This window comes from Thermobia domestica, chromosome 17, assembly GCF_964235325.1.
Source record: "Thermobia domestica chromosome 17, izTheDome1.hap1.1, whole genome shotgun sequence".
Taxonomy (NCBI): Eukaryota; Metazoa; Arthropoda; class Insecta; order Zygentoma; family Lepismatidae; genus Thermobia; species Thermobia domestica.
In genome coordinates, this window is record NC_137470.1 from 153024982 (window position 1) to 153097070 (window position 72089).

Consider the following 72089-nt stretch of genomic DNA (forward strand, 5'->3'; position numbering starts at 1 on the left):
GACCAAACTAGGCAATTCCTGGTAAAAACCCGAAAAATGAAGTAAAACATTAGGGAGAAATAATTTGTTATAATGAAACCTTAATAGTGTACGCATAAAATAGTATGCAGGAAAGGTAGTGGTAGCATCTTACAATAACCTCCTGGCACGCGTATACTTAGTTATCCGCCGAAGACGAACAGACTCTGCTTAGTGACAGAAGATTGGAAGTTGACTTTGAATGCGATTATCCTTACAGCGCGTATAGATATTCAGTGGCTGGTAAACATGGTGACACGACCCACATGTATGTCTCGTTTTGTATATTTAGAATGTTGATGTGATGTGTAGTAGTACTACATAATATTATATTTGGGAAATACTGTGGTGCTGAAAGCATAGAAATTATGGTCAAACGATAAAATGACATTTTAGTGGAAAACATGGCATATCATGTCTGTGATTTTTTAATGTCTTAGCGGAAACATTGTTCTTACTGTATGCAAAGAAAAAAAAAACCTGCACATATTTGCACTTTTGGGAAATACAGCCATTGAAAATGTTTTCGGAAAAACTCATTCTGCATGTAGTACTGCTTTTGAATTGAGCTGGGGGCGAATGTGAGAGTAAGTGTTAGTTTATTAGACGTGTCATCCCCATACATGCACTGACAAAGTTGAATATAAGTCGATTCTGGGAACTTTACCCCCAGACCTTGTTAATGGCTTAGCCTTCAGGCCCCATATTGTTCCCAACATCTAGCTTTCAGCCACAGAAATAAAATCTAGTCAACCATATTTGATTAATGGTGGCGACATTTTGAAACGCCAATGTTAGCTAAACAATCTTCGGACAATGAAGTAGCACCGTATTAATAATAGCGCTGAACAATTAAGTTTTTTTTTTGTTGTTGTTGTTGTTTTTTGTGATGCTTGCACAGAAATGAGATTGCAATTGAAATCAACTGTAATAAGCTTCTGCTCGCTCCAGCTCGGAGTGTTTCAATCAAAGCCCTGAAAGTGGCCCATGTGTTACACGATGCAAAATGTGAAACAACCTGAACAGGTTACCGATGCGTGTAAATCACAATATATTTAATATATCTGATAATGTATTCATATCGAGAACTTGTGATGAGATAATTTTTATGTATTGAAGCGTCCTTGCATCATCATTATCATAACGAATTCTCCACAACTTTGAAATAATTTTGAGAAGCAAGAAATTTTCATTAATTTTATTATTCTTCAATTGCAAGTTGTATAATTACACTTTTCTCCTTTCACGCGCAAGAATGTTAGCCAATATTAAATTGCCAAATCAAAGCATATTTCGCCTTATGTAGTCGTTTTGGCGCATACTAAAGTTTGCGTTTGGTCGTTTTGGCGTATGATTAGCGTAGCATACTAAAGTCCTGACTACTGCAGAAAACATATGTTAGTCGAACTTTTTAGTATGGCACTAATCACGCGTCATAACAACTCTGCATAAGACCCATTGTGTTATGCTAATCATATAACCTGTTGTATAATTGAGACGCGAATATAAGGAATATTTCCTTTTGTGATGTAAAACTCTATATTTTTGATGAAATAATATCAAAATAACATTTCAGTCCATGGATTTTCTTTTACACTTTCAAAGACTTGTTCATATAGTGCATCTTAGTGCGTGCCACCTAAAAACTGTACTTTTTATTTGTTTTCTGCTTGCAAATTTATTTTATGTCCAATTTTTTTCTACATATTCAATACATTATTGTAGCCATTGCACACACCGAACTAATTGGTTTTCTTACAATTGTCTGCTTCATATTGCGCATTCCTACTTTTTGCCAAGAATTCAATGCTTTGGCCCCGTTGTGCGTCGTGACTATTTTTGTAAACAAATCGATTACAACTATTTGATGTTTATTTCTAAACTAATTCTTAATAAAATTTTGTAAATTTGCAATCCTTTCTTAGTGTATATCACTCCACTCAATGGCAAATCAAAAATAATAATAATAATAATAATAATAATAATAATAATAATAATAATAATAATAATAATAATAATAATAATAATAATAATAATAATAATTATGCTATATCGCTGAGTTCCGGTATGTTCATGTTTCTTTTTTTTTTAATTTTACAAAAACATAGAATAATCTTGTAATTTTCGGATTTTTTTTTTTTTTTTGTAGTTACAAATTAGTATCCAATAATGTAGCTAATATTGTTCATCGCTAGGCAGTTGAGCATCTAAGCTTATGACATTATAATATAGTCGATCCTGTCGCAATCGTGGGCGGTGAGAGACATCTCTCCAGTGTTGTTAAAAAAAAAAAAAAAACAATTACTGTCATTATAATTACTGTCCAATAGTGGCAAGAAATTTTAAACTAGCTGTGTTATTTATGTGAAGTGTTTTAAAAAGAAAGTGAAAAAATGGGGTAGTGGATCCACAGAAAACTCTTAAATTTAAATACATTTTCTAATAAATACATATACAGTTTACTCACCTTTTATAATTAATTACATTCTCCATAAAAATAAAACTTCCAGTTTCGTGATACTTTTCACAAGGTCATGAAGTGGTTTCTAATTTAATTAAACCCAAAACAATTATTGTGGTTGTATAATAATTCATACTATTGCCTCAAGTGAGTTGAACGCTTTCTAAACATTGGTGCGGAACAGAGCTTTCATGTCGATCTGTAGAACCTAAGGCAAAAGTAAATTGCTTTGCCAATGATGTAAATGAGAATTCCATATTCAGCATGAATAAATTATTTTTTTTGTAAATTTTGTCCTTTTTTCATATCAATGGTAGTGATATTTTCTTGTGAGTGCATTCCATGACAATAGTACGTAATCGTAGGAACGACCTACAGAATGATGGATCATACCTAAATATTTAGGATTCCAAACATGAATAAAATTGTTACTTATCCTGAAGAGTCCTTATCCTTATGCTCATAACCTGAGAATCACTATTTCTAGACAACAAGCGAGTGTGAGCAACATTGAGGATAGCGAGATCGAGCCCAAGTAATTGCAAGTTGCAAAATAACTATATTTATTCTTTTTCTTTCATTTTTTCTACTCGAGTGCGCAAGGTTTATATTGTAATGTTCTCCCTCTGTAGGGGTAGGTTACTTCATAGAGTAAAGTGTAATTCGGAATCCTCTCTCACTACCGACTTTTATTATATAAAATAAACTGTAAACAGTATTTTACAAAAATACTACAATGATGTAACTTCTCTAATATAAGATAGAGAAAAGTGACTCAAGGCCCTAGCAGCCTAGGACAGGATCTCTACAGAGCTACAAAGCAAGCTAGATGGAGTGGATTAGGAATCTCTAATCTCTGAAGCAAGCAGAGAAAGGATTAAGAGTCACAGAGCTCCAAGCAAGCTAAGTGACTGAGGTTGGGAATCCCGGCAGAACTCCGAGCAAGCTAAGCAGGAAGAAAGGAAGCCTAGAGTTCCAAAGCAACCTAGGTTGAGAATTCTTGATAGAGCTCCAGGCAAGCTAACCCTTCGACTACCAAGTGTGTCCATTGGACCCATACGGATTCTTTTGTTAGTAATTATAATGATACTATGTGTTCCCAGCTACTGATATTCTCTGACTTTTTTTACTGTTTGCATTCTTGTTTTAAATTACTTAGGTGTTATTTTATTTCTGTAAGTCATGTGGTAGGTTTACTAATTTATAGCATAAAGTCCCAAGTGGGTCAATTGAACCCTGACCTTTATTCAGTGCAAACATGTTTGTCAAACTTCAGCTTCGGTTAAAATTGTGCATTGTAGATGGCAGCATAAGCATTTTATTGTTCTCCTAGCTATCCTAGTAAAAATAGAAATAAGTACGAGGGCTGGAAAGAAATGCATGGCAACATTGTTTTATCCCCGCGCAAGGAGTTTTGTTTTAGGCAACATATGTAGATGGCGTGTGGAGCAGTACAACGCGGGTTAGTATTGAAGTGTGTTGAACGTAGATTGTCAAATCACACCGCTCTTAAGGGGATGTTTTTCAAGTTAGAACACCGTGCATGAATAAAGATCGAAGTGACGCGTGGAAAAAAACGCCAGGGCATGTCACTCAGGACTACGTGAAGCATGTAGTATGACATAATAATAATAATAATAAGCATGTAGACAGGAGATGGGCTGGAAGGGAATTAGGTAACGAGGTAGGAACATCCCACTACAGTACTGAATGTGATGCACAATCTCCTTGGTTACGAAAAATTGTATCTCCATGGGTACCGCACACCTTACAGGCGTTCAAAACCGGCACAGATACGCCCTCACCTGTGGTAATTTGGCACATTACAGACAGGAAGGTTGCGTGTTCCAGGACGGGATTATCGCACTTCACGAAATATGGGCGCGTTCTTATGAGCAAGAACTTAAGCGCCAATCCAATGAATGGTGCAACCCATCAGCTTCCCGACCCAAGAAGCTGCGTCAGCATGAAAGTAAGTGTAACCTGGGGTGAATGCGAAGGTGATGCAGATAGTGGCATACTATGTACGTGGTGTTATATTACGGCATGCAGTCATTCTGAGCCAGACCATAAATGCAGTTTACTACCGCACGTTCCTGGAACATGTTCGTCCTGCACTGCGCAGGAAACGACCCAACTTCATAAGGGATCCACCCACTGTTTTGAATGATAACGCCCGTTTTCCCAATGCAGTTCCTGTGAGGGACCTGTTTGCTCAATGAGAATGGAAGGCTCTAGAGCACACTCCATATTTACCGGACATAAGTCTATGTGACCTTCATTTGTTTCATAAAATGAAAGAACCATTGCGAGTTTGAGAAAACTCTTTGGGAAATTTTATATAATTTTATTTTTTGTTACATAGGAATAAATTTCTGACGTCTACATTTCTATATTATGTATCTTAGTATTTGTTACTTCATAAACAGAAAGATACTTATATTTTTCTTAAGGAGAAAAAACATTAAACGTAAGTGTATTTCATTGGCATTCTAGTTAATAAAACGTAAAATGGTAACAATTTACTGTTTAAATACTCCTCTCTCTTTATAAAGTGTACATTGTTGGCAATTAAGAAAAAGCAGAAAAATCATCCATGGGTCCATTAAGTCCGGTTGGTATTGAAAAGTGTAAAATTTTGTCTGTAGTTCCAGGGCTAAAGAATGGACTCACCAGTCAAGTCTGATAGCTGTCCATGGAATCTTCTCTGTTATATAGGCGCTCGAGGTAAGGCGATGGCGCTGCTGTTCCCTCGCTGTCATGCGATTGGTGGAGTCGCTGCTATATTCGTTATCTGCAACTCTAGTACTCCATAGTAAGGTGCACGTGGTTTTGTTCTTTATAAAGAGGAGCACGTGTAGAATGTTTGTAAATACACGCACAAATGTTTGGTGTTTTTAAACACAAGCACGTGGCACATTACAATATACAGCAGAAATACTATAAAGGCAATCAGCACGGGCTTGAATCCACAGGAATTGTTTAGATATCTGATGAAACTTACATTCCGGTCTTAAAAACTTAAATCGCAATCAGATTTTGAATACTAAGCAAATACTTCTTCACAAACATATTCAACTATAAGGTATCCGAAACGGCTTGAACTGAATTGAACGAAGAGTTGAACGTGTATCCGAACTACACAATGTGTCGCTTCTTAACATTATGAACTGGAAACACGATTTTATTTTTCTCCTTTCTCGTATAAACCGTAAAGGCAAACATTTTTAGTTACATCAAATTATGAGTACTCAAAAATGGATTACGAGAGCTTGTAATTTCAACATTCTGTCCAATCCTGATATTGAGCAAGAAATGAAAGAACGTTAAATTAATAATTGTATTGTTCAGAAAATTCTTGTTTCCATGTCTGGTTTAAGCAACACATATTTGCATTTTCAGAAGACATGTATGCATTAAATTCATCCAAAATGAGCAAAGAGCTTTTAGTATACATCTTAAACTTCGCAATGTTTTGAAAATTATAGAGGAATGGGGTCGCGACAATGAACACCAAAGCATCAACATTTCATAAGGCATACAATATTTGTTGACCTCAAAGTTGAACAGTTCAAAAGCCAGAAAAATAACTTCATTAATTATCCGTTTGGTTTTCGCCGTAACATGAGATTTGCTTCAAGTTAATTAGAGGTGTTCCAAATTCCCTACATTTTAATTTTTACAATATACTAAAATCGATTACCTGCTTCTCTGGGTTAAAATGAAAACTTAAATGCACAATTCCGTATCTCATGTGTTTGCTACCCGTCAAATATGCTGTTTCCGTTTTTAATGACATCGATTTAAGCAGCATCGAAAAGATCACTGTTCATCTCTCTCTCTCTCTCTCTCTCTCTCTATATATATATATATATATATATATATATATATATATATATATATCTTGAGTCGTATATTTTGTCTCGTACCGAAAACGGTACGTCTCTTCCAGGATTTCGAGTCAGAAATATATTTTCGAGTCCAGACAGCATGTTCTCGAGATTAATCGAGACAGTCTTAAATCTAGGCTCCACTCGTCTGGTGTGCATCCCTTCTGCATTTTATTATTTTATTGAGATATTTTAGTATTTGTCCCTTTTTGTCAGTCCTTGTTTAAGTTTGATACCTTCTTCCTATATCGAAGAACCCACTCATTATTTTGCATCAGTTTAAAGAAATGGAAATGACATGTGTGTCACTTCTTTAGAAGAATACAGGTCTTGGGTCTATTATTTTAGATCTATCTCAGCTGAAGTCTGAAGTAGTCAGTTGTTACTCTATATATTTTGTGTTTATTTAAGTAGATTTTATTTTTCAAAATAGATAAATTCCATGTACAGAATGTTCCGTCGTCCAATCCAAATAGTGAAAGCACTAAGCCAGAAAAAAAAAATAGTAGACTGGCAGGATAGTGATAATTATTTATCTTACGGTTTAAAACGTGTCCAATTCTCAAGTATATCGTTTGTGGGGAAAAACTCAATAATAATGCTATGGTTCCCAGAAAATTGAAACCACATTTATCAACAAAACATTTTTCTCTGTCGAGCAAAGACAGCGATTATTTTCGTCGGTTGTTGGAGCAAAGCAAATAACAACAAACGTTTATGCCTTTCGTGTACTGGAACCACATATGAGGCGATAGTTATAGGTAATTAAAATTAATTGTAAAAATCTCCCTCAGATCTTCAGAAACAATTCATGTACAATGATTTTATTGAAGGTCTGTTCTTGGTTCTGGCAACTCTAGCAAATGACTCGCTTAGCCTTCTCAACGAAAAAGACATATATTTTTTGAACCAATTTTGAAAACCTTTTTTTAATTCGTACACGAAAGGGTTAAAGTGTGGGTTTCGAAAATAAATAAATAAATAAATAAATAAATAAATAAATAAATAATAATAATAATAGTCGTAGTAGTAATAAATAAGAAAATACAATTAAATGATTTAAAAAATACATAAGTAAAATATAGGAAGCTAATTATAAGGTGCCCGAAATTATCGTAGAAGCCAATAGATAACACTCAATAACTGAAACATTAATGCATTTTTGTAAAGAAATGGTGAAAATAGCCTTAGATTCAGAAACTGCTAGAGCAATGAAGTTTCAAAAATTAATCTCTCTGCTGACATTATCAGACGCCGAATTATTGGCACGTCCTGTGACACTGAAGACGTTATGAAGGAGAAAATCAACGGCAGCCAGAAGTAACGAAGTCTATCTATATTACATATTGTATCTTTCAATTTTATTTTTTTGAAATATAGCCGGAGCCATTATCTAGGGCTAGTTCGTTAATTGGGGCAGTCCATTAACGTTTTAACGGATAACGGTAACCTTAACGGTACTTACATACATCACAAATCCCATGCAAGCAAGTTAATTTTTAAGTTATTTTTTTCGCAATAATAGCTAGAGCGAGTTCGTCATTATCCATTAGCATATTAATTGAGAAATATTACTTTCACGGTAGTCATCTATGCGTATATCCCTTATTTCATAAATGCAAGAAAAAATGAATTGATAATTAGAGCGCTTATGCTGCCCGATTTCGATAATGGAGTCAGTCCGCTACCATCTTAAGGAGTAGTAGAGACATCAATGGTAGCTATCTATATTACACATCTAATATATGTTGTAAAGTTCTTCTTAGGTAAAGCATAGATAGAGGAAATTATAGACGGGAACGTTTTCTCCCACCACCGAATTTTATTATAAAAACCTTTTTGTTATAAACAGTAGAATACAAAATCACTCAAATATAAATAATCGTCTAATAACTGGGTAAAGAAAGCTATCCCAATGCCCGAGCAACCTAGGGAAGGATTCCCACAGAGCTCTGAGCATGCTGAGTGGAGTAGATTTAGGATCCCTAATGCTCCATGCAAGCAAAGGAGAGGGTTAAAGTCATAGAGCTCCACTCAAGCTGGGTGGCTGAGGTTAGGAGTGTCATAGAGTTTTGAGCAAACTAAGTTGGCAGGATAGGAAGCTTAACTCCGAGCAAGGTAAAGGCTTTGGATTACAGTATGTACCTCTCAAAGCTGCAGGCAAACTGAGAGAGTGGAGGTGACGAGAAGTAGACTGATATCAAATGTGAAAATCTTGGATTTATAGCTGCTACAGTGTGACTGTGGCGCTGGTGGTTGTTCTTCGTCACATGACTAGTAGAGTCACTTTTGTCCGTGTCGTCAGCCACTGTGGTAATTCGTAGTAGGACACACATGGTGCTGTTTGTAAATACTGCATAAACACGTGTTGGTTTGTTTCTAAACAGACCCATGTGCGAAAAGTTACAATATAAAATAATTTTTGAATTCTGTATTTTTTACAATATGAAGCTAGACAATTACCTAAGTCTACTTCATTAATGGAGTTACTCCGTTAAGGTTTGAACAGATTACGGTGTTCTTAATGGTGGCTATCAACATTATATATATATATAAGTGCATTTTGAATTTTGTTTTCTCAAGTATATAGTTAAATCGAATATCTTGGGTGAGTTCGTTATTGTAGTCAGTGTGTTAACGTCTTACTGGATGACAGTACCTTTAACGGTAGTCATCCATCCCCATATCCGACAAATGTATGCAAAATTTTGAATTATGTTGTTTGAAATAGATAAATAGAGCGATTATAATTGCTGAGTTCGTTAATGGAGTCAAGTTATCAATGGAAAACGGTAGCTATCTATATCTCATATATATATATATATATATATATATACAAGGGCGGATCTAAGGGGGGGGCTACGGGGCTATAGCCCCCCCCTTGACGCTCAGGTTTACACTGGATAAAATGAGCTTCAATTCAGCTTTACACTGGATAAAACGGCAAATTATGGTTTAGCCCCTCCCTTGATCATATCCTGGATCCGCCACTGTATATATATATATATATATATATATATATATATATATATATATATATATATGGCTTTCGTGTGATCCTATTTACTTTATCTACTAGAATTGATTATAATTGACAATTATTATAATTTGCAATTAATTTCAACTTTTAAATTTTATAAAGTTTAGTCACAAATCATCTAAAGTACATTGGTGGGTAGCGATGGCTCAGCGGTAAAGTGTTCACCTCTGCTACATGAGGTCCTTGCTTTGATCCCAGCTCGCTTCAAGTAGACTTTGTGGTGGACAAACACCGTGTGCGTGAGTTTCCTCGGGGTTCCTCCGTTTCCTCCCACTTTCCTCATTCCAGCATTTCATTCATTCTTACCATCATCGTCTCCTTTAGCCTACCCGGCATAACCGTGGGACGTAAAACCTAAAGATTTCATTTCATTTCATTTTCGAAAGTATATTGATTCATTCACCAGATATAGGAGTAATAAAATAATAATAAAAAAGCATATTTTAAAAATATGAGTAAAATGTAAGTTTAAACATTAATAAGATTTTAGAGGATTAGTGTGCAAAAGATGCTGCTCTTTCCAAGCTGTACGAGACAGGAAAGGAAAAAAACTGATGACAAGAGTGGTTGCATAATATTCAGTGAACCCTCAGTCACTTTAGCACATATAAACCTCTCGAGTAGTGGTTCTTTCATCTATTAACAGCAGCACAACGATCCATTCATATGCTAAACTACAGAAACCCTCAGTTGCTATGGCACTTGGGTTTGGTATGTGGGACCACGGACACAGAACAGACGTAATGGAATTTATCTGTTTTAGTACCCAGATTTGTCCTCTCTTTTTCTGAAAACAACCGTTCTCTTGGGCTCATTCCAACATTCCAACTGACATAGAATGGTAAATACGAGCTATCCAGAAAAGGAAGAAAAACGAATTAATTCGAGTAGTCGTCTTACGTAGCTCCTAAATTAATTATGTTTATTGTCTTTGTATTATGTAAATTGCCCTTTTTGGTTTTCAGAAGGATTCTGCCATTTTAAACTTCAAATTTACTTTAAACTTAATTCTTTGTCTATTCCCAGTTTTAACTGATTATAAAATGCTGTTCAACGTTTGTAGAAATTCTATCTCGCCAGCTTTGACATTCCAAGAGGTCGAAATTGGAGGGAAACGTTCCTGGCCTACTTTGAAGTTATTATACTTAATTCACTTCTACATAACTTTAAACTCTGAAAAAGATGCAAGGACAGGAATAGAGAAAGGAGCCTTTAGGAGGAAGAAAATACTATTTTGTGGGACCTTGAACAAAGAGTTGGAAAAAAGAAAAATGAAATGAAATTTTTAAGTTTTATGTCCCACGATTATGCAGACTAGGCTAAAGGAGGCGATGATGATGAGAAATGAATGAAATAGTGGCATAAAGAAAGTGAGGGAAACGGGAGAACCCCGAGAAAACCCCCACACACGGTGTTTGTCCACCACAGTGCTCACTTGGAACGAGCAGATCCAAGGACACAATGAACCAGAGGTGAACGCTCTATCACTGAGTCACCGTGGCCACCGAGTAAAAAAAAAAAAAAACTCCTAAAATGCTTCGTATGGCGTATTGTGCTGTACGGATCAGAACCATGACCATTACGCAAAAATAATGAAAAACGACTGAAAGTTTTCGAAATGTAGGTGTGGAAAATAATAGAGTTGAGTTGATTTCGAGTTTAACGTCCCGTTCAGCAGCGAGGAGATATGAGACGTGGATCTACTTATTAACGTGGAATCCGAACCACTTGAGCTCCCGCCGGGAATCGAACCCGGGTCTCCGACGCCAAAGGCGGGGATATGCTAACCGCTTAGCCAAGAAGGAGCTCTAGGAAATAATAGAGACAATTGGCTGGGTCGAGCAGAAGACGAATAAGAGGGTATTAGAAATGGTAGGAGAGAAAAGAACAGTTTTGAATATTATTGAGAAGATTAAGAGAAATTGTCTGGGATGTTGGCTAGGAAGGAACTGTATCATGATGGACGTGCTAGAGGATATGGGGGCAGGAAAGAGGGAGGGAGCCAAGGAGACTACAATTGATGGATGATATCAAAACATAGAAATCATACGTGAAGACGAAGAGGTTAGCGGAAGATTGTGGAGCATGGGAGCTTCACAGTTGCAGCAAGTGACCTGCCAATAATGGCAGAGTACCTATGATAATGATGATTCATCCAGAAGACTCTCTCTTGATTCCATCTAAACTGATAAATGGGGAACATAATGATGAAGTGGTTGAGTGTTTGCTTCTTACATGACATGTACCTAGTGATATTGGTCATGTGATTTTCTGCTGCATATTATACTTCCCTTACGTTTTCTCGTAGTATTTTTCCTCTTCGCTTTATTATTTACACCTCCACTTCTTTCATCTCCCCGATAAACATAATCTTTACGAAGAAGCTTATGTGTCAGGTTGGGAAGGTTCACTGCTGCTACAGTGAAATTTATAGCTACGCCGGCGGTAGTTCATTACCAGTAGGGCCGCACCTAGCGATTGGTCTAATTGGAGTAGTCAGAAGAGTGTTCTGGGGGAAAGTAGTTCTCCAGTAGTCAAGTTGGCGGAAATCATAGTGATTGGTACAGCAACTTGAACAATAGTCAGAGTGATTTTAACGGCTGGGGTACTGTAAGGTGGAAGGCAACGGGACACCACTCTATTTTCCCCTAGTTTGCTGATAGTAGATAAAAGAACCTATGTGCAATGGTCTTTCCTAGGTCGAAATATAGATCCGGAGGTAAAATATCCCTCTTTCGGATCTCCGAGAAGGACTATCGATAGAAGAGAATAACAATTTGGGGTAGATAGATAGAGAAGGGAAGACGAGAAATGCAAAAGATTTAGGATAGAGACGGATAACGTACATACCATGTAGCATGGGAGGAAGTTTAAAAAAAATGAAGAAGAAATGATGCAAAATAATCTCTATTTGGTAGAATTTTGTGAAGTTAGATGGGAGGTAATGGAAAGTTGAATAGCAAAGGATATAGAATGCTTTACTCATGTAATGAAATGGACTATCATAATGGTGTGAGAATAATTATTGATAAACGATTAAAAAGGAGGTAGTGATAGTAAAATTTGTGGTTGATAGAGCTATGATGTCAAGACTTAAAAGAAAACAGAAGAATGTAGTGATGATACAGAAACACGCACTGACGACTTCGCATACAACTGAAGAAGCAAAGGAAAATTATGAGAAAACAGAAAAATTGTAAACAGGGAGAACAGGGGTGCATGCATAATTGTAATGAGACATTTTCACCAATTGTGGGGGAAAGAAAAGAGTAATAGTATAGTAGGCAAATATGGTTTAGGCGGAAGAAATGAAAATGGAGAGAGACTGTTCAATTCTTGTGGACAGAATTCACTAGTAATTGGAATTAATTGGTTGAATCAGTACAAGAGAGGAGATATACATGGAAATGCTTAATAGACGGTGGAAGTTATCAAATAGACTATGCTATGATTCAGAACAAATACCAGAATAGCTTGCAGAACGCAAAGATCCTTCCCGGAGCCGACATTTTCTCTTATCATAACTTTGTTCTGACCGAAGTGACACTCAACTGAAAAATGTAGGCAGAAGGAAAGTAGGCAAGATGGTGAAAACTGTAAAGTGGAAAACGAGAATGTAAGAAACTTTTTCGTTAAGAAATTCGAAGAAAAATACTTAAACGGGGAAGTGATAGGTACAGGTAGTAACAGACGGTAGGAACATTTGAACTTCGCAAACAACAGACTGCAGAAGAAAGAGTAGGTGACCACAAGTACAAAATGCCTGAGAAATCATGGGTTACAGAACAGATTTTGCAGCAAATAAGAGAAAGGAGGCATACAAACTCATTGATACACACGAAGGCATAAAGATTTTCAGAAAATGAAACAACAAATTATGAAGGTAAATAGACAGAGCAATGGAAGAGTTTTACCCAAGAAAATGTGAGGGCATAGAAGAGTTAGAAACAGTTAGAAAATATGAGGAAGTGTACAAGGACGTGAAATCTATGTAACTTCGAAGGAGAGATGGTAGTGGAAAGTAAGAATGGGAACGTAGTCAGCGAAAGAAGTGAAGTTTTAGTATGTTTGAAAGAATATGTTGAGGACTTGCATGAGAGTAGGGATAGATCATGTGGCCTAGATGTTCAAGTATAAAATGAACTACGCGAAGATGATAAAGGGTTTAGTATTCTTCAAAATGAATTTGAAAATGCTATGTCCGAGATAAGGAATGGAAAGACAACCGGGAGAGGTAACATACCAATCGAATTCATTAAGAATATGGGAAACAAGAACAAGGAAGAATTGTTCCGAATTCTCCGAAACATAAGCAGGAGAGTAGCCAAAAAAGTTTCCTGAAGACGACGATGATGGCGATGGCTAAGACGCCGAACTCAGACAGATATGAAGAATATAGAACTCTTAGTATCATGTCACATGAAGACAAAAAATATTTGGTTGTATGGAACTGAATGTAAGGTTGTATGGAAGAACAAATGAGAACGTTTTGAAGGAATATTTCGGGTTCAGGAGAGGTAAGGACACAAGAAATGCAATTGGATTATTAAGGTTTATCAGTGAAAAGTTTATGGAAAAAAGGAAAGATGTGTATGTTGTATTTATTGATCTAGAAAAGGATTTTCACCGCGTGAATTTGGAATTGTTGTTAGGAGTTCTATAGAAGGTTGGCTTGAAATGGAAGGATCGAAGATTGATAAGCAACTTGTATATGAACCAACAAGTGAGTGTTGAATAGGGAAGGAAATTATTGAGAATAAAGCAATTTGAAGGGAAAAACGACGGGGTGATCTCTCTAGCCAACATTATTTAATATCTATCAAGAAGAGGTAATGAAAAAGTTTTCATAATGAAGACTGCATTTCGATAGAAAGTAGAATGCTTAGGTGTATACGATTTACAGATGAAATATGGTGCTTCTGGCGGAATCATAAAATTTAATCAGTAAGATGTTAGAAAACGTGAGGAGGGGCTGCGAAGAATATGGGATGAAAATAAATATTAGAAAGACAAAAGCCATTGTGATTGGAACGAAGCGGTCAATGTCAAACATAGAAAAAGGAGGGAAGAAAATAGACAGGTGACTAGTTTTCGATACCTGGGTAGTATTATTAATGATAATATAAAGTGGGAACGTGAAACAAAGGCAAGCATAGGAATGGTGAAAGAAGTCTTTAGGAGAAAGAAAAATCTCGTGAGAATAAAGAATTGAGAAAAAAAAAACTCATGAATGCTTCGTGTAGAGTATTGTACTGCATGGGACAGAAACATGGACATTACTCAAAAGTGATGTAAAAGACTGGAAGGATTGGCAATGTGGGTGTGGAGAAGAATAAAGGGAATTAGCTGGATCTAGTGGAAAACGAATTTGAGATTAGAAATAGTAGCGGAGAAAAGAACAATTTAGATATTATTAACGAAAGGAAGATAAACTGGTAAGGACATTGACTAAGAAGGAACTGTATCATGAGGGATGTGCTAGAGTGTATGATGGCAGGAAAGAGAGAGAGGAATGAAGAAAGCTCCCATTGGTGTACGGTATCAAAACAGAAAAATCGTACGTGAAGACAGAGAGGTTAGTTGAAGACCGTAGAACATGGGAACTTCTCACTTGCGTAAGTGGCCTGCCAATATTGGCAGGATGATTATGATGATAATGATAACTTCTTTCATTCATGATGTAATTTCATTCCTTGATTCATTTGCTGTATTGATTTCACTCTTTTATTTAATGAGATTCATAATTTCTATTCACATTCAAAGATTTATTTATTCACTTCGGACTTTCATCATTCACTTCAGTGGTCAAGTTTGGTCAACTATGATTGTTTTGATCTGATTTTTGTCTTTTTGAAAGTTTGGGTGAAAAGTCTTGAAGAGGACATTTACTTCGAACCGAATCAACAACATGTGCAAGAACTACAGAATCCATGTAACAAATGTAGCGTGATTTAACAGGCTTGATTATTTGTGTCCCAAAGAGACTTCGTGACAATAAGTAATTCGATTTAACTCATAATGAAATTGTGTGATCCGGATGTGAAATATTATGTTACATATGGATAGCAGTTATGATTCAGCTAATGTACTTCTAATAAACACGGTGAACTACTATCCATCTTCTCACTAAAACAATATTTTCTGTCCCTTTTGTGTTGTGCGTCTTTCAAAGCATTGCCTTGACAGTTAACTACAAGAGATAGCGGAACATAAGAGCGCGAAAATCACAGAAAAGAATTCTCTACCGTTTTACTTATAAAGGATCGTTAAAATGTAACGGAGCGAGCTTGAAAAACTTTTGTAGAATTCAAGAGGAATTAGTGATCTCAAACATTTTGTTAAATTTCCTTTAGTATTGTCCATGTTAAAAACTACTTTTCAGTATGGAAAGACGAATAAACATGTAATTATATTTTAAATTATCATGATATAGTATCTTAATTAAGAAATGCCATATTCAGAATCAAAGAAACAAATGTTTGATTTCGAGTACTGGACATCATTAACATATTATAACATTGTCCTGATACTTCTGCTTCTTCTTCGTCATCGGGTCTGTCTTAGTCATCATGTCTGTCCAGGTCTGAGAGGTGAGAAACACGCCTGAGTGACTCGAACACAAGTCGTTACACAAAAACGCGTGATCCATTTCATCACTGATGTCAAAGACGTTGCACCTTTAAAATGTGTTACACTTATTTATCACCTTGAATGTGCACAACCGCCACAGTTATATGGGGCAAATATCGAAGATTCTCATGCTCTACCAGAAGTTAACTTGCTGTGCTTCTGCGAGGCCAGTTTCCAAGATATTATCGCAGCAGAAAGTGTTTTGTGTCGTCCTTTTGAGGTAGCTAGACGTGTGTTATAGTGCAGCATGAGTTTTGCACACAATTTGAACAATACATACTATACAAGAATAACATGAACAAATGATATCGACAGTTTCGGGAAAATAAATATGTAAACGCAAGAATGCAGGTTAATGTCGTGTGTCTGGTGACAATTTCGAAAGTGTGAAAGTCAGTGGCTAAAGAAAATTAATTGCAGATGCAAACGGCAGTGTTGGAGATGTTGAATAATTGGCTATGTATCAAGCCGTGCAAATGCTATTACTGCAGGACCGTGTCCCATCAAATAAAATTAAAAACTATGACTTACTACGAGATGCAGTCGAAAATGAAGGAAAATTGCTTCGTTGATAGACTCCTTTTCTCCGATGAAGCCTCACTTCAAATATCTGTGTCAAGGTGAACAGGTATAACATCGGTATCTTGGAAACCATACAAGCACATTGACAGATAGAGCACTTGCACGATTCATCAAAAATCGTTTTAGTGTAGTGTCTAGTGGAAAAGTGTACGACTACTTTTCTCCATTGGAACAACACCGACTCGGCAATCATTTCTGCGGACGTTGCAAAATTACTCATCATCCTAACTGAATAGCAATTAAAACGAGAACACGTTAGCTTTAAACATAACTTCCTCCATTTTACAGGGAAATAAAACTCTCAATCGTGTTCTTCCACAGCACTTAGTCAGACGTGCTGCAAATGGAGACAACTTTATGCCTTGGCCATCCTGCTCACCAGATCTTAAACGATGTGATTTAGTTTTTATTTAGTTTTCCTAAATGCCGAAGTACATAAATGAATACCAGGTTGATTTCTTTCTATTGTCACTTCGATAAGGTGTACAAAATTGTTTGAAAGGTCAAATTGAAGAACAACAAAGCAAGTTGTAGCAGTATGCACACTCTTAGATAGTTTCTTATTCTTCTTCATCTTTTGGTTTTCACTTTGGTCATAACAAAGATGACGACTCTTTAACAAATGGCATTTTGTGGTTTGAGTACGTGAGGAAATCTTTATACAATGTTCTTAAAGGTCTGTTAGGTTTTCAAGTCGTGGACTTGCAATACCAGTGATGGCAGTATGGAAGGTCTTAAGAAGACGGTTACATTTGCATTCCTACCGTACGTTGAACTAATAACTGATTTACAACTAGCAAACTGCAAAACACAAAATATTCTCTGTTAAGGAGTGGCCATCCTTGTTCCCGCTGCCAATCAGAAACAAAGAAAGTTACCTGGGCGGCGCATGCCTGCAATTAAAACTGACTTCCTTCTCTTTAATTTGAGCCTACACACAACTTACTACACCTAATTTAAATAATAATATAAAGAGATCAAACTGCTATATTCAATTTTGAACTCCCTGTATAGTGTTTACGTACTACTATTGACCGCGTCTATCCGAAACTTTGCGATTCTTTAACACATACGCTCTAGTCTATTACAGTTGACATGGTACACCAAGAATGGGATGAATTTTTATTACCTTGTTAATGCAAATCATGTGACTCAGGGCAATGCAATTAAAACATTGTAACTAGCATGGGAAACTTTAGCATCTTCCGTTACTTATACATTGACAACATGCCTTAAAGACCAGGCGCTGTTAGCCTATAGGGATCAAGATAGAGCTTAAATACCACAACGTTTAGTACCATAAAGACACACGTACTTCGTCAATCTCGTATTGGTAATCTTAGTATTTTCGCAGACATGAATTGTTTGACACAGTAGTATATTTTATATCTCACTTTCAGTAACATTTAGGAAATATAGTGTTTAATGTTCTGTAGTGACTTTGTGTATACAAGGAATATTTCTCTCTTACTAATCTGCTGTTGATGTAGATGACTTCCCTAGCCAAGTCCGCTGGATTCACTACTTATCCAGTGAGACATAGAATAAGGATAGATGATAATGGAGGATGTTACTTCTCATAGGATAGTTTAAGTTCAGAGTTAGCTGTGAGGGCTCATTGTTTATTTCTAAAAGGTTAAGTTGTTGTTCTGCTGCTTACGGCTGACTATAGTACTTACGAGAGACCGAAATGAATTGATTTTGAGTTTAACGTCCCGTTCAGCAGCAAGGCTATATGAGACGTAGACCTACTGATTAACGTCGAATCCGAATCACATGAGCTCCCTCCGGGAATCGAACCCGAGACTCCCAAGCCAAAGGTGCGAACGCTAACCGCTTAGCCACGAAGAAGCTCCAGAGACCGAAATGAATGAAACTAGGAAGTCCTCAGTTTATGTACACTCATGTCCAAAATTATTGTCGGATATCTATAACTGCCTTCTTGTAAGAATATAATTTGATAATGATTTTGCAGGGTACTTTTAATACTAATACTATGTGTATAATCGGGAAATGTATATTTGTGGTAAATTTCATAGCAAAAGAATTATAAGTACGAAAATTAGAATGAGTAAAACAAAATGTTGCTAAATGGACAAGAAAGTTTTATTTTCGTTCTATTGTTCTTATTTACTGCTCTTTTGACATGAAACTTGCCATGCACATGTCTTTGGCGATTATACACATACTAACATTATAAAAATACCGGGCGAATTCGTAACCAAATTATATTCCTACAAAAACATATTTATAGACAAGCGACAATAATTTTGGACATGAGTGTACCACGGAAGTGGCAGTATTGAAACGTGTAAAAGTACTGCCTTTGGTATCTCAAATTTAAAAGCTCGAAGTATGCAGAAAAAAAAAACTCCAGTTTGAAAGAAATATGTCCTTCAGCATAATGTAACTAGGAGATTCTTACAGTTTGTTAAATAAAGAGGTTTATAAGGCAGGGAAGTTACACAATGGAAACGAAAAATATAATTCACTGGCCATAAAGTAGGTATATGCGCCTGCATTGATCAAGTGTAACTTCCATACGTCTATGAAGTAGTTCTAGTTTATGAGTTTATTTGCTTAGGCTATTCGGAGCTTAAGGTATAAGTAAAAAGACATTAAGAACAAATTATAAAGAAACTAAGTCTACCTGATGGATGACAATAAGAATTGATATACAATGAAATGAGCTTATCAGTGCGGTATTGTATACCTACTTTTGGGCCACACTGTATAGACATAATACTATTTTCTTCCGGCTTGTTTGGACGATTTAACAAGTGGATAGAGAAACAAAATTAGCAAACCCACGTGCGTAAATCAATGCATTTTTTTTTAATTTTTACATTCTAAGACCACATCCTGACGACAAAAGTGAGCTTTCCTCGCACAGCGATATTTTACTGTATAGATTCACCGATAAATAAAAGAATGTCAAATGATGTGTAATAAATACAAAGTTTGAATATACAGGGTGTCCCAAAAGTAATGGCGAGAAACAAAACCACGAATTCCTGACACCAAAACAAGAAAAATCTTTATATGCATATAGTCCTGAAATTGGCAGGGGCGGAGCTAGACAGCTCCTAATGTGGGGGAGGAACTTCATATCTACCAGCAAAATAATGAGCAAACAAGGGGGTTCAGAAAGACATAAGAATCATATCGGCTTGACATGTTAAACGCATGTTACATAACTGATCAGAGATTCTCTATACGTCATTTAGGGGTTCACCGAATGTCTGTACGGCAGGAGTAATGAAACGGTGCAGTAAAGATGGAAACTATACAGAAAAAAGTTATCCATCGCAAGATTGCACGCACATGTACAATGGGAGTGAAAGCAGGGATCACTTAGCATGGTTGTACTATCTCAGGAGGAAATGGAAAGTGGAATACCAGATAGAAACTTGTAGAGAGACAGAGAGAGAGAGAGAGAGAGAGAGAGAGAGAGAGAGAGAGAGGGAGGGAGAGAGAGAGGGGGCTAGAAATAAGAACAAGTGTAACTACTCGTGTCATGTAATGAAATAACAGGCAGAATCCACAACGACCTACTGTATTTGTAAAGTAGTATCTTATACAGAATAGCACTACCAACTTCTAGGTCACACTTGCTAACAATAAACGTACCTACAGAAGATGTTCAAAGTGCTGTCCTCCCACATCTATGCAACGTGCTAATCGTTAGTTTCGAATGCATTCCATCATTCCCGGTGTGTTGCGTAACTGTTCACATGTATCTTGAATGTGGCTTTGTAAATCAGCAAGTTCCATTCCCTAAGGGTGAAGTTCCTTTCCCCCACATTCGAAGCTGCCTAGCTTCACCCCTGTCCACTTCCGGACTATATGTCATATAAACTTTTTCTTGTTTTGGTGCGAGGAAGATGTAGTTTCATTTTTCGCCATTACTTTTGGGACACCCTGTATAAGTGAATAATTCTGGTATCTGAGTCCTATACGAATAGAGAATACTGTATGTAGTTTGATCAAAGATAAACACCATAATTGAAAATTAGTATTTTCAATTAGTAGCATTAATATTATAAATCAAGGGTCAAAAAGTATATAATGATATATAGATTTCCATTGTGTGAAAAAGAAAAGTCTTCATTCATCTCAAAAAAAAAAAAAAAAAAAAAAGGAAGCTGAATGTTTATATCATTCATGAAGAGGATTTTGAAACGTCTCTGAACCCTTCTCACGTCGTTAAGATAGCTTATATGTAATGTGTTTACAATTCTTCAGAGAAGATGCAAACTTTAATCTCTGAGATGCTGACAAGTACTTGATAACAAAACAGTTTACATCGTGAAAGTTTTCTCAGCAAATTATAAATGAGAAATGGTTGATATCTCAATTCGTTTGAAACAAAGTAGATCTAAAAAATTTTGCAGTAAATGCAACTCAATCCTTGTAGTAGTAATCACAGTTACTCACTTAGTTAATATACAATAGTAAATATTGACACTGATCAAGTGATAATACGAGGTGTGATCGAAAAGAATGGTAAATAATTTTAATAAAAACAAAGTGATAAACTTATATGGATTTTGATTTAATCTCTTTCAAACTACTGTCCTTGGTTAGCAATGCACTTATCCCAAAGTTGAATCCATGACTGGAAGTATTTCTAGAAGGCTTCTTTTGGAAGGGCGTTCAGCTGCTCTGTCGTGGTCTTCTCAATGTCAGGAATTGTGTCAAAACATTTTCCTTTAAGTACGGGTTTTAATGTTTGGGAAAAGCCAGAAGACGCATGGTACTATATCTGAAGAGCATAGCGAATGTGGACAAACAGGAAAAAGTTTTCGGCCAAAAACTTGAGGATCAAAAGCAATGTGTAGGACGCCGAGTTTTTGTGGTGAATAAGGAAGCCGTTTACCCATTTAATCGGCGGTTAAAATGCTTTTCACGGACCCATACAAAATGTTTAGTATCTTCGGAGAGCTCTCGAATAATGATTCGCCTGTTTCAACAAACCATTTTGCCACATTTTGCACGTTTTCATCTGTTTTTGACATTCAAGGACGTCTCGATCGTTGCTCGTTTTTAACTGACACTTTGCCGCTTTTCAATCGCTCATACCACTTTAAACAGTCTTCAATGCCACCGCTTCATCACCATACACTGATTTTGACATTACGTGAATTTCTTTGACGCTTTTTTGCAGCTTAGAACAAAACTTAATGTTGGCGCGTGACAGACAGTCTTAACACGTCCTCACTCTTTAGCCTCTGGAAGCCAACTAACATGTCACAACTCGTTCAAACTCGACACTCACTGTACCAAGGGGTTAGCCCACCGGGCTTGCTAGTTGAAATGGATACAACATCGGTAGATGGCGCTGTGCAACTACATTCACCGTACTTTGTGATCACACCTTGTATATAGAGAAAACACTTGATTAACGTATAAGACAACACCAATGTATCACTAATCTTGATTTTTAGATAAGAATTTTCTTAATCACAAACATTTTTAATCACTTTGTCACAATAGGGTTTGGGGAAAGTGCTTAGTTTCGGAATCAGCGCAGTTACTCACAACAGTATTCTTCAAATGGAGTGTAGGTGGGGATCATGGGTTAAGTAACGGGATAAAATGCTACCTATATATAAGAAGAGAGCATAAATCAAATTTACATGATTAATTAATATTTTCATCACTTCATGATGCATTGATAACAATATTGCTTGTCGTTGTTTTAGGATCTGTGAATGTTCGTGATTTCACTGGTAGTGGTGGTGACGGTAACGGTACTTTGGATTGACATCTTCTGCGGTAAAATGTGGTTCTCATTCGATGGATCTAATGGCGTCGTTGATTTCGGTAGATTAAAGATGTCCTTGGAATACTTGTGATTCAGCTTATGTGTATTTACATACAGGGTGTGGGAAAAAGTCCCGGAACGATTCAATATCTCGCGAAATATACAGATCAGCAAAACAAAAATAACACGTGTTAAATAGTTTTGTAAAGGTTACCTAGTCATACCAAATTCAACCTCCTATCCCCATCCTCTTCGGGGGTACGGGCCGTAACTTTAAAATTTTAAATAGAAACCCCCATTTTTGTGATTTGACTAAAAAAGTGACAGTGATTTGACTTAAAATTCTTAACAGTGCCTTCACGGATAGCACTTGAATCGACACATTAAAAAAAGGGGTCGTCGGCTAAACGTTATGAAAATGTGACCTGTTAGTATCGTACTCTGCGGCCATAATGTTAGCGTACTAAACTGAGAAATCAGAGGTCGTGAGTTCGATTCCCGCGCAGAGTAACATATTTATGTGATTTTTTATATCCAAATAATGAATCCCTACATTTAAACTCTTCGATAAAAATAATGTATTTGTCCATATTTATTAATTTGAAAGAAAATACAAGTGGCGATAGTAATGGTTTATTTTTCTTGTAAATAACCCTATGGACTCTAGCCCTAATAACTCTATTGCTAAGAACTACTTCATAAAGCTAGTTTGCAAAACAATTATAAAAATTTGTATTCTATGTAACTTCAAAAAAGTACTAATTTAAGTTAAAACGTATGGAATTTATTTGGGGAAATAAAAGAAAAAAATATCATCTTGAACGGGGTTCGAACTCAGAATCTCTGACTGGGCAATCCAATACGTTAACCGTATGGCCACAGAGCACGTGGCTGACAGTTAGTATTTTTGTAACATTTTGGGGCACCGCTTTTCTGTGTGCCCATTTCAAGCGCCATCTGCCGAGACACTGTTCTCAATTTTGGGTCAAATGACTGTTACTTTTTATGAAGAATCCAAATGTGCAATAAAAAATAGGGGGTTCTATTTAAAATTTTAAAGTTAACCTCCGTACCCCCAAAGAGGGTGGGGATAGGGAGTTGCGTTTGCTATCATTGAATAGCTTTTTCATGACTATTTAACACGTGTAATGTTTGTTTTTCTAATCTTTATACTTCGCGAGGTATTGGACCGTTCCGGGACTTTTTCCGCACCCTGTATAAGTGGTAGTAAGTTCTGTTCTACGTTTTTGTGTAATACACTGGTTGATAATTCCAGAGGCGTGTCTTTGGTTTGAATCTCTGGTGGTACAGTAAGTACGCCACAGTTACAATTTGTGTTTATTTTCTGACAAATCACTGATGGTTTATGTTTCTTGATGGACAATTCATCTGTCTGGCCACCTTGGCTCTGCAGTTTTCCTTGATGTGGGTACATCAATGTAATTAATTTAAGAATAATTAAGAAAATTACTACAATTAGAGTGGTATAAGGTAGGCTAGTATTGATATAAACTCCATTTCTGAAAACAGAAAATGAAAGGTAGCACGTAGTCTACTCGTGGAAATATTATTTACTTAAATCTAAATATAATATGTGTATATGTTTGTTAATTGATTAATATAAATCAATCTTATGACCTAACCAATATCATTTTCGAAGTAAGTTTAAAGTACAATGGCCAATCAATACACAATATTTGATATGATGAAACTCTCTCCGTCCATTTTATTTTTACCATATTCCTCCAAAACCACATTTTGAAGCTCTCGAAGTATATCTTCTCTAACATTGTAATGTCTAAGTCTCTGAACTATACAGTCTAATAGCACTTGACAGACTTTTTTCTTAGCCCAATATTTTAGCCTGCTAGTTAAGAGTGATCTTTTCTTGTTGAATACTTCCTTGGCTATGGCAATTTTTGACCTGATATTTTTGGTGCAGTAAGCATCTCTCGTCGAAACATTTCCCAGATATTTAAAATTATCTTCTTCTTCAAGTTCTCTTTGTTCTACCCTGAACTTAAGGGCGCGTTTCCATGGGATACTCTCATGACTTTTGATTTCTCTATGTTGATTTTCATTCCATATAGTTTCCCAGTGCCAACTGTCTTGTTCATCATTTCCGTAGTCCTTCTTTCGTTCTAGCTATAATAACCATGTCCTCTGCATACCTGATCTTGTTAATAATCTGAATATCAAATTCCTTGAATCTTGAAATATCCAATTTCTATTAAATATTCACTGTAAATATTGAATAATTGGGTCGACATACTGCAGTCTCCGTTTCCTCTTCCAATCTCCATACTATTGGTTTCTCCTTGATTCAAGCGTAACTTCACTAGTTGTTCTATGTACAGATTGAGTCGTCGGTCTCTCTAGTTGACCCCAACTTTTTAAAAGTATTTTCATAAATTTGGTTCAATTGACCTGGTTGAGAGCTTTTCGCCAGTCAATGATGCGCAAACACAACTCTTCCTTTAAGTCAAGAACTCATTTTGTTATAATTCTCATCAACCCAGTAGCATCTCTGGTGATTTTTCCTTTCCGGAATTCAAATTGCTCTTCCTCCAACATATATTTTACCTTACTTTCCAGCCACCTGTTCAATATGCCTGCAATAACCTTTCCAGTGTGGGAAGTAAGGCTAATGGTTCTGTGATCGCTGCACTTCTGTGCTTGCTTTCTCTTGGGTAATGCAACTATTGTAACAGCAAGAAGATGGAGCATACGTATCCATAACGTTATGCATACGTTATCCATGGTTTTGATGTACTGCCCTTAGATGTTACATCATGCCGTTGCAGGATGTCTGACATCTAACAGTCTTCTCGATATTACATATGTATACATATGTTACATACGTCCATCTGTATGAGAGATCCAGACCACCCATGTACAGTTTTTTCGTTCGTACAGAAAGTATGCTTATTCGGAACACTTAAAGGGAAATAACGTATAAAATATACTTTTTCAGTTATACGTTTGCTGTACGTTAAGTACAAAAACTACAGGAATTACACATGTAACCTACGTTTTTAAGTACGCCACATACGAATTTTTTCAGTGTTCCCACTCCAACTCATCCCAGCACCTTACTCGCTGCTGGTTCTTCTTCTCCGCTGTTGTAGTCTCTCATAATGCCAGTAATCTTATCGTGTATTAATTTTACTTCATTGTCATCATAGTCTGTTGTTGGTATATACACTTTATATCACAATATCCGGTGGTTTTGCACTTAGGTTTTACAAACATCTAGTAGTCATGGCAGCTTCTGACTTTGGTTACGCTTCTTGCTAATTCGTTCCCCATTATTATCGCGGCACTACTATCTGCCTTAACGCCACCCGAATAGAGTACTACGTAATTTCCCAACACTTCCTCACTTTTTCCTGACCATTTCACTTCACTCAAGCCCACTATATTCACTTTACATTTACCCATTTCCACTGTTAAATTTTCCAGTATACCTGTACGTTGCAAGGTTTGTACATTTCAGATTCCTACGCTGAAATGGAAGTTATTATTTTCTCCTCCGATGATTCTTCCCAGAGTAGTCACCACCCGGATATCCGATAGGGGCTTCTATTGTATCTCCGAAATGTTTTATCTCAGGAGAAATCATCATTGTATTTACTAATCTTATTTTGTCCCTCCTGAGAAAAGTAATGTGGCGATATTCCCATCTATTTTCCATATCTCGATGCCGTTGACAAACTTATGGCACTTACGCCTTTTAGGACAGGTTCCCCTTCGAAGGACAAGAGATACCCTGACCTCCACCCTTTCATCCGTCCTCCGAGCAGATAGTTGGTACCTGGTAGCGGTTGACTCTTTATCCCGGGAGTTAGTCGGTCTCCACATTTGTTAGCCGCCTAAGACTTTGACCACTTTCTCCCATGAGGAATTGTAGGTTGGATTGTCCCTTCGTTTAGGATGAGACCAGATGGCATTTCTTAAATCCCTCCAATACTTTTAGAAACTTCTATATGTGTGTTTCTATGATTAATTATGAGAATTATATCTGTCGATATGTGTCTTATATTGCCTATATAACACTATATAACTACTGTAATGTCTATGTGTTGACTTTATCAAAAATCATATGCACTTTATTAACTTAATTAATATATTGATTAGGTAACTTAATTAATATATTGATTTAATATATTGATTAGGTAATTGATTGATAGACTAACTGTTCCTATAATCGATTTATTTACTTTCAATAATCAATAATCAATCATTTTTTCAGAAATTTTTAATTTCTTAATCCTTTCTTTTCAATTACCTTATCTAAAATTCTTATTTATGGATTTTAAATTAGTATTAAACAATTAAATCTGTCATGGTGTCTACACTTTATTATTGATAATGAACAGTTCTACAAAAAAAAACAAAAAAAAACATTGAAGTGTAATGAAATATACTACAGTACAGTATAGTATAGTGCATTGCAGTACATGCAGTACAAGTTGAACAGTTCCGTACAGTGATGACTACATTATCACAAAATCAAATTAACAAATTATTTTACCCATCCTAGAACTGTTACAATATTTCATCAAATCATTGATTATTGTCACTTATTATCAGCGTTTTTGAAGTTAAGATACTGTAACTCTATTAATGTTTTGCAATAGACAGAAATTCAAATCTTATACAATAATTATAATAAATTATGCGGCTATGCCTGTGCAAATAAAAAAAATTCTAAATTTTACATTTCCTTTCTTTTCTTTTCGTCTCGTTAAGTATTACGCAAAGAATAATTAATTAGCTTGATAATATCATAAAATCTTCTCGTGCGTTTTTTCGTTTCTTTCCTTTCTGAGCTCTTAGCTTTACTAATTGCTCCAAATTATTTTAGGTTCTTTTTATTATTCTGTTATAGCTACAGTCATTTGTTATTTTGTAAATGTAGTATCTGTTACAAGTAATATTGAGTTATCATCAGATATCATAATATTAAGAAGTTAAACCCATTTTTCTTGATCTCTTCCCAAATAATTAGACATAACCTGATTTTAAAGCATGAACCACCAAACGTTTTAGTGTATAGATGAATATACGAATACCTTATATTATTTTTCATTATCTTTGTTTTTGTTTACAATTTAATCGCTTTAATATAAACGATTATGGATGCAATGATTATCAAACAATTACTTCAAGAATTAAACATATTGACCACATCAGGATATTATTTGAATCATTTAATTCTATCCTAGTAGCAGAGACAATTTGCAAACCGTTTACTGTAAGCTTGAATTGCAAATTTTCCAAGATACTATAGTGGAATTAATCTGAAATTACATGAGATCGTCAGCTAGTCCATCGAATGTGTTCGTATAATTCGTGAGGTTCAGATGAAAATCTGACCAGTTACCTACTAAGATTATAATGTAATTGACATTAAGGATTGTCCTTGTTGTTAATACAGTGATTGTCAAATATTAAATTCTCAAATACTTGAAATGAAATATTGATTATTCCCTATTTGCAATTGTTTTGATTGTTATACATTATCACTCTTTTTATTGTCCTATATCCTGGAATAATTGATGAATATAAGATACCCATATTGCATTCGAATATCAACTGATAATGAAATAAACTTGTAAGGATTGATTAAAGTCTATAAGGATTAAGCATTCTGATTGAGGGGTTACAGCAATGCTTGCATATGACAGAACTAAGAAATGATTTCTATTCGCATTTTTTTTTTCAAATTATGATATTTTACTTGTGAAAGATGCACATCTGGAAAATCACAACGATCTGGAAAATCACAACGATGTTTCTTAGCTTTCACTAAAATACCTAATGACCTAACTTCGAACATTCGAGACGCACTTGATGAATAAATTATTGCCAATTCTAGCAAAAGATCGACATTGTTTGGATAGAAATGCAATCGAATAAGAAAGTCCTAAATTGTCACGGTAAAGTATTTTCCAAGAATATCGTGATTTTCTAAGAATTCTTACACTTGAAAATTACTCAATATGAGAAAAGTAAACTCGTTGTATATATATTTGTAAACATTTCCATTACATGTTGTTGTGCTCTGTACATTAGGAAATTTGCCAACAAATGTTGTTGAATTTCCTGAAACTTACAGAAAACATATTCTAATTGAATCTTATACTTTGAAAGCTCATGTTTAATCGTAAGTACGACATTTTGCTACTATCTCGAAATCACATATTGGGCTATTATAGTATTAGAATCTGACAAAATGAGGGTAATGACATAAAATAGGTTGAGAAATCTTTGTACAATGTAAACAATATCATGTTTTAGAATTTCCCAAATCATAACAAAATCTCGCACAACCGAACTCTACTAAATATTTTGCTTTATAGTTTTCATACATAATTGCACCTTCTTTTATTTTGTTTTTATCTCTGCTGCATCACACCTTACGATTCGTTGGTGTTACTAAGTGATATTGTTGCCCAACACATTTGAAATTTATCATCTCACCATGAGTGTAGTTTTGGAAAGGATACGACAAATACATCTTTAATTTCGAGATCAAACAAAAACATTAGAATTTTTGTCTCGTTTTTGGAACAAGAAATTTCACAAGTATCGCAGGCAACGCAATTTAATCCAAACATTATAGGCCTTATGCAGAGTCGTTTTGATGCGTGATTAGTGTCATACTAAGAAGTTCGACTAACATATGTTTATTGTAATAGTCAGACGGTCAGACGTTTAGTATGACGCTAATCATACGTCACAACGACTCTGCATAAGGCCCTATATATCAAACACTGTTTTGGTGTTAAATTATCAATAATATAAAAATTGTAAATGGATACAAAGGTTATAAACACAAATAAAGAGTATTTGTAATCGTTTAAGGATACTCATATCATTATACAACAATCTCTGATTATAAATATGATTTAAATGTAAATATTACAATTTAATGCATAATAATCGCGCTCAATTTCCTAAATAATTTAGCATTCTCTAACATAGAGGATTCAGTGCGTTCTGAATATTTAATATCTTCTACTAAAAATAGAATAGATAAGAAATACGGAAGGTCCTTTTGCTTTATATTTTGTTTAATTGTACCAGGGAAGCAAGAAAGTTCGTGCGCTTTTTAACCACTCCCGCGTCCATTTGGCTGCTGCGGCGACATCTATCGCTGTAGCATGAAAGTTTTGACTGTTTGGGAAAGCTTATTCACTGACGCATCAGCCATGGTGAATAAAACAACGCATTTGTAAGTGTGGTGTGTAAAAATCGCTCGTGATCATGTCAGTGTCAAATGAAGTTCTTAGAGCTTGTTTGCTTTTCGAGTTTAAATTGGGGACAAATGGTGCAGAAGCAGCTAGAAAAATATGTGTTGCGCTCGGAGAGGGTGTTGTAATAAGTAAACGTACAGCACAAAAATTGTTCCGGACCTTTTCAACTGGTGACGAGACCTTGCAAGATAAGCCTCGCTCTGGGAGGCCTAAATCAGTGGATATGGACCACCTGAAGGCCGCTATTGAAGATGATTCCAGTCAAACATGTGAGGAACTTGCTCACCGATTCGAGGTAAGCAGGTAAACCATTCGGGTAAGTCTGCATCAGTTGAGGAAGACCTGGAAACTGGGTCAGTGTGTCCCTCACCAGCTGACCGCTACGAGCCAAATTCTAAGACTGAATATCTGTTCATCTTTGTTGACGAGACACAAAATCTGTTCAATTTTTTGGACCGTATATTGACTTGTGACGAGAAGTGGGTCATGTATGACAATAAGAAACGGTCATACCATTGGCTATCACCGAGTGATCCGAAGCCTTTGACTGCAAAACCGAACATCCATCAACGCAAGGTTTTGCTCTGTGTTTGGTGGACTACAAACGGTATCGTGCACTACGAATTCTTGGAACGTGGTAAGACAATTGCCAAAGATGTGTACTCATCACAACTGAGAACGGTAGCAGCCAAACTGACCCAGACACTGCCAGCACTAGTGAACAGAAGAGGTGTGCTCTATTACCAGGACAACGCGCGCCCTCACACTGCAAAACAGACGCTGGAGGTAATCTCAGAACTTGGTTGAGAGCTTCTACCTCATCCTCCCTACTCTCCAGATATCGCCCCTTCGGATTACCATTTATTCTTGGCCATGGACAACTTTATGCGTGGCAGGCAGTTCAAGACTGAACAAGACGTCAAAAATGCAGTTGCTAAGTATTACGAGTCTCGGGAACAAATATTCTACAAAACTGGCATTTACAAGCGCTGGGAGAAGGTTGTAGAAGCAAACAGAGGCTATTTTGCCGAATAAATAAACCGTTAAAACCCTGTAATTGACAGTTTTCTTTCATAGTATAAAAGCGCAGGAACTTTCTTGCTTCCCTGGTATATTATTAGCTCTGTTGTATTATTTATACGTGTAAGAGGTCAGAAATCTACTCAGTATCTTAGGAACTTCCGAGCCGTAAACTTTCGATTTCTAGAATATGGACATAAATCCCATTATCCTGACTTTCTATCTCCATTACAAATATTTCCAGTTTTCAACGAACTTTAAAAAAGTTCGTTACTGAATTCTCTATGTCTCTCTGTGCGTGTGTGTCTGTCTGTTATGTCCGTTTTTTTTTTTTTCAATTTTGAGCCCTCCATTCGACAGAACATTAAAAACTAACTGAAACAAGTGGTGATAGAATTTTTCGCGTCATTCTTACCGTTCCAGAGATATTGGCCCAAAAAAGTTTTATTTAGGGAGATTTAAGGAACCATATCTCGGGAACGGTAAGTCAAAGAGAGATGACATTGGTGTTGATCAATGCCTAAGAGGATGGTGAATATTTTGGTACAAACAGTAGCCGATAGCTACTGGCCACCGTTCCCCAGATATTGGCCAAAGAAGTTTGGATTTCGGGAAATGTAAGCAGCCATATCTTGGAAACGGTAAGTCATAGAGAAATTATATTGGTGTTGACCAATACTAATATTGATTGGATACGAATACCAATTATTGATTCAACACTTACTATTCTACTTAAAATTTCATATAAATTAAAAAAAAAATAATTCTTTATAACTTTGTTCTGGCAATGCTTTTCGAGCATTCTCAACTGGTTTTACTTGCTTCTTTATATGTTCGCACTTTCGTGTGTAATAACTAAGTGATGTTGGCTTATTACAATATCAAGAACCAAGCGTTTCAGTTCGAGAAAACACTGTTATTTGCGCTATTACTAGAGATAAAACTAACAAATAGAAGTTACAAACTTTTTTTTCATAAACATTTTTAACAGATCGTTATATAAGGGAGAAATTCAAGACTGCTTACAAAATTCAAATGCGTAAGTTTAGAAAACAAAGTTTACGAAACGGAACGAGACTAAAAAGCCTTTCCGAGAACCAAAATGAGACGATACTACAACAAAATTTACGGGTCAAGGCGGTGTAACCTTATTTGTCGTCTCATCTGTCTCTTGAGCAAGACTAACAACTTAGATTAACTGTGTTAAATTCTTGAATCATAACATGACACTATTATACCTTTCAACATTACTTGACCTTCACACTGTCATATCTATGTAACATATTTTTAAAACTAATACGAGTAATTATATATATTTTCTTTTTTTTAAAAAAATATTATTAAACATACGAGCCTGTTGGATGCCAAGGACCTAAGTCTAAAAAAATTTAGAAAATGAGCAAATGCTGTCATTCACTTCTACGTATGGATACCGTTCTTAAAAGGTTTCTTGTGAATCTTAACTTATTAGACTATAAAGTACATAATTATGATTCTGTTTGCGAATAAAAAGAAACAAATTTAAAATGATGTTGAATTTTAAATTTCTCTGCAGGAAAATTTCAATTTTGGACTTATCCAAGAGGCCCATATATAGAAACAATTTATTTTAGTTACATTATTCTATTATATGGAAACAAGATGAAGTTCTCTTATACATTTTATTTTCACGATCAATAGCACTGAAACTTGTAAGAGTTGGAACTACATTGACTTAGTGCTTGCTTGGTTTATGGGCAATTTGTTAATGATACCTTAAAAGATTTAGAAACACTGACAGAATCAGCTGACCATGCAATTGAGTATACAATCTCTACTGTATAGCATTTGCTACTATATGGTCAACTGTCGAAAGTAAATTTCATTGTAACAAACAAAGACAGTTGAAACAACACACTTGTAACTACAAACTTACGACTACAGTATAACAAAGACTAGACTTAACTACATAGTTAAACTAACTGACGCAAAACATAAACATTCACGATCAATAGTGAAAACCGTGCTTCATTTGATTTTTACCTGTCCAAGACTGATCCTTCATGATGTTTAAATAGCATTTATTGTACTTTTATGATGTCAATGAGTTGATTCCGTACGTTTATTGTACATAACTTACGAATCGAAAGTTTCTATAATACATTTTACTGGCTTATAGATTAGATCCATGTCTATCATCGCGCCAAGTTTGAATTTGATCGGATGTTTTTTGGGGTTTTCTATTTGAATATGTGAAGCAAGATTTGAACTCGGGAACGAAAATACTTCACAAAATAATGTTTGTTTTGTACGACTATAAATCAGTTTAGCAAGGGGAAAGCAGAATTTGGTAAATGAACTTCGGAGCCATCTTTCGCGAGGTAGTAGTACACGTTTAAAGTGATAATATTTCAAACTGGAGCTACAACCAGGGGTGTCATTTCAGATGACAATAGCATGGGAAACTATCATAGTTGTAGCGACGAGCGTCATTTAGGGGAGCAAGAGGGGCTATTGCCAGCCTCCGAAGAGTTTGAGGACTACATATACAGTGCTTTAATCCATTGTGTACTAATATACTAGTACAAAACGTTAAAGTGTTATGTCGTGGTCTCTTGCCCCTCTCAAGCAAACTCTGAAATGATGCCCCTGGTTATAGCATACATCCAGTATTACCAAAGGGGATTTTCCCCTCACCCCCTTGTAATTTGCACACTTTCCATAAATATAAATACGAAGCGTCAAGAACATATTTACACAATGACTGTGGTAACCATAATTTAACTCGAGATATCAATGTATTTACGGATACGTTACATTTTCTTGCCAGTTGACATGGAACATTGCAAGGTTTCAGAATTGATTTAACATTTCTATTGTTTTATGCATTATAAACATGCGATAAATTATTTCACTTGTAGTTGCAAATGGTTGCTTTATTGCTTAAAGCGGAATACACACAAAAATGACGAGCGGGAATAGAACCCGAAACAATTTTCATGTGAGGTGTAGATACTTCTCAATCTGCCACGCCGTCACTTGATGACGCGTCGTATCATATATACGGCGACTCGGAAACTTTAACACGCTTTTTATCCGCTGTTTTTGGCTATTGCGCTCTACCAGTTTATAATATTAACACTTTGAATGTGCTCTACTACCTCGCGAAAGATGACCCCAAAGTTCATTTACCGAAGTCGGCTTTCCTCTTGTAAGATATATTACCATGCCAAGTTTGATCTCTAAAAGAACGAGTTCTGTATACAACATTTAGTGTTTGAAAATACTATGCGAAATTTTACCGTCCGTAACTACGGAAATTGAAAGTCTGCACAAGTTAATATTATATTCCCTTCTATAGCAGTTTAGAGTACACCGCAACATTCATCCCAATCAGATGATATACATATGATCATATATGAACTCATATGATATACAGTGTACTTTTTTTTCAGGTAAAATCAAATGACACTTCACAAAGTTCATAGATAGGTATGCGCAACTTTAGATGGGCTATATTTATCGAAACCTAAATGATGCGACTATAATTCTAGTTGTAATGGCTATTTCTTCCTTTAAATGATGTTGGAGTTCTGTGCCGACTAGATTAACTTCCTGTATATCGTTTTATGTTTTCTTCCTGTACATGTATGTGTTGGCGTAAGGTGATTGTACAAACGACCGGGGACTATCTATGATGTTCCTGCAGATGTGTTAATAAGACTTTCCTGTAGATCTTTAGCATGGCCAGTTTCCAGTTGCTACCTAAAAAAGACGGAAACGTTAATGTATTGTACATGCTTTACATAGCTTTGATGCTAGAAAAGAAGGTAAACATCATATCAAAGAAAACATTGTAAATGTACAATATATAAGTTGTCCAGTTTCAAACCAGTTCTTGTCCATTTACAGAAAATCTCGGAAACCTGAGAAAAACTGTAGAATCGATTTGAATTGTAGAAGTAGAAATATTTTAGGGTACTCACATGGTTCAAATGAACACACTCAAGTATTCCCAGTTCTACAAAACATCAAATTCTACAGTTTTTCTCGGTTTTCCGAGATTTTTTGTAAATGGACAAAAGCCGGTTTGGAACTGTTCGACTCAAATTGAAATGAAAATGATAAATAAGCTTGAACTCAACATTGATACCATAGCTGCACTTTAAATTAGATGTATTCAAAGGAAATGTTCACCTTTCTTGAAATTCCAAAATGGTAAAAATGGTAATTTGTTCTTTAGGAATAATTTTGAAATAAGTTTTTTTTTTTATTAAACCATTATTTTGCCTTGTGAATAAGTAGTTTAAGTCGATATACATTGAAACACTCAATAGAAAAAAAGAATACAGTGTCAACTTTCGACACTATAACAGTCTCTTTATTAGAAAGAAGAGGCATTTTTGTGACTGACGAAGATGTTGACTTGTATCGAAACGTCACATTGATTACTTTGGTCAATCATATTAGGTTAATTAACTTTTAGTAAGATTTGAACTTTTCTCAGAAATAAAATATGTGGTACAATTTCCGGGATTACATTGTATTGTCACATAATGTGATTTACTGGCGAGCTTTCGTTTCGAAGGTAAATTACTGTAAAGCAAATGAGATTGAGGAACGATCTAACTTTTTCTCAACAGAAAATTAAAATATTAGTTCAAATAAAGACATACGAGGAGCGTCCAATAAGTTATCTACCTAGACAGGAAGGTAGGGGCGGAGCACAATGACACCTGACATACACGCCAAGGCCACTGTGGGGAACCCCGGTGCGCAATGTGAGGTTAGTCGGAGGAATGTAGTGGTCGTGAGCAGAGTGTATGTGTCACGCCACGTTGTGAATGTTTGTGTGACGCCGCTTACAAAGGATTTGCAGAAGTTGGAGAAAATGTTGAATCACCTTTCCTACAGTCCGTACACGGCCTCTAGTGACTATTTCCTCTTCCGAGATTTCAAGAAACACCTGCGGGGACAATATTTTTCGTCGGCCAACGACGTCCAACAGGCTGTTTCCCAGTGGTTTGCAAGATATGACAAAGACTATTTTCTTTCTCTAGGATGCCTTCGCTGCCAATAAAGTGGTGATGGTACATAGACCTCCATGGGTACTACATTGAAAAACAGTAAAGACCAGGTGAGCTTAATTGCATTCTTTCCTGTCTAGGTATATAACTTATTGGACGCTCCTCGTAAATAAGCTAAACACAAATAGAACAGAAGTTAATTCAGCTACAACCATAAAAACACTTATTGGCATGATTCTTTTTCTGTTATAATTTCAACCTACTCAAAGACAAAATATACTTCCAGAAGGGATGTGAGAATTATGACACACAACAAGAAAAGTGTCAAAATATATTTTTCTTTGACCCTATGGATTCTGCAACTGTAATCGACCAGTCATGACACATTATCATGATATTGATTTAACACAAAACACTGGCTTGGTGTTTGCTACTGCTTGGTGCATTTTATTTGAATCTAAAATACAATTGAATCCCTGATTTGAGAAACGTCATAAGTCAGTCATATGCCAAAAATGAGTTTACATGCAGCTTTGATTCTTGTAGGGTAGCTACATCCTTGGGTTGTGATATGTCAGAAGTCACGCTAGCAGTTCGTGCAATATTGAGCTGCAACAACTGCCCGTGCGTTGTGAAACGTCAGAAATCATTGACTTATGACGTTTCCCAAATCAGCAATTCAATTAGATTCTGTGACGAGAGAAAGCACAGTATGGGACGAAATTGTAAGGTACGCACATAAAAGGAAAACAACACTAGTGAACTTTTAATGTAACAAAAAAAAAAAAAAAAAAACTTTCTTAGCTTACGACCAACTTCGTGACGTGAAAATTATAACTGTAGATTTTACAGTGTATTTCTAAAGTGCCGGACCAAAATATGATAAACGAATATGTAACTATTGTGCGTAACTAGGCAGGCAAAATATGACTCAGTATAATTTCTTCTTGAAGCTTATCCGTCTTCGTCTAATACGAACTGAAAAGAAAATTGAGTTTGTATCATACTAGGATTTGTCATCATGATTGTACAGAGAAAACAAAATGTATATGGTGTACGTAAAAACGTAGGTTACATGCGTAAATCCTGTGCTTTTTGGACTTGAGGTACAACCCTAGGTAACATCTTGCGCCAAACGTATAACTGAAGACGTATGTTTTATACGTACTTTCAGTAGAAAATGTTCCATCTATACGTACTTCCCGTATGAAGAAAGAACTGTATAAAGGCGGTAAAGATCTCGCATACAGATGGACGTATATAACATATATCTGACATATGGAGCATACGTATACGTGGACATGCTGAATCGGGTTTCAGTTTCAATATATCAGTGATCCACGTAAAAAAAATGCTACGACGGAAATGAGTTTTGCAATCCTCTGATGTTAGTCTGACGGTAACATTAACTAGGCTATATACTAGGTCGCTGTCCAGAGTCGTAAGTATTAAACGGCGTAACAAGCATCTTGTCATTTGAAGGCGGCGCTCCAAGTTCCCTTTAAATGCTGCTAGCTAATGAGAGGCCAGCGGTATTGCCACGTTTATTTTGTAAACATCCACGTCTATCCCCTGTCACTTGATCGCGCTGTAGTTTGTTTGTTTAGCCATAGCCACACCCCTTTACCACTTGGCAACGTCGCGCCAGAGCTTGCATTTTATTCGTTCAGCTGAAATGCTAAGATGTTTGTCACAGGCTTTTCATGGTATCAACTTGTGTGAACAACAATACATACTCTTCGCGGTACGAGCTCATGTGGTTCGGATCCCACGTTAAACTGTAAGTCTCGCTGTTGAAATGAGCGCTAAACATAAGTCTAAGCAACAAAACATTACACACTATTGAAGTAGTACAATGTAACCAAAGCTAAGGTTCAAATATTTACGTATAATTTAATTCAAAAGTTCTTGGAAAATACAATCTAAAGATAAAACGTATATTGCGAAATGTCTTGTCAGAAAGTCTATATTTAGTACTTTTCTCTGAGACCTTATCTTTTAGTTTTCACTTCATATAAATTTTCCTCAGACTTAACACATCGACTAAAGTCGTATGAAAACAATTTGGTATATCTAATGGGATAAAAATGTCTCGTGGGATGTACAAAAAACTAAGGTTAGTGAAAAATTTAATCAAATTTACTTCTCAATTCAAAATGTTTTAAGAGAGTCTACTTTAAAAACAATTTACTTTTGATTATTCAAGTCAAATTTAGTATATGGCGTTATATTTTGGGGAAATACACAGAAAGCCAAAGTAATTTTTACAATACAGAAACGAATAATAAGAATGATGGCAACTGCTATACCAAAAGATCACTGCAAACCAATATTTTGAAAAAATCGTATACTCCCAGTGCCCTGATTGTATATTCTGAATATACTGATATTTGTAGACACCTAGAGGGTGGTCTTATGCGAGTAGAACAACAACATGATCATGATACAAGAAAAAAACAAGACTTTCCTATTGTAGAACACAGGACTGTATTATATGAAGAAGGGTATAAATACGCAGATATCATGCTTTACAGTAAACTTACCAAAAATATAAAGACTGAGAACTCTGTTGCTAATTTTAAAAAAAGAACTCCAGAAACATTTATTACTACAGTAGTCGGTAGAGGAATACATGAATTGCTATTGAATAAAAATTTTACATGATGTACAGTAAACAAGTGTCATTACTCGTTTTTAACATTAGATACATGCGCAAAGATTTCTAAATGCACTGCAAGTAATAATTACTTAGTCTAACTTTATTTTAGTAATGATATCATTCAAAATGTAAAGTAGGCACTATAATAACATGTAATGCATAATTATTAACCTAGGGTGTGTAATTTTCATTATTACTGTTGGAGCTCCTTCGTGGCTAAGCGATTAGTGTACGCGCCTTTGGCGTGGGAATCCTGGGTTCTATTCCCGCCGGGAGCTCATGTGGTTTGGATTCCACGTTAAGCAGTAGGTCGACGTCTCATATAGCCTCGCTGCTGAACGGGATGTTAAACTCAAAATCAACTCAACTCTTTATTACTGTTCTTATTATTTTTGTCTTTTTATATAAATGACATGTCCACTTCATGCCCATTGTAATACAGTGCTAAATGTATGAAAAAGGGACGAAACTAAATACAATACAATACAATATCTCGCTTTCCACAAATTACGTGCATAACTGCCCTCGCGAAAGAAACATAATGCACACTAAAAGAAATGTACTGAGCTGAAATTTGGTGTAAATATAGACAATTTAATGTGTAATAAATTTATTTATAATAACTAGAAGTCATTCCTTAAGAAAATGTTCAAACATTCATTTATTTTTTGCAGTGTAGGACTGCTTTACTTTTTCGATATCTGATTTTATTTTAATCGCTAGAAATTTCTACATTTTGAGGTATTAAGAGATTTTCAGACAACAAATCAAGTTACCTCGTTGTCCATCTAGGATACCAGATATTCTCAACAGAAAAAATAGCTATAATAATAATAATAATAATAATAATAATAATAATAATAATAATAATAATAATAATAATAAAAGACACGATAAACTACATGTTAGTTGAAGTGAACATAGAGATTAAAAGAGTTAAAGTGGAGTTTGTACGGAAACACAACTGTCTAGGTGATTAGGGTTATTAATTAGATTCCTGGGCTTTCAGCGTCATGTTAGCCCTTTGGCGTCTATAGTCATGCTAGCCCGTCTTGTATGTCCCTCGACGATCACACTATCTGGGAATTGGAGAGGAAGAAATGACCGGAGATCGTTAGATTAGGTACCATTCCGGCATTTTCCTGGTATGAATGAGAAAAACTTCAGATAACTGTGTACCGCTCAGTATGCTTGCGATAATGTTCACGTTCCCATTGTAATATGAAGTGAAAACCGACACAAAGGGATGCGTGCCCTCTGACGACTATCCAGCCGTCGCTATCAAACCGTCTACTCAGACAAGTTCTGAAAGGTTTCCAAAATCTTCGAAACATAACTGCTAGTTTCTCGGATACTGAACTGATATTTCAAAAGTTACAAACAGGTTCGAAATTTTAAAAAAACATATTAATTTTTGTAACTCCTTTACTTTTCTAGAACGAGCTTATAAAATATAATAACACAATTAACTTCAAATCACATGTCTCTCGATTTTAACAACCATGCAGACAAATTAAGAAATTCTAACATAATCTTCAATAATTACAGTAATAGTAGTTTTAATTGTCTTTTTATGAACAAAATGTTACATTGGATATCAGCTTCCTCTTAAGGATCTGTAATGTTCATCCAACAACTTTTGTAAAATAAAAATAATTACATAATAGTAATTATTTTAAATATAAAGCAAAAAATAACTAGTCTCTGAGCTAATCATGCATAGTATTATGTAGAATGAAATTTCCAGTGAACGGTACTCTTTATGCATGTTTTCCATGTACAGGGTGTTACTAAAATTTGTCACAATATTTTTGGAATATATTTCTCATATCAAAATTAAAAAAAAAAAAAAAAAGAACTTCATCTGGCCTGTGGTCGGAAGTGCATATTTTTGTTGTTATAGGGTGCCGAAAATGTAAGAAAAGATGAACTTTCAAGGTCGGTAGTTCCACCAGTATAGGACCGATCACTTCACTGAGGAACTAGTATGTGAACTATCCAAATATCCATCTTTCAGAATCTCGGGTACTCGCACAATTATTTTTAGAGAGGCTGTTTGGGAGTACTTGATCAATCTCCACCTACCTCTCTAAAAACTGGTGTGCAAGTAGTGATGCATTCTTAAACATGGATATTGGGATAGTTCACATACCAGCTTTTCAGTGATGTCTTGATCCGACTACGATAGCTCCCACTTTGGTGGAGCTATGAACTTTCGAAGTTCACTTGTTTCACGTTTCACGTAAAAAGAATGAACATATTTATCCTGAATCTGTTAGAAGACTTGAAAAAAACTGGGATGGATATAGAAACGGAGAGTATTTATTCCATGGAAGTATTTTACCGATAATTTTCAGAATAGTGGTATTCATACCAGTTTTCTTTTTATGTACCGAACCTTATGTCGCACAAGCTAATCAGAAGATTATCACCAAAATATTACCAATGTTTAAAGGGATTCCCTACAGTACCGTAACGTGGGGAGGGGAAAGCGGGACTACGGCCCCGGGCGTCGAAGTAAGGGGGCGCGAAATTCGGGAGGAAAAAGGAAAAGAAAAGGAGAAAAGGAAACAGAGAGGAAAAATTACTTGGAATATTTTAGATCAACAGCAGTATTTTTCAATTTAATATTTAATTTGACCTGGGTCAGATTTGCAATTTTTGCGTCCCTAAGCACTTGTTAAAAGCTCCCCACCCGGCTACTTACACCTGAATCATTGGGGTGGGGAGAAATTACTTCATTGTTATTCTGCATTGCAATGGACTTACTTGTCCCACACAAAGGTATTAACTAGTATAACTAGTGTTATAATGCTATTTCAAGGAACGCAATGAGGATATTTTACGTAAAATAAGAGCCTACCATAAAATTTAAATTTGTTGGGTAAGTTGGACAAAAACTGAAAAAAAAAATCGGAATGGATTTAAAAGACATGGAGGGTATTCTATGTAGAGCATGAAAGTGTGAAGAAGATAGTAGCACTATAATTGACTCGTCTTTTCAAAGAATATTAAAAGTGTTTTCAAATAATCGGGACCAAATTATGTTTCTTTGTTATTATATTCTAATGTTATTCTCTAGTTGTTTTCGTCTACATGTCGAATGGGTCGTCTATGCTCCAAAATGTCATTGTTGTAAACTTACATTTGTGTATAACTAAGGATTTTGCCTCTAATGTTTTGAACCAAGATGTCCTAGTGATTTTTTTTAGTCAAACGTAAAGGATGTTAACTCAAAAAATACATTTGTGTTAAAATTGAATTTGAAGTTTAAGTATATTGGCGATTTCTTGAGAAACATCGGAATACACAAATTAATAACTTTGGTACAAATATGAGGTTGACTGAGCAACCTACGCACAGGTGTATATACTTTTTTCTCTTTTCAGTAATACTTTCCTGGAAGTGACTGGGAAATTAAGTTTTGCGACTTAACATTCTTTGCACAAGCATCTGAGATACAGTATATAGTTCTTTAAAACAGTGATTCTCAACTGGTGGAATGTGACATACTGGTGTGTCACGTATTCTCATAGAGTGTGCCGCAAAATTATAGAATGTGTATTAGATCGAGTCATAAATAACTTCCGATGCAACTAGGTAGAATATATTGTTCGTAGGTACTCACATTGAGTCATGGGGACAAACGAATTTTTACTTCAAATAAATAGATAAGGGTTAGTTAATCTTGCGACAGCTCTTTTGTGTGGTAAACGTTACATTAAACTACTGCTTCTAACTCCTAAGATTGAGAGTAAAAAGTGCATATTTGCCTTGTCATGCTTTGGGAATTTGGGAAAGTGCTAAGGTGTCAGCTGAAAAAATGTGCAGTGTATATGGTGAAGGATTAACAATCGATCAGGCAGTTAGAAATAGGTTTACCAAATTTTTTCTGAAGGAATGACCTTAAAAGGCGAACTGAGGGAGTGACGTCATTCCGACCTTGACAACAGCCTTTAAGGGCAATACTGGATGAAAATCCACGTAAATCAACAAGAGATATACCAGAAAGGTTGAATAAATCCGAGTAAACTGTTTGCCGCCACCTGGATCAATTAGGGAAAGTCAGGAAGTAATTTCAGTGAAAGGAATATGAAAGATCGCATGTCAATCACCACAAGTCTGTTCTTACGGAGAAAAATCAAGCCTTTTTAGACAGGATGATAACAGGCGAAAAAGAAATGGGTTGTCTATGACAATATCGTTTGCAAAGACAGTGACTTGATAAGAATCAAGCACCAGTGTTAGATCCGACAGCAGACATCCATGGAAAAAATACTTATTTTGCGTATGGTAAGATTTATCACGAGTTATCGAAGTCAAATTCAACGATTACTGCGGATAAATAGGCTTAGAAACTGCAAAGAATGAAACAAAAACTCCAAGAAAAGTGTCCTACACTCACCAATTGCAAAAATGTGATTCTTTTACATCACAATGCCCGACCACATACAGCATTTGCTCTTCTCTTCTCACTCAACTCAAGAAAAATCTTCATCTTGGGTGGTCTTTCTCGCCATACTCATCTTATTCCCCGAACCTTGCCCTGACAGACTACCACCATTTTTGTCCCTTGCAAAGCTTTTTTGAATGCAAGAACCTTCAATTCTGAAGAACAAGTCAGTCAGATATTCGAAAATTCTTCTAGTCCAAACCAACCACATTTGGCAAGGAAGGAATAGATAAGCTGCCAGGAAGATGGGAGAAAGTCATACATAGTAGTGGTGAATACATAAAATAATAAACCACCGCTTGGCGTAACTGTCCGATTCGTGTGTCTGAGCCATAGTAGCGACTGGTGGAATTACGTCCAGCCTAGCGAAGAACGCGTCGTCCTATCGTCCTACCGCTAACTAGACCTAGTGGCCGTCACGTCCTTTTATTCATGTGACTCCACAGTTTGACTCACGACGCTGGGTGGAGGCCGAAAATTGGGGAAGCAGTGGCCGGGAATCAAACCTGGGACCAGGGGAAAAGAAACGTCTGATGAAAACGGAAGATGTTTATAACTCAACCTAAGAAAAAAATCATGAAACATTTAATAATTTGTTAAAATCAATTTTGAGAAAGGCTGTACGAGTAAGAGCCTTCAACAACAGCAACAATGCTCAGTGCTATTGAAGTCACAACCTTATAGAAACTTAGGGCCTTATAATATTATAATTTATATTGGGATATAATAAAAACTAACCAAGTGCATCGCGATGTCCTAGGTGTTCAGTAAAGCGTGTTGTTAGACACAGAAGGTTGAGAATCACTGCTTTGCAACACACAGTCAGTCACTAAGCTGATACATAGGAAAGAGTCGCTAAACTCAAAATCAAGAAATTAAAAAAAAAAAAAAAGTAAAAATCATACTTAGCTTTCAAGTCTCGTACCATTTATCGTCGATGTGTGCATAAAGGGATGAAAATACAAGCAAAATAAAATTTCATGTACTTTTCTGCTCTTTGCTCTGATCTACATTGACGGGCTGCTTTAGTTCTCACACTTAAATGTCTCTATTTAGTGCTTGCAGTGCAGTTATGTTATAATCAATCAGATGAGAAACTTTAATTTTCAATGTACAAGGTGACGGATAGATTCATAATGTATACTTCAAAGGCTGAGTTTTGATTAACAGAAGCACAAATGTTCTAATAAACAGTGCTTAAAATTAGCTTCTATCGAAACTAAATATGTCGAGCGTGAAAAAAAATCAGTAATTGAATGTTCAGTTTTAAGAACGATTGAATATAGACAAAGCTATTTGAGAAATTACAAAGAAAATAGTACAACTAATACCTAAATATTCAAGTTTAGGAACTGTGCTGCATCCAGAAAATAAACTTAAGAAAATATGGATCAATATCACAAAGATTTCCATTAGTAACTTTATCTGTATAAATGTACTCTGTAGATACGATATGGCTCGTAAGAGTTGAAATTCAGACAACGTGTACTAGCTCTTGCATAATTTGAGAAGCGTCTTGAGATGTGTGTTGTGTGGGGATGAGGTGCACTTTTGTTCTAAGAATAGCCTCACATTATAGTTAAAAGCCATCATTCAAGTACAAACAACTTGAAAACATTTATACAGATTTAGTAGCAAAATACTGAACCTCTAGCAAAATGTTTAACATGGTAAGCGGGAACAAAATATTTTTTCTCAACATTCAAGAAGCAAATAAATTCCCTACTTCAACAATAACATTTTAAAGTTTGTAGTGGATAATACTTGATGTGGTATAGAATTTTGCTACGTGCGCCTCAAACTGAGTTTGTATTTTCAAACTTAAAATACATGTTCTACTTATCCTAGGGCACACTGATTATACGTCTTAAACATTGTTTAAATGTACATGATGACTAACAGCCTCATTTATTTTTACACCTAAATACAAGCATAAAGGTTAATTTGTGACAACAAGCTAAAAATAGAACACGATTTGAAACACCTTTAAATTCGTTTTCATATCTACGAGGCTTGGCAGAGACGTAATTTGACTGGTAACGCTGCGCACGAAAGAAAAACATTCTTACCTCTCCTCTCACATGGCATTTATATTAATTCTTACCGTTAACTCTGCACACGTTTCAAGTTGGTATAGTAGCTAAACTGGTTTTCTGAGCCTCGTAAGTGGAGTTGTGTTTGTGGAAAATGTACACGAATTTTCATTTCGAAATGTACTATCAAATTTTGTATAATATGTATTGTACTTGACGAATACACTATATAGGAAACCTCCTATTTAGAACACAAGCCTTTAAATGACAAAAGACCTTTACTGAGGGCCGAGAAGAAATGAAAAACGAATCTCTCGCGGGAAGACCTTTAACCTCAAGAACGGACGATAATGTGACATCATACAGGACTCTTGTTCAGTCATATCGTTGATTGTCGTTGAAAAGGTGAATTAAATTTACTTTCAGTTAGATTTTAAAGCGGTGTTTGTGTATGACTGCGTCCGTTGTCTCTCACGGAACTGACTGATGCATTTCACGTGGAATGGTGTAATATACCATTTGCTACCAGCCACGACATCTGTGGCTTCATGTAAGGTATATCAGAGCTGTTCTCAGGACTAAAGGTGGTCAACGCCATAATTATCTGGGAGTTCTTTTAGGTGTTTTCACTAAATTGATAGGAATCTGTATATGTTATGGTATTCCTGAATGAAGTATTCCCTATCTCATTTGGGGTACCTGTGTGTAGGATGCTTGTTTATATTTGGGTGTAGAGTACTTCTTTACATTTGTATCTACATAAATCGAATGCTTTAAAACTTAAAATTCAATGATATAAAATTGCTAAAACATAACCTCCATCATACATTTGTAATATCCAACAATAATTGAATACATAAAAGGCTAGTTGGCCAGTTTTTTCTGACCGATGGAAATTACGTTATTTTCATTTGAGCAGCAAACCTAACATAACCTAGTACAATAACATATAAAAGTAACCTATCATATTGAACGTAAAGTAAGTTACCAGTTAAGTTACCAGTATATCTAGTTAACCTAATAAGTTATCAAAAGTAATCTAACCTAATTTTGAGCAAACAATTCTATTTGAAAGTCAGGACAACTTATGGAAATATTACTCAAGCTTTGATACTATATTAATTTAACAAAAGGAAATATTACACTACACAATCATATACTTCTTCCGTCAGATAGGGAGTCTGGGGACTACTTTATACAATCCTTTTACATTAATTGCTTTAATTTTAAAATGTCCAAATATGTTTTAGATTGTTATATTCTTGATGCATACGCAAAATACTACGTACAGCTTAATAAGATGACAGAAAACCGATATGGCATGGAAACGGTTGATCATGCAAAAAAGAAAAAAGGAAGACATTTATTCCGATAACTCCCGCCAGCTTTTCAACATGACAAATTAAAAATGTACAAAAAAAAAAAAAAATGTTAGGTTGTCACGAAAAGCACCGATACAACCAGTTCGCTGCAATGGAGCCTCGAAGGGGATAGACGTTAGTCACTCTCACTCTACAAATATTTGCCATTTCCTCAAGTTAGGACAAGAAATTGAATGTCGTTTAGATTAGGTTAAAACAAGTACTTTAAAACGTTTCATCCTTTATAAAAACATTTTTGTTACAAACAATCGTGCATAAACCTACATTTATGTTAATATTATTAAATACGTATGTTTTATGCGTTGTTTACATAGTACAATATGGTGTTAATAGAGCTAACTTTGAAGCGCTTATTCCACGTTAATATTTGAGCTAGAGATTGGTTGCTACGTACATAAGTTCCTTAATCATGATTCGTGTTCTTTGAATTGACACATTTTACCTGTAATGGTCCCAGAAAGTAGCCATCTATATTCCCTATCTACTCTACTTCTTCAACAATATTTCTAAGCCAAAAGTTTCTGAAACATCGCTTGTTTGATCTAATTGTACTGTTAATTGCTTAATTTCTAATTGTAATGCCATTCTATCGAAGAATCGAACTTGGAATTTAACATAGGGATATAATTACGTTATTCCGAACGGAAACATAAACTCTTTCTCCCGCATCGATTTAAGAAACACTACGCAATACTCATTTTAAGCAGAAGTAAGCGAACGGCACATTCGTTGACACATCAAGAAATAAACTGCGAGCCATTTATGATTTAAAAACAAGTCCTTAATCTTCTAATATTACCACTATCCAAACAATACAGTCGTCAGTTAAAATAAACGTTCACTTACACACCTTCGTTTGTTTGTTAATAGATTTAAAAGAAAGATCATTCTTTGAATTAATCTTTCTGAACGAACCACGATATAATTTTTTTAAACTGCAGATAACGGTATTGGAATTAAGAAGTTTTGGAAAAAACAGTTTTAAAATATGTAACGTCAGCCTTTCCTTGATAACTTTTGTAGTGGTATTGCATTGGACCTTGCGCAGTCGTCTTATGAGCGATAAGAACAATAAATTACTTCTTCCTCCTAAACAAAGCAAAAAAAAAAAAAAAATGCTCTATATTCTCACACCAAGCTTTGTTGATTGAAACTGCTGCTAAAATCAGGTTGTAAACATTCAATTAAGTACATACGTTTAATAGGAACTTGAAACAGTATACAACTTCTGAAGAACTGAAAGGATTATTCAAATTGCTCTGGCTCAAATTTGTCAATTTTCCATACAACAAGATAAACCACAAATAATTTACATTCATGGAATTTAGAGACAAAAAGATGCGTAGTTCAAAAAGCCAGGAAAAAATATGGATTAAATTATTTTGAATTCTGATGCAATAATCATTAATACTAAGAAAGTACATTCCTATTGTTCCCATAGTGAATTAACTGATATTACATGAAATTTGACACCCCCTCTGTTAAGTACAGTAATTTTACTCCTAATACAATTAATCAGTGTGCAGTATTTACAGCAGCAATTCAATTAACCACTCCATTGCAAAATACCAATATAAAGTCATTGTCTAGTATTTTCATTACAGCATTTTAAGAATGTGGGGGGCATGCTGCAAGGTCGAGCCAAAGCACATTTTACACAAACGCAATTACATACTATGCTTATTATTGTAATAAAGAATGTGAGTAACACTTTAAGGAAATCTCTAGGAAAAGTTATTTTACTTTTGTTTTGATGGTAGCATTTTACTTTAGGTAATTCACTAGTCACATCATCTTATTAATAGTTAATATTCGCATTACAGAAAATAAGCTAAACATATATTGTTAACGGTTGGATTATGTTTAATTTTCTTGCAATAATAATAAATTGAAGCGCTTGGAGGATAAAGGTGTTATGCTACATTTTCTGAAACGTTGCCAACTGGCGATTCATGCATGTGTTATATGTTAATCATGCTACATAACATATTATGTAGTGAGTTCTCGTCTGAGTGCAGATATTTAGAAACGATGAAGGCAATATGTTAACGGGCAACATTGTAAAAGTCAATTTTCCCGTCATATTCAATTTGTTATATAATATCTTTATCCTCCAAGCGCTTCATAATAAATAGTACAGGGAATAATAGTAAACTTTAATGCTGGTAATGAAGGTTGTTTGAAAAGAACCTACATTCAAGAAGAGACTTAGCCTTCTGTATTTTAAAGAACTAATTTATATGGACTTGTAAATGAAACATTGATTTCTGAAATATAAACAAAATTGTTAGAGTTATTTCTGTGAAATTTACTTTTTCTTTTATTCCCATCTTTAAACTACCGGTACCCTTAATTTTCGAAGTAGCAAGAAAATTAGAAAATACCTTACAAAAAATTTATGAAAAATTGTATTTCAAGCATTTTAAATTTGGTCCCTGTGCGTTCGATGATATAGTCTGGATGTGTATATAAATTAAGATGAACTTTTGGACAAACATCCAACATCATTTTTTCTGTATGTAGGGGTCATGAAACGTAAATTTCTTTGAAATCTCGAACTATAGTTTTTGTACGCGCACGAGCGCCATACCTTTTTCTATCGTCACTCGGAAGTAAAAATGACCCTTTTGCCGCAGAGTAGGTCCAGCATTTTAAGCCTTATACTAGCTTTAGGTAGAGTAGGATAGGTTAGGTTAGGTTAGAGTAAATGAAGAGCAGTCATGAGATGAATTATGGGTTGTCTAACGTTTTAAGAACCAAGAAGATTAGTCTCGTTTTCAAGGTTAGGTTAGAGTAGTTTAGTTTTGGTTAGTTTAGGCTAAGTAGGGTTACTTCAGTTTTGTTTCAGTTAGGTTTAGTATTCATGGACCTACTCTGCAGCACTTAACCCGTAAAAAATATGGATTAACTGCCGCAAATGGCAGCCACGAAATACAAAATTTACGGAGAAATGGAGAGAATTAGCATGAGAGTAACAAAAGAGGTAACAACGGTGATCAGTATAGAGCAATTAATTAGGGATAAAACCAAAGTTAAATTCGGTACTATACGAGTTCGCAGATTGATGCGATATTAAATAAATAAGCAACAGAGCATAATATAGTATTGTAACAAAACCCACTGTTTTATTAACTAATCTAGGACGTATAAGCTGCTGTAATGGAGGAAAATACAGAAATGAAGAGCGAAAACTAATAATAGGTGAGTGTATCTGAACGGAATTTACTGAAATGGGTCAAAATTTTCGGTGCTATCCCATTTTATGTATACGTGTTGAGCGGTTCTAAATTTGTAAAATTCACGGAAGAAATATATTACTTGATCAAAGTACATCGGGATCTTACATGTATACTAGGGTAAAATACGAAATGGAAAGTGTGCTCTTTAATGCATAGTACTTCACAAGAATGACATGATCAATTGAAGTGCTTTTTCAAGTCAGTATACAAAGTGATAATACAAGTTTCGCAAAGTTATGCAACATACAAGATATTTTATGCCACATGAGGTGTTTTTCCACTATCCTCGTTTATGCGTATACTCACCGTCGCTGACGCTGCGCCCGACGGAAGCACCTCTCTCTTCTAGTCAGGCCCCCCACTGCGCTCCTGCCCTGACTCGGTTAGATAGCATTTACGGTTATTAGTGGCACCCAGCACAAATCGGTTCATATATTATGCACTATAGTTGTTAAGCCATATGTCCACACTGTATTTATACTCAGCCTTCCTTAAGTCAATCTGCAACTAGTAACTGACATCCTCATTTAGTGTATGTTATGCTAAAAAAAGGGGGGGAAATTTTAACGAATATAGTAGGTTGGGATAGCACGCAGGAAAGAAATATTTTTATACGAGTTTTGTAATGTTTAATGTTCCATTGACATGTGTTTTGATAGGGAGCAGAAATCCCTTCTAAAACTTCATTACGTAATACTGTAAGGATTCACTGTTTTCGTAATATCTAGATAGCGCATAGTTTGCAACATTTAACAGTTGGAGGGTACCAATTTTGCGCTGTAATAGTGTATAGTTGCATAAGGATGTAGGAAAGAGAAAGGAAACATAACAATAAGAAATATTGGGATATGTTTAGTACAAGGGGTCCAGAAGCACGTAAAAACACAAAATTTACTGGAGAAATGAGTGATGCAAGTACTTAGACGTAACATAACGTAACCAAATCTAACCTAACCTAACATAAACTAACGTAAGGTAACCTGAACTAACCTAAACTAACGTCATATTAGTAGAAATAAGCGAAATTCTATCATTTTTTGGAAAATTATGAGGGACCCCTACACTAATATAACACAAACTAAACTAACCTAAACTAGCCTAACCTAACTTAAACTAACCAACCCTACCCTAAACTAACCGAATGTGAACAGAAATTACCAAACTTGTAACATTTTTTAGAGAAAAAAGCTGGACCCCTTCTGCTAAACTTAGGCCAAAATATTTGTGGCTAACAGTGAAAAGTGAACGCCGGAAATGAAGCAGAAATAATTGTAGGTAAGGAGTAATACAACGTTGAAAACAGGTTCATGTGTATCTCATTAGGGGCCTCCATTATTATTAAATGAATGATTAAGAAGTCGAGTAATTGGATGAATTGCCTGAAGTAAAATCTTGCCCCGTAAATTGAAACATTAGAAGTAAACTGAGACATATAACTTTCGTTACATATTAGAACCAATTTTAGCTCAGGTTCCACAGAAGGGAGTCAAATAGTACGTTAGAAATGTCTTACATAAGGATAGTGGCAGTAAAATATTAGATTGAATATCTCTCAAATGTGAGGTTAGCATATTCGTGTTACGTTATATTTTGGTAGTACACAAAGCCGAGTTAACTCTGTATTCCTCGTTACCAAGCAATAACGAATTGGTACATTTTATTCTTCTTATACGTACCTTTTTGGTGTATTGATTTGTTTTAAGTGAATTTTACTTATTTGGCTCTCACCTGCGAAATAGAATCTCAAACTTTATTTCAAATGCCTGCCATTGAATATAAAGTTTCTAATATTTCTATTATAGCTCTGATCGTGCACGTCAAACAAATTTGTAACTGACTGCTAAATTCTTCCCCATTAGAAAGTTGTTATATAGAGAATCATAGAAACCAGTACTGAATAATGAATGTCCAGGAATATTCTCTAACACACATTTTTATTATTTTTTTCAAGAACTACATAATAAATTGTAATTGCGTGGAGTTCTATATTTACTTTTTTCATATACGGAAACAGATATTACTAATTTTAATTACGAAAACTTACCTATATTAAGCATTGATGAAGAACAAGAATTTGATCACCAGAAGTCATCCTGAGGGAGATCGGTGTGTCTTTCGGTTTAACCATTACTCCTTTGTGAAGACAAACTAGTTTGTCAGCATCCAATAGATTCTCTTCGGAGTGCTCTAGGAGCAACTGGTACATACTTGTGGTCGGTTTTACTTTGTACATACCTTTTATGAGGCCTGGACCTCTCACATATATTGTGATGTACTCCATTCTTTCTCACAATTTTCTGATGCTAAAGGAGCACGTCCACTGAGCAATCCAAGCACTAAAATGGGGTATAATCACTGATGCCAGTTTTGTAACAGTGAAATTCCCGTCCGAAGCCATGAAATTTCCCGATTAGATGCAAAATTTCCCGCCAACCTAAATAGATATAATTTGTAATCTCTAGTAATAAACAATTTTTTAAAATACCGCTTTAGATGGTCTTTGATGTAAAGTTGAATTCATGCTCGTAGTATTAAAAAAATGTTATTTACAGTTATGCATGATAAGATCAAAAAGAAAATTTAAAAAATACATGCACAATTTCCTTTAACGAACACTATCTTTGTGTGTGTGTGTGTGTGTGTGTGTGTGTGTGTGTGTGGTTTGGACGGGAATGTTGTCTTCGGCAAAACAACATTTAATTTAATTGTATTGGCCTTAACACAGGGGTGCCCACAAAAGGGGGCTATGACGCAAACTGCGTCATTGAAATATTTGGGGGGGGTAAAATATATATAAATATGTTTGAAGGGGTGTAAAAATTAATCAAAAAGATTTTTTCATGGAAGAACATCTACGGATAGACAATTGGGGGGGTGCGTCATGGATATGAGGGGGGGTGGGAACCACTGCTTAACATGAGTTTCGTGTTACTTGTACATTATTTGTTCCTTGCCACAATAAAAGATGCAGCGATTGGCAGGTGTTTTGCAACTGCTTTACACTAGCTTGATGTTTCAAGTCTTTTGTGTGTTTGTGGTGTTCATTTTTTCCACAAAAGAGCTCAATGTTACAGGTTTTACACCTAGAAAAGTTGAGAATGCCAGAATTTTCCGTTTTCAGCCTATTTTAAAGAAAAATTCCCGCCAGTGCTCAGAATTTCCCGTTTGACGGGAATCACTTTGTATAATCTATTTGTAACTCGATTGATGTTTATTATATTCAGGGTTGGAAATTGTTACAAACTAATTACTTTTAACAAGAGCATTAAATTTATCAATTTTCAGGTAGAATTAAAGTACATCGTTTCTTATTAGACTTTCAATCTATTCTATGAGTAAGTGTCGGAAGCCTTATAGAACGGCTTTGTAGGTCCGTCGATCTGTCTGTAGAGAGATATCAGAGAAAAAAAAACTTTAAGAAATATTGAGAAGAGGTTTTTCTATCAAGTTAAGTGTTTCAATCATAGATTTCATCTCCGCCATTAACTCCCTATTCAAAATAGGGATGGCCACAAAGTTCCAATTCCGGCGAACCGTCTCCTAAACCGGTTCTTGGAGATCTGGTTTTCAGAACCGGTTCTGGAACCGGTTCCAGACCTGGATCTGAAAACCCGGTTCCAGAACCGGATCTTAGAAACCGGTTCCAGACCTAGATCCGAAAGCTCCCAAGGACCCGTAAAGGAGGCACAAAGTTCACCTTTAAAGCACTGCAAAGTGAACCACGCGCTTGTGCCCTCCCCGCCTAAACCCGCTTGTGCCCCCAGATAAAAAATTTTGGTCCACCATTGGGTGTTTAGCCAAATGACTTTGTAGTTTGCCTGTTTAGCCAATGAGTTTTCGAGTTACCCAGTTTGTTTAGGCAAATGAGACAAGTGTCCACCTCCTGGGCGCCTGCCTGTCGCTTCCACCATTTCATTTAGCACACTGTTCACAGCCTGCCAGCAGCTCGGGTTTAGCGTAGGGGTGGCCACAAAGTTCCGATGGAATCGGTTCTTAGAGATCCGGTTTCCAGACCTGGTTCCGAAAACCCGGAATTGGATCTTCGGAATCGATTCCAGACCTGGATCCTAAAAGCCGGTTCCAGTCCTGGATCCGAAAAACCGGTCATTAATCAGACGTCAAAACGACTCTGCATAAGGCCCTTGTTTTGATGCCTGATTAAGGCTATACTACGGGTTTGACTAAAGGATGGTTGTCTAAAGTGTATTCAGAGTCTCTGATTAGGACGTAGTAGTTGACGAAGTTAATCAGGTGTGACTAATTAATCTAGAGCAGAGGCTAATCTTTTACCCACGGTTTAGCGTGCGACACAACGTTGCGTATTTTGTATTTCATATGTTTTCATTTTTACAGACTACGCATGCGCACATCCTCTTTTCCGTAGTTGCCACATTTATTTTTCTCACCCGAGTCATTGAGGTTATATTAGTTAATCATACCCAAATCAACTTTTTAGTTGTATTCAAAGTAAACTCTGAATACCAAAAAGTACATCTGCCTTAGTAAAGAGCTAGTATACCACTAACTAGTTTGTGACTAACATTCGATTAACGAATTATCTCTGAATACCGCCCATAGGCTTTAATATCTTGACGATATTTAAGTCTTTAGTAGGAACTGGGAAACAAAAGAATCTAAGAATTGACCGTGGACTCTATTCGGCAGCTGCCTTCGCAAATATTGCGGAGCTTTACGTAACACAAAAATGTATAAATCAATTAGAACTGCTATAAGTATTATCGCAAACTAAAATACAGATTTTCCGTTGCGTTGACGCAAACCGTTACTGAATATGGTTTCGTGTCTCTATTACTATATTATCTTGGTAGATAATCCCTTCTCAGGCTGCCACGTCTTTTATTGGAACACAAAACTATTTCCCTCAAGCAGGCACGTATTCAGGGATTTATTTAGTGAGGGGTCTAAAGCTTTTAGGTGGGTTTATTTTCAACTTGAAGATAAATTATATTAAAATTTGTAAAATTTGACCAAATTTACGGACAAGTTGAGATTTCGAAGGGGGCATCCGGAACACATAACCCTTTCCCTCTGTACATCTCTGCCCTCAGTCAATCATACGTAGCAAAAGTAGGAGAACTCTAATAAAGTAAAATTTAAGGTAGTAAGAAACAGTTTTGTAAAAAAAAAAAAAAAAAAAAAGTATATTCACAGTGGTATTCTATAAAATGAATATCTAACAAGGTACATTCGCGAAGTGTTCTCCTCGGGATTCGTGTAAAATTGATTTAAATCCAAAGTTCTCAGCGGCCCAATGTGTATTGTACTAATTTTAGCGGCCCACACGGGTAATTTGCATATTTATGGGCCTTCATATATCCGGAATTCATACACTACTATAACTCTCGGACACAAATTGCTTTTAGTTTCGTTAGACATAAGTGGACATAAGTGGGTATATGCAAAACAAATTGCATCAAGTACGACTTCTCTGACACATGTTACTCACCCCGGCCGCCATCTTGGATCCGCCATATTGGATTTAACTTTCGGTTTTTCAAATGGTAATAGGTGTAAGTGATATATCAAATTCATGTAGAATTTTCTCGGAAATCCACTGGTGTAGTTAATTTTACCGTAGCTGGTACCGTTTCGAAGATATTGCATATGAAATCCCTCCAGACACTTCGCGGATAGACATTTTAGAGCAATATTAGTTAAGGTAACGATGTTAACAAATCAAAACAATTTCTAAGTGCAAGAAAACTGTAGGCAGTGGCAAATTTAAGAGGGGGCTAGCGGGTTTAAGCTGCCCTCCAAAATTTTATTTACTATCTTAAAGTAAATGAAATATCTTGCAGAATTTTCACATTTCTAAAATACCCTCGAAACAAAATCGTAAATACACCACTGACTGTAGGTATAAACAAATTATTTACAGCATTTGTATTATAATCTTATTACATTTATGTGAGTGATTGTTATTTCTTTCATGTTATACCATAACAAGGAAATATTCTATTAGGGTCAAAATGCCTAATGTAAATGAAAATACGACCAGATTTGGGTGAAGACCTACAATTTCCGTATTTGTGTCTGTGTGTATGTATGTATTTACGTTCAGGGAATATTTCGTCAACAATAAATCGTTTAAAAGATTACATATACACACGGGGAGCTGCACAATTATCTATTTTTCCAACATTCGTGAAATGCCTGACATTTCACATGCAATACCTTGCAAACGGTACAAGCTACGTTAAAATTAATTACACCAATGAATTTCCGAGAAAATTTTAGATGAATTCGATGTATCACATGCACCTATTCCAATTTAAAGAAACGAAAGTTGAATCCAATATGGCGAATCCAAGATGGCGGCCGGGATGGATAGCACATGTCCGAGATGCAGTACTTGACTCTATTTATTTTTGCATATACCCACATCATGTCCAATTATATCTAAAGGAACTAAAAGCAATTTTGTGACCGTGCTTTATAGTAGTGGTTGACTAAATTCCGGATATATGAAGGCCCATAAATATGCAAATTACCCGTATGGGCCGCTAAAATTAATACAATACACAATGGGCCGCGGAGAACTTTGCATTTGAATCAATTTTACATGGAATTCCGAGGGCAAACTTCGCGAATGTACCTTATAAGTAAATAAAGAATCTTACATCAAAAGCTTATGATTAATAAATGTTTACTGTTGCCGAGGTACTCAAAACTTATTCTATGAAACCTTGTGAATTGAGAATTCGATTAATATGAAAATTTTCCTGTGCACACTTAAATACGGATGCAGTCAAATTGAGCTTTAAGCAGTTAAATGGGGAAAAAATAACCAAACTCACGAATAATGACTGTCAATATTTACTTAATTGTACAAGTTTTAACTGTGCAAATTTATAAGATAAAATCGTACACTTTCAATAAGTTCTTAATTATATACTATACAATAACTTCACGCTACGAATTTAGTCTCTATGGGCGGTATTCAGAGAGAATTCGTTAATCGAAGGTTAGTCACAGACTAGTTAGTAAGAATACTAACTTTTAACTAAGGAAGGTGGACTTTTTGGTATTCAGAGTCTACTTTGAGTACAACTAAAATGATGATTTGGGTCTGATTAACTTAGACAAACCTAATGCATCGGGCGAGAAAAATAAGTGTGGCAACTACGGAAAAGTAGATGAGCGCAAGCGTAGTCTGTGAAAATGAAAATATATGAAATACAAAATACGAAATTTTGTGTCGCACGCTAAGCCGTGGGTAAAAGATTAGGCTCTTATCCAGATTAATTAGTCAAATGTTATTAACTTCGTCAAATACTACGTCCTAATCAGATTCTCTGAATACAATTTTGATAACCATCCGTTAGTCAACCTCGTAGTATGGTTTTAATCAAACGTCAAAACGACTCTGCATAAGGCCCGTTGTGTCGCACGCTAAACCGAGGGTAAAAGATTAGTCTCTCCTGTAGATTAATTAGCCACATGTGTTTAACTTCGTCCAATACTACGTCCTAATCAGGGTTTCTGAATACAATTTTGATAACCATCCGTTAGTCAACTTCGTAGTATGGTGTTAATCAGACGTCAAAACGACTCTGCATAAGGCCCTACATGTTTGTAAATATTAGCGAAAACTGATTTTCTCAAATTTTTAAAAATAAGATTAATGTTCTCAACTATTTACCAAAAAATAGGTAATGCGAATTTTCATTCGGCGTACCTAATTATTTATGTGAAAAGTAACAGTGTCCAACCCTCCTCAAACAAAGTTTCTTTTCTTAAAGTTTACGCAGGAAGCTGTAAGTAAAATATTACAAGTATACATAATATTGAGGATCCGTACAGTTTAACTATTGTGATAAAACATGTCAATTTAAAATTTTCATTCAACAGACAAATTATTGTCTTTATATGTATTCATATTGAAGTTGAAAGTGTTAGTCAGGTGCGGCACAACACATTTTGCAAAATATACAGGTAAAATTCAATACTCTACACGGAATGATATGTTTATGGAAACGAATTTCTATAGGCAGCAGAATAAAAAACGTACGTTATACATCTGTAATTTGTGTTTACAAGTGTAGACTTTCTAGTGTAAAATCATTACAAATGCTAAACTATGGTTAAAATATGTAAATGTACATGAAAGATGACTGTATTATATTTTTTTTCTGCTGGCGAAAAGCATATTTTATGCGTGTACTTTTTGAGCTAAATTGATTTTGAGTTTAACGTCTCTTTCAGCAGCGAGGCTATATGAGACGGGACCTACTGATAAACGTGAAATTCGAACCAAATTAGTCACGCCGGGAATCGAACCCGGGTCTTTCACGCCAAAGGCGCGTACACTAACCGCTTAGCCACGAAGGAGTTAAAGGTGTAATTTATGTTTACAAGTGTAGCGTAACTAGTATTAGACCATTACAAGTGCTATACGAGCTTGTATTACTGCGGAAACCTACGTGTTCTTATTACCTTTGTTTACGGGCATACTTACCGTCCCTGACTGCTCCTTTCGGACGCACCCTTCCCTACCAACTTGTCCCTGTCTTCACTCTTTTAGATAGTATTTATGTATTTTAGTGAGAACGTAATTCTATCCCACATGTATGGACACTGTATGTATTCGCAAATCGTGAAGGAATTGTAATTTTTCAACAATTACTTTTAGTGCTCCCCTTCAGCTTCATTCATCCTAAGTCGAATATTGTTATGCTACCCGGCGCAAATGTTTTGGGAAACAATAAGAAGGAACTTAGTGAAAGAATTATAATATTTCATATGAAAAATATATACATTTTCAAAAATTATATCGACTGGTGTGCCTAAACTTGACCTGAAGTAAGTTTAATATTTATATGATTATTAAATACGAAATTAATGTAGATTTAAATATTACAAACAGTAGTTTCTGAAAGAAAGAGTTTCATTTACATCAAATGGTGTAAGATCTGAAATCATTTGATGCAGGTGCAGCATAGTCCATCAATTAAAAAAAAAAAAAAAAACTTTTTCAAATGATTCCTCAAGACGTTATGTACTGTTGTAACCCTGACGTATGCTCAAATTATTGTGCACAGACTGATAACATGCATGCAAAGTGATATCCTCTTTCTTACGGATATATATATACGGGTTCTGGTGTACGCCATAGAAGCTGTGCGAAAAAGAAACCAATGTATGCTAGGTAGCTACTAAGAGCAAGAGTGCGTCTAACCGAGTCAGGGCAGAAGCGCTGGGGGAGCCACAGCGGAGATGCGTTACAAGGGAGTAGGCGCTTCAGCGACGGAAGATATGCGCATAAACGGGAATAGTACAAATAAAAGACTTGATATCACATAAAATCTCACAGATTGAAGCACTTGTAATGATTTCACACTAGCAACTATGATTGTAAATACAAAATACAGGTTTTCTTTATCGTGCAGAAATACTCCGAGGATGCAAATTTATATCTTAGCTGTGATATGGACTCACTCCCTTTAAACTTATAGTGTAGCCGTTGTGGTAGATGAACACAAGCACAAATCCTATCTTTTTCCATTCAGGGTAGCTTGAAACTGTTTGCATTGCGGAGATGCCTCTATAGGGGGCAGAAGAGAAGTGACGGTTTTGTATAGTGTAGATTTACTTATAAACCATACACACTGCTCGTACTAGAACTTACCTAACATTTATTCATTTTCTGTGTATAGTGGCGAAGTGTAGGTCCAGAAACTTGAAAAAAAATATGTGAAACTTACAGAAATGTAATGGTGAATAGAATAGATTTTTTGATGATATTTGTAGAAACTAAACAAGCTTAAAGTGCAATTTTGACATATTAAATGCTGTGTCTTGTACTATTTTAAGAGGGAGCATGCTGACGTCAGACATTAGGGTGTATTGAGGCAATTAGCTATCTCGATTGATAGGTGGCAGTTCCATGTGACATTTTGATTTTCAGCTTTACAACAGTGTATGTTGGTGATGAACAGGATTTATTACGTTTTAAGAAGATTACTTAAATTATCATAGTGTGGTAAATGTAGGAAAGCATTGGAAATAAAGAAATGGAGAAACAGTTACATATTCAAATGTGAACATGTTGATACTGTGGAGAAAATGAACACATGGAAGGTTATGGATATGAGTACTCGTTGAAGTCCTGTAGCACAAACGAATCAGTTTTCAATGGATTTCTGAAGGCATCGGAATAATGCAAACCGTGAAGATAAGTAATTTCAGTACATCTGATAACCTTCATCCGCTAGCGCCCGCGGCAAATTGGCCGTCTTTTTTTTTAGTTTTTGTGTGTCTGTCTTCCCAGAGCGCTACGGCTATGGCTGGAGGGGTGTGCATTCTCTATTTACACTACTGGCTTCTAGATTATGTGCGGCTGCAATCTAATCAGTACCTACTTCCTGAGCAGTACAATCCCAAAGTTGGTAGTGGAGGGTGGACGGCCAATCTGCCGTCAGTGTGAGCGAAGACGTGAATTTTTTGTTGCACAACTACATAGAAATGTAAGTAAAAGTTTCATCATTTTTCATTGGCTGTTTCATTTTTAACTGCCCTAACATCAAGAATAATACAATAAGACCGTACCTGTACGAGTTAGCATTAGAGATAATGAATGAAAACCTGGAAACCCGTTCTAAAATCTCAATTTTTGCCAAAATATTTGCTGGTGTTCTTGGCACAATACAGGGAGCAAACTACCGATGATGAACCAGTCCTACCAGTCATAAGAGATATTTGCTAGATCTGCGGGTCAAGAGAAAGCAACAGAACTCGGATTGAATGTAAAGATTGTGGAAAAAAGTGTAACAAGAACTCAAGCATTACTATTACATACAATACATGCCAGCAATCTCACAACGAGAATCTGTGGCGTAACTAAAGGCTTGGGGTCCCTTTTCTATGTCCCACTTCACGTTTTGGGGGCCCCTTTGATGGCTTGGACACCCCGCAATGCGGGGTCGGCGGGGCCCTTATTTATGTCCCTGACGACAACAGTAACACGGAATCCGCCTGTGCAAAAACATGTGCAAAAAGTATTCAATCATTACTACTACTTGCAACAAATGCCAGCAATCTCACAACGAGGACAGTGACATGGAAGTTGATTATTTTGGATTATCTTTTTTCGTGTTTTGTTCACTGTGTATTCATTCATATTTAGCAGTGTTGTAATTTAAGGGGACAGACTACTAAATATTTTTCAAATTCTACTGATAATTAAAAACTATTTATTTTGTACTCTTTATTACAAAATAAATACAAATATTATTTAAAAAGTAGTTAACAAGAAACACAGACAGCATAATAAGTCATCAATTGCCGTTGAGTTCATTTTTCTAGTCACTGCCTTAACCTAGATTTTTGGGTAATTCAAATTCTGGTCACACTGTAATTTCTATGGATGGCAACACTGAAAATTCTTCTGATTCATATTTTCGGGCGTAGAATAACATTAACTATTACTGAGGTAAGTTACATTTCATTACCTCTTTTCACTTACGAAAAACTGGCAAAAGAAAAATTGTTAGCTTTTGAAAAATATTTAGTCGTCTGTCCCCTTAATGTAAATATATTTTTGGTCAACAATGATTTGTTTTAATTTACTAAACCTAATTACTCCAAAACATATACTTTGCACCATGCACAATGTTGAAAAACACGAATAATCGATGACGGCCAAACTCCAATCGGCGCGAGCGTGAACTTGAATTGGCAGTACACGAGCGGATGAAGGTGAAGAATGTGTAGCGTTATCCTCGTTTAGGCGCATCAACACCATCTCAGACACGCCTGTTCCTTACGAACGCACCCCCTTGCTTCCACTCGCGCCCTCTGCTGTGCTTCTGCTCTGACCCGATTAGGCAGTAATCGTGCTTTTTAGTTACCACTTAGGTTTGTTTGTAATGTTTACATTGTAGTTTTTACAGCACATTCCCGGACGCAGTATTTACATGTAAAACTGTGAAGTTCTCCTAAAGTGAATGTGCACCGATGAATTATTGAGAAACATTTTCTAACGTACTGTTACTGAATTTCCTGATAACTGGCAAGATTTTAACGTTTTTGAGCCTACAAATAATGGATCTACTCTGCGACACTAATGTCCTTTGAGCAATATCTGACCGTTCTTTCAGTAGAACACATTAAAACTAAACGTTTGGAATGTACCACAGTATTATGAAAAATATGTATAGTGGTATGCTTCTACAGTCTTGTAATCCTTGAGTTTGGAGAGAAATTTGTATACCCTAAGATAACAGTTCTTGTTTTCTCATAGCTCTTTTTTATATGTATGGTTACTCATTTTAACCGTAAAATTACCATTTTTGGAGGGCAGCCAATAAAGCAGCGTCACGTTACTTTTCTAATGTATTTTAAGTTATGATTCATTCAAAATGAAATGAAATGAAATCTTTATGTTTTACGTCCCACAGTTATACTGGTTAGGCTAAAGGAGACGGTGATGATGAGACATGAGTGAAATTGTGGAATGAAGAAAGTGGGAGGAAATGGGAGAACCCCGAGAAAATCCACGAACACGATGTTTTCAACCACAAAGTCCACACGGCACAAGCTGGGATCGAACCAGGGACCCCAAGCACCGGAGGTGAACGCTCTAGCACTGAGCCACCACGCCCCATGATTCATTCAAATAGCGCCCGTTTCTGCGACAGCTTTAATGATTTGTTCTATCCGCGCACCTGGCTCGTATATCTTCCCACATATACTTATGAGTTACGAGATAGAACTATTCGTGTAAACATATCTAGATGTTACAAGTGGCAAATGCAATACGTGTTCCTATTCTGATTTCATTTAAAAAGTGCATATTCTTATCTAATAACCCTTACGCGATATTGTTAACCCTAAAATGCATGACATGAGTTAGAAAGAGCTGATATATTAAAGAAAATGTATTATTTTACTTTTTACATTTGCACGCAAGAGGTCTCTGAAGTCTTTCAAAATATATTCAGAACTACCGCCACTATAGCATTTCTTTATGTTGCCATAGGTATTTATTAAAATTTTTCAGTTTCACCCCTTTATTATATAACATGGGTCTCTCATTCGGTAAGTTTTATTTTAAATTTTACTTAGCGACTCTAATGAAAATGTGACTTTTTTCACTTTTTTAAAATACAGTTTTGTGCTACGGAAGTGTATGGTTACTGAGAAGAGTTGAGTTGATTTTGGTTTAGCGTCCCGTTCAGCAGCGAGGCTATATGAAACGTGTACCTACTGATTAACGCGGAATCCGAACCACATGAGCTCCCGCCGGGAATCGAACCCGGGTCTCGCACGCCAAAGGTGCGTACGCTAACCGCTTAGCCACGAAGGAGCTCGGTTACTGAGAAGAAGTCAAAGTTCCTGCGATTATACTACATAAATGTTGGTGTCTGCAAATAAGTGCAGTATATTGTGCTTTTTGCAGAAAGTCTCACTTTCAGTTTTGTACATTCTTAATATGACACATGTAATATTTATTCAAAGCTTACAATCCTGGAGACAATCTTCTCCTTTGGAGACCAAAAAACTGGAGTTGCTGGTAAAAGGGTCTCCAGCCCCGTAGACTAACGGGTAGACTCATCTGCTTTTTAATATCTCGTTGCTTTATACAACCTTTGCCAATTCCGAAATGTGAAAAAGTCGTACTCCCCTAAAGTTCCTGAGTCTCCATCTTCTTTCTGTGTCTGAATATGGGCCTGCTACTCTCTTTGAACGGGCAAGTGCCATGGGTCCAGTTCCTCGTGAGCATATATTGAACGCTAAAGATAGTAGTTTTTTTACTAGTATCATACCAGGACGGCGACCACAGCACCAAGCCGTTGCTGATGGTGTGGTAGTGCAAACTCTGTACTACCTAAGAGCACTAGTACGGCAGTGCGCAGTGAATTGAGCAGACAGTGATAGTTTAAAGTAGGCGCCCTCTCTGATTTCCAAATTGTTCGCTCTTGAATATGTAACACATTCGTGAAGAAAGTTGCGATTATATTGTGTGTGTTGCAAGGGACAGTGTACAAGTTGATGACAACCCACGAACTTACGGCAAAACCACATCGGCGAAAAGTAGTAGTAATCAGAGGAAAACTCTAAATCCCGCCGAATATTAAAGCGTATCGTCACTCAGAACCTTTGTGCGACTCCTGTGCTAGTGACGGAAGAACTTAAGCAGCTCATCCCTCAGCCTGTGTCGACAATATCTGTCCACCACGGTTATATGAAATGAATATAGAGATTCGGTTTGCATGGACAAACCCACCGATAAGGAAGTATCATACTAAAGCACAAAACTAATGGTGTAGTGAATACGCAATATGTACTGCTCATAAGAGAAAAGCACGAGACGTGTTTATGTCTAATGATCTCCTATTAATTATATGTTTTATTTGAACGATTATTCGAGAGTAATCTCAGTTATTCGCAAAACAGGCAAATGAAATAACAAAAATAAGTGAATATCTGAAATTGTGTCTAAATTTATAGTACTGAAAGGAAAGTAATAAAGGCTCTATTCATAAAAAAAAATTGTCCACGATAAAATTTACACTTAGTTGAATTGAATAAAATTTTATACACAACTCTGACTTTTTTTTTCTTTTAGATGTGTATAGGTAGCAAATATCTCGACAAGAGCAAAGTACTATTCTAAAAATACTAACAGTACAGTTGACAGACTCTGAAGTAAAATTAAGATTGATTTTCAATCATTAGTCTGAGATTATGTTATACAAATAATTTTCTTTCCTTGTTTATTCCCTTACCAGCTCAACAAATCAGTTGCGTTCCAAAATGTTGTTGTTATAAATTTGATAATTAACTAATTTACTTGTAATTATTACAGCTAAGGAATACAGCTGTGGGCATATGAAAATCAAAATAACAGATACTTGGTGATTGCATAGAACACACCGAGGCACCACATACAGTCAAATAATTTTTAACCCTAGAACAACTTATCGAGGAAGTGTTGAGATGAAGCAAGAAACGAAATAATATTTGATTTGTTTCTTTTGTTTCTACACTACGACGATGAGCTGCTTGAGGTTTGAAAGCTAATTGTCTTTATTGTTATTGGTGTGTGTGTATATTCTAATAAATCAGGTTAGGTGAATCGAATGGAAACATTATAAGAAAGTATAAAAAAACTAACTAACTAACTCTATGGCCTATGGAACCCGGAGGTTCAATGCCGCGTTCACAAAAGCTCTCCACTGACTTCTATCCTTAGCTAACTGCATCCAGTTTCTACTTTGTATTCCAATCTCTGCGAGATCCATCTTAATATTGTCCTCCCATCTGCGCCTAGGTCTTCCTAATGGTCGTTTTCCGATTGGTCTTCCAGTCAAGACTTTGGAACCGTTTCTACTTTCTTCCATTCTAGCTACATGACCTGCCCACCTAAGCCTCCTAGACTTGACGACCCTAACAATGTTGGGTAAACCGTATAAATTATGTAGTCCCTCGTTTTGAAGTTTCCGCCATTCCCCATTTCCGCTCCTCTTAGCTCCGAATATTCGTCTCAGGATCTTGTTCTCAAATACTTTCAGTCTATGTTCTTCCCTCAGAGTAAGTGACCATGTTTCGCAGCCATACAGAACAACAGGCATGATTATCGTTTTGTATATATTAAGCTTCAAATTCCTCGTCAGAATTCGCAACGACAAGAGATTTTGAACCGAATAGTAACACGAATTCCCTGCTTTTAGTCGACATTTAATTTCTCCGTGAATATGATTTTCCTCTGTTAATATTGATCCTAGATATTTGAAACTATCCACTTTATCAAAAGTATTATTTAATATTTTAACGCATCCATAATTTGCTGTATTCCCGTCCCGACGCACTTCCATGTATTTAGTTTTCTCTGCATTTACTTCCAAACCCATGTCCCTGCAAGCGTTTAATAAGATCTCTGCATTTATTTCTATTGTTCTCCTATCATCCCCTATTAAATTTACATCATCAGCATATGCCATAACCTGGTGAATACCGTTCATCTGTAGGCCCTGGTTGCTATCTTTGATTTTCCTTATAGCGTATTCCAGAACGAAGTTAAATAATAATGGCGACAACGCATCTCGTTTCAGGCCAATTTCGACGTGAAAGCTCGTGGATCAAAATTTTCCTACCCGGACTTTACTGTGGGATTCATTTAAACATATCTTAATTAATCTAATTAGCTTTCTCGGTATTCCAAGTTCTGTAAGAAAGTATAGAAATATTGAGTATTAGACAATATAGAAAATAATAAAAAACAGAATAGATTAAACTACTTTGAGATGCCATAGAATGTTTGTGGCAGGAGAAAAGATACTGACAAGGCAGGGTACCTCGGTGTAACACGCCGATTTTGATAAGATTGCACAGACATACAGATCATCAAAAAAGAAGCGACACGTATTTTTTTTATATCGGCCAACAAGCGTATTGAAAGGGCCAAATGGGGGCATAAAAATGGGGTCAAAATGAGATTTTATGCAATATAGCGAGAACGAGAAGAGATATCGGGAAAGGTTAAATGTACGAAATACTACCCATAGTTGACGCAAGCCATTGAGGTAGAACTTACCCATGTGAAGAAAGCAGAACATCCGGAAATGGACCAATAACATGTACAACATATTCATAATGTGCTACAGAAATGAGTGAAGAGGGTGGCAAGGAGCAGGAAGAAAGAAAACACGAAAATGTAAAATACGTGTTTTTGCTTTGGGTGCATACGTTATCCATATGCGAAAGAGACGCAAATTTATCTCACTGCACGAAGATTCATCTCTACAAGCATAAAGGATGCAAACGCCGTTCGTATAGGCAGCCAGTGAGACAATACTGCACAGTGGGTTGCATATATTGTGCAATGGGAGCAACGGTGAGATACATATTGGAAACGGGAATGTTTGTAGCTAGTAACACACACACACACAAAATGCATTGCACAGTAGAATGTAATAGCAGGTGGTCCACATGTAAGATAAAGAGCAACAGCAATATCAGTTCTACGCATGAGTGTCTACATTATATCATGAAAATACGCGTACATATGTACGTACAACATAAAAGTCAGCAGAGGTGTATGCTGAAAACAAGACGCTCACTCCTGATAAGTAGCACAAAAATGATATTTCAGGAAGAAATCGTCCAAACAAAAGCAGTATTTGCACCACGAACACTTGATGATGGATGGGTCCTGGCACTCTGCTTCTTCGCAGACCAATGACGTCAACTGATGAAAACAAAACTCCAATGGATTTGGAAAATAATCTGGTCGCGATGAAAGATATCCAGAACAAAACCATGCGTATTGGAATAGATGTATGTACCGTGGAGATGAAAGTTGATTATGCACAAGGGATTGAAGTTTCAGTATATTGTCTCTGCTGTATAGATTGATGTTGAGTTGCTGAAGGCGTACCGCATCAGATACTTTGCGTACGAAGTTCTTCCAAATTCTGAAACCATACACATCCAGAGGTTGTATTAACCCAGTTGTGTTTGTAGGTATCGTCATAATGTTGCACTGCTTGTCCTGTGGCATTATTGTTGCCAAGTCGGATCGATCATAACCCGTCCACGAGTCGACTAACAGTACCGTTTGCTCATTGACTTGTGGAAGGAACACTGATTGGAACCACGTCTTAACGATCTGTTTTGTCACTTTCCCAGATGATGATGCACAAATATATAAGTTTTGTGGGCGGAACATTGTTTGCTGAATCCGTGGCCCAAACGTACCATGAAGTTCTTTCAAGACTATGAGCATGGGCGACAACAATCTTCCACTGGCAGATATAACAGGCTGTATTGTGTAGCTATGTGTGATGGCAGGTAGAGATTGCATTGTTGCTGTAATATGCTTCTCGCCTCGCAAAGCCAGAAAGCGTCCAGAGTGAAATTCTAAAGCAAAGCCGAGCTCCTCCGTGGCTAAGCGGTTAGCGTACGCGCCTTTGGCGCGGGGGACCCGGGTTCGATTCCCGGCGGGAGCTCATGTGGTTCGGATTCCACGTTAATCAGTAGGTCCACGTCTCATATAGCCTTGCTGCTGAAGGGGACGATAAACTCAAACTCAACAACTCTAAAGCAAAGCTACTCTGATCTGTGTTATATACGTTATCCTCGCCATGAGCAGTAATAAGTGATTGTACATTTTGGACGAAGGTTTTAGCGCTTTCGTGCACTTGTGTGGCCTTCGCTGTAATGCTATGTGTTACAAATTTTGTAACTTTGCGTGAGACGATACCGTGACGTGTTTTAAAGCGCCATAACCATTTCTTCGAAGCTTTGAAATTAGCAACGGCTGTTGTTTGGTTTGCTTCTAACGCCCAACGTTGCAAGTCTGTGTCATGGACAATTAAATGCCGCTGTTTTGCTGTCGCAAATTTTTCATACACAGTTCGGTCTATTACGTTTAGCTTTTCACGTTTGGTTCCACCTTCTGTGATCTGTTTCTCCCATCTATATAGATCTGTTCTGCATTTGACACGCTTGAAGTGTTTCTGTACAGATTTCCAGGACATCTTTCTCTTCTTCCCTCGTTTCCAAAACGATACTGCCTTCCGCTTGTATCCCATGTCCACAATATCTCTGCTCTTGACTCCAGTTGTATGTACGTTGGAGGTCGTTGGGCCATCCCACTCATCCATCTCATCTTCACTTGCCATACTTGGGATGTCTGATCTATTGCTGCATAATAGGTCTTCTTCAATCTCAACATACATGTGCCCATTCGTCTTCAAACTTTCTAGGATGTTAAAAATATAGTCTTGAGCTCCATTTCTGTTACCGTTCGTGGTGTCCGGACATATTGTGTTGCCTGATATGCCTCCACTAGCATATCCACCACATTCAGGGGATTCACATAGACCATCTTGCGACCACAAACGTCACAAGCCCACTTACACCTCACCTGAATTTTGTTACACACGCACAAATACGCACAAGCACACACCACCAGTTACACAACAATCAAATACCACTCCAGCTACCACACTGTCCAATGTTCACCACTAGGTCTCACAAGCAGTTAAACGTCGCCTTGCTTGTCTTGTTGAGAATAGTACCTGTGAAAGACACAAATGCACATACACTTTGCTGGCTCTACACCTCGCGTTTGGCAACTTTGTATACTCAAACCAGCTCGTATTCCATACGCCGCGTCCAATACTCTCACTGTTAAAACTGATTTTATGTACTACGTCAACTTGCTCTTTCTTTCCTTACAGTACCTGCACCTGTCATAATGTGCTACGTCAACTGACCTCGTATTCCTTCATCTATTAGTCGTTTCTACCACTCAACTTGAGGTTTTGATCTTATATGCAACCCGCTGTGCAGTACTGTCTTGCTGGCTGCCTATACGAACGGCGTTTGCATCCTTCTTGCGTGTAGAGATGAATCTTCGTGCACTGAGATGAATCTGCGTCCCTTTCGCATATGGATAACGTATGCACCCAAAGCAAAAACACGTATTTTACATTTTCGTGTTTTCTTTCTTCCTGCTCCTTGCCACCCTCTTCACTCATTTCTGTAGCACATTATGAATATGTTGTACATGTTATTGGTCCATTTCCGGATGTTCTGCTTTCTTCACATGGGTAAGTTCTACCTCAATGGCTTGCGTCAACTATGGGTAGTATTTCGTACATTTAACCTTTTCCGATATCTCTCCTCGTTCTCGCTATATTGCATAAAATCTCATTTTGACCCCATTTTTATGCCCCCATTTGGCCCTTTCAATACGCTTGTTGGCCGATATAAAAAAATACGTGTCGCTTCTTTTTTGATGATCTGTATGTCTGTGCAATCTTATCAAAATCGGCGTGTTACACCGAGGTACCCTACCTTGTGAGAAAGAAAGTGCTTATAATTAATAATAGGTTTTGAAGTGCACAATTCTGTCGTTAATGTGAATAGGTTAACGTGAGATCATAAGTAAGTGCTGACTGGCATGGTCGATCAGTGTAAGGCACTCACAAGACATGCCTTTCGCGGGATTGAATCTCGCATACGTCATGTATTCCATTTCATACTCATATTTAGCCTGAAAGTCTTATTCATGTAAGGTAATCTTGAGAAATACAAAGACTAATAAGTTTCATGAGAACAAATCGAAGAACTTGTTTACCTACAGTATTAAACTCCGCCATCATCCTCGATGTGGACTATTGAACGACATTGCAGCATCCACTGCAACACACTTGTTTACAACCATACCAACGGTATATTGTCTCACACCTTCTTGTAGGATTTCCACACGTCATTCATCATGAAAAATACACTTTCAAGGTCGAGGTTTGAGAAGGCATAAAGCAAGGTAATACATGGTGTTGCACACAGACTCTTAACAGGAATATTCTCGAACGAAATTGTTTGGATACCAGATACAACTGCCATGCCTCGGTAAAAGGCTAGTAATGTACCTTCTGTGTGACTTGAAGCTGTGTCTTGGTACAGTTCGACATGATAGGTGTCGCGCCAACATAATGCCTGTATTTTTTCTGTGTAAACTGAGGTAGGATATGTTTTCGGTAATAAGTAGTATTGGTTTTCACATTTTTTTTTACCTCACAAATCTTAAGCTTTCCTTTGTAGTATCAGCCAGTAACAACCATAAAACATTTTGAAAAACTATCTTCTCATAGGTGAATAACGTTACATCGATTTTTCTTTTCATCATCATTCCTGTAGGAGATGATTTAAACTTTTTCATTGTCATTTCTTAAAATCTGTTTCTTCCATTGTCACAAGAAATTCACAACGCCACATGGCAGTTTACTGCCTTGCTCTTTCGCCCCGCGATATACCGTAGCTTTAGAACATGGACACTAGCTTTGCGAATATTTTGCAACTTAAACTTGTGATAATTACACTGTTCACTTGCTCTGACCACATGCAATCATTTGCCCTTAACATGTTATGGTAACGTATTCTCACAGGTTATCATATCTCGGAATTTCAGTTTTATTGGTGACCTGTTTAGATGTGATTTCATTGGTGATTGTTTTAGAAGTCATTTCTGTGCATAATCTTTAACACTAACAGTGTTCTGTCCTACAACAAATTCATTGTTCGAAATTTGTACTACTATACGGAAGATATTAAAGTTTGGATAGAATAGAGCCATGGCATACTCTTCCAAGCAGCATTTTTCTGCAAAATTTTGCACATTACACTTTCACTCTGCTACAGAGCAGTAGAGAAACTAGTACACTAATGCACATCGATTGAACTGCTAACAGAAACCTTATTCGTATACTTACACGTTATTAAATTTACAAAAACACACAAAAAAGAAACTAGAGAGCAAGATAGTGTATAAAAACTATAATTTTTTCTTCATGTACATGTGATTTGATCGGGTGTAGTTGATATTTATGCATACTTATGTTTTCCAAATAAACTTTTCAACTGAGTAAATATGTTGGGAACGATAAGTATTAATTTATTAACATCATTACATTTGTAGTAAGTAATATTGGATTATAATAAACATTCCACACAAAAAAGTGGAAAATTGCGACTGGGTCGAAGATTAAAAAGGGTCTCCGGTTTACCGTCTCAGAACATTAACTACCACTCACATGGCCTACACCACAACTTATATCTTTTGTTCTTAACCATATACTGACCAACCGTCATGCATATTCATATAAAAACTAGTTTGACCAAAATCTACAAATGCTGTTGATAGTACTTGAAGTGGAATAACACTTGCGTCAAGTGTGGAAATGTTTTGCCGCTCCAGAGATGAACTCAGTAGCGAAGTGGTTAATTAACAGTGTCGCATGTTGAAGAACCGGGTTTAACATACGGTCGATTTTCATATATTCACTTTCCAATTTTTATTGTGTACATATATCAAATAGAGGACTTGAAATTAACAGGGAAGTTTATTCGTGTATTCGTATATTTCAAGAGAAGTTAAAACTAATAAATAGAACTTGCAATAATAATTTGTGTTACCGATGCAGTAACTTCAGTTGCATTTACTTCAGGTTTATATAAACTTTCTGGTAAAATTTGTTTTCATCCTTCATGCTGAATACTGCTTCTAAATTATTTACAATTATCTATATTAACAAAATAATGATAAAGTGAAGAGGCTTTCTCAAATAATGCAAAATGTATTTGATACTTTACTAGAATGAAATTTCACAAGTCATAGCTGTCTCTCTTTTCATGTTATTTTGGAATTATTTTCTAAACTAGCGACATCGTGTGACTACAGATAAGGCACATCCAGCAAGGTCCTTTCCACTATTTTTCGAATCCTTGCACTGGAAACCTTCATGGAGAGATCACCTGCCAATGATACGAAATAGCTTTCAGACGCAACTGTTTCTTGAAACCATAATTCAAATCTATGAGAAAGGAAGAACTGTTGGCAATCCGCTGTTAGGAATATGAAGTTCACCTTTGGCATAATCGAAATAAACGTACGGGAGCTCATGTGGTTTGGATTCCACGTTAACCAGTAGGTCCACGTCTCATATAGCCTCGCTGCTCAACGGGACGTAAAACTCAAAATCAATCAACCAATCAATTGAAATTAACGTATCTTTGCAGGATAGTTCACAACAGAAAGACACTGTATGTACTAAGTGTAAACGTAGCTTTAAAGCATTGATGAGCTCGTCTACTAAGAGCAGAGATAAAGGCATA

General features: G+C 36.2%; 1 long non-coding RNA gene across 1 annotated transcript; it reads right to left on the reverse strand.

Moving 5' to 3' along the window:
• Positions 1–30510: 30510 nt before the first annotated feature.
• Positions 30511–51771, reverse strand: LOC145674427 (uncharacterized). The gene is made up of 2 exons (XR_014128927.1): positions 51487–51771; positions 30511–34414 (listed from the first exon to the last, which is right to left on the reverse strand). It is a non-coding gene; the product is annotated as an uncharacterized LOC145674427 (long non-coding RNA).
• Positions 51772–72089: the final 20318 nt, after the last annotated feature.